We start from the raw sequence: 72089 nt of genomic DNA on the forward strand, positions 1-72089 counted from the left end.
AGAGAGAGAAAACACAAGCAGGGGGAGGGGCAAAGGGAGAGGGAGAAGAAGGCTCCCCATTGAGCAGGGAGCCCAATGCAGGGCTCAATCCCAGGACCCTGAGATCATGACCTGAGCCGAAGGCAGATGCTTCACCGACTGAGCCACCCAGGCGCTCCTGTCTCACTGAATTTCATTGAGACAAAAGTGTGACGATGTGAACTAAACATCTAGCACTTGTTGCAATATATAGTAGGTAGGTGTTTGAAAAATGTTCATTCCCTCTGTGGTTGAGGTCAGAAGGCAGGACCTCGAAGGTTCTCTCCACTTCTGAGACTTCAGGAGACTCCGGCAGTAGCCAGATTCCAGCTCTCAACATTAATAATGAAAGTCCCAGTGCTTATTAATAGTAGCTAATGTTAATACAGTACTTGCCGTAGGCCAGGCACTGTTCCAAAAGTTTTATACATTAGCCCATTTGATTCTCAAGCCCCTCTAGGAGGTACGTTCCATTACACTCCCCATTTTCCCAAAATGATGAAACCAAGGCACAGAGAAGGCAAGTGACCTCATCAAAATCACACAGCCAGTCGTAGGTTTGGCTGGGATTTGAACTGAGGTGGTCTCGCTTTTAACCTCTGTGCCATACTTCAGGGATTGGAAATAGTCTGTTTTGGTCTTTCCTTGGAGTCTTGGGGTCCTGATGCTGGGACCCCCAGCCCTTGGACTCATTGGTGGGGTGCAGTCAAGGCCACGCAGCTTGTCCAGCAGTTTTACACATCTGGTCTGTTGAGCATGTATTGCGGGAGAAGGGGAGAGTGTTATAACGATCTCCAGGGCTGGTGTGCTCACTGCAGTCCGTCCTGTTTCAGGCTATTCCACCACTCGTGTTTGATGAGCTGGATACTGAAGCTGGGACTCAGGAAGGAGCCAGGGCTACTGTGTAGCACTGAGAAAGGCATAGCTTCTGCCGGTAAGATACTGCCTTGGCCTTCTGGGAGGGTGGCAGGGTAGAGCACATGAGCAAGGAAATGGGGAGCGAAAAGGAGAGGTGGTCAGCCGGGAGGTCCGGGAGGGGTCCTTGGAGGGGGAGAGCTACTACCAGGCTAACATCTCCCAGCCTCCTCTTCCTTCTCTTCCACTCTCCCTGTCCTTGCAGTCGCCTCCTGAGACCCTTCACCTTCTCCCAAAGCAGAACAGGTTAAAAAGAAGAGATTACAGCTAGAACATGTCAATATGTAAGAGGATAGAGTGAGACTTATTGGTGTTTGCACAAAGCATTTGCCTCCTGTCCATTCCTGGCTGTTTGTTTGAAAAGTTGCCCTGAAGAATGTCAGGTTCTGTTAGGATCTGGAAGGAGTAAGATTGAGATGCTCAGGCATTGCTTGTCTCTTCTCGTATTATTTGTGTACATGGGAAATGCAGAAATCCAATGAAAAGTCTTTTGTTTTAAATTGGTCTGTTTGATGTGCCTGAAATTGATGGATGATGCCGCTGGCTTAATACAGACAAAAATCTCTCTTTGTCCTCTGCACTGCACTCACACGGCCTCGGGTTTCCTTTTCAGTGGAAGGCAGGAGGCCGGTTGACAAAAGGAAGAATGTGGCTGAGCCCTGTTGGGGGGGAATCCCCCCATTATCTTGATAGGCACTTTTCCTATTACAAAAACAGCACCCCCCACACCCCTGGGGCCTCCAGAGTGGTGGAGTGAATTGTCTGGTGGGTGACCTGTCCATGTGTCTGTTTGGACTCAAGCAGCAAAGGGGACTGATTCGGCCTTTTCCTCCGTCTCTTCCACATGACCAGTAGGAGGCAATGCCCCAGGGGTCAGGTACTTGCTCTGCAGATGCAAACTTCTTCCCAATGGGCTGGTCCTAGTTTGAGATTAGGAGGCAGGAAGGTAGTGGGTCCACTGAGCAACCCCACCAAAACCCAGATGTTCCAATATGAATTTTGTGCTAGGTGGCTTTTGTTTGTCCTTCCAGATCCTTCCTTCTCTGTTCTTTGTTGCATCCTAAACTACATGCTTGCCCTCTGGTTTCAGACTGGGGGGGTCTGCAAGGAGGTCAGAAGGGAGGAGGAGAGTAAGGCTGGGGTATTTATTCCCGTGGCTGTCTCCCTGATGGTTGCCCAGCTGCATTCCTTAACTGGTTTGTGACTGTCTCAGGCAGTCAGTCCCTCCCCTTACCCCTTTGAGCCTAGAAGTAGTGACAGCTCCCACTGTAACTGGGTCTAGTTACTTTTCCTGAGTTCTTCCCCCATCCTTGTACATAGTGGCTTTATTAAACCCTCCTCTGTAACTTTGACTGGTTAGCTTCTATCAGTGGGTTAGCCAACGAGGGCCAATATATATCCCATCCCGCCTGCGTCCTTCTTCAAACATGATCTTGATACTCTTCCATCAAGAGGTGGGTCTCTATGTTCCTCCCCTTACATCTGGGCAAGACGAGGAAAATGACCAAAATGATGCCATGTGAACTCCAAGGCTGAGTCATGAAAGGCAATACAGCTTCCACCTGGTCCTCTGGGGATGCCTCCTCATGGAACCCCACCAGCATGGGGAGAGGACAGGTATCCTGGTCCTGGCCACATGTCCCAGCTGCCCCGCATGTGAGTGATGGAGCCTTGGGATGATTCTAGCCCTGGACCTTTGAGCTGCTCCAGCCAATGTGAGTAGAGCAGAGACAAGCTGTCCCTGGTAAGCCCTGTCCAAATGGCAGCTTTATGAGCACAATAAATATCATTTTCAAGGCACTAAATTTTAAGGAAGTTTGTTATACAACGGTAGATAATCAGTAATAAAGTTGATATTTGGCCTCTGTTTTACTCTCGTGTTTTATTTCTTTCCTTATTTAGAAATTTAGGTGGGAGGAGAGGTGTATATATATTGGGCGTGCCTCAGAGACGCCCACATTCAGCTGCTATATTCCAATCTCTTCAGTAGGCATCTTAAAAAGTCCCTTCCTATATTTCTCATCTCAGACCTAGGTGGAAGGTGTTCTTGTCCATATTCTTCAGATGAAGAGACTGTACAGGCAGGAGAAAGAGGCGGTTCACTCAGATAGTCAACAGGAGAGTCTGAAGTGGAAAGCTAGGTGGGCAAAACTCCAAATCCCATGTTTCTGAAATGGCGCCCGGCTAGTCTGTCTTCTTCAAATGCTGGTATAAAAACCTATTCTGTGGTGCTCCTGGGTGGCTTGGTTGGTTAAGCTTCTGCATTCAACTTAGGTCACCATCTCAGGGTCCTGGGATCGACCCCAACATCAGGCTTCCTGCTCAGTGGGGAGTCTGCTTCTCCCTCTCCCTCTGCCCTTCCCCCAACTTATGCTCTCTCTCTCTCAAAAAAATAAATATGAATCTTTAAAAAAAAAAAAAAGCTATCCACTGTCACTTAGGTCACCAGTTTTTGGGCAGTGGACTCTCCATTCTTTTCATTTCGAAGGGAAAAGAATACCTTCCTATGTCCCGGTCATCCCCTGTTGAATCCTGTCTCCCAGGTCGCTGTGGTGCTGTGGTGCTCTGGGAATACACCGCCTCCCTGGGTGATGACCACTAGGTCAACTTGCTCATCATCCACGCTTGCAGGCAGGTGGAGAGATTCTGGGCATGTTTTCCAGGGTCTTTCCCGTGTGACCCTTGGGGCACCTTCTGCACTCGACGTTTTTCACATGCATCGACTGTGTGCTCTCTGAGGTCAGGAGCTACCGGGATTTGTTCATCTCGGTGCCCTCAGTGCCTACAGTTTGATAAGCATCTAATAAGAGTTTGTTGAACGTCTGAATGCTTGCTCATTTTCCCCAGGCAGAAGGTTTTATCTCACTTGTCCCCTCCTTTGTTTCTCATTCCAAGGCCACCTCCGTCACCGCATCTACCTCCAAGCAGACACAATTCTTCATCTTTGGAATGTGTATTTCATGTCGGGACCAGAGAGCCCATCCTGCCTAGTTTGCAAGCTACAGTTTGCTGACACCGCGGTCCTAATTTGTCTGTCATTTACTTGTTCCTTATCTAATTCTCAAAGTCTTTTTCACCTTTTCAGGGACAGTCTCCACTGTCCCAATTGCTGCTAGGAGAGTTTTCCTAAAAAAACACAATTTGATACGTTTTTGCCCTGCTTCCAATGCCATTCAGCTCTGGGTTTCTAGGGGATAAACTCCATTGCTTGCTATACGTAAGGTCCCTTATCACTTGCCTCAGTGAACCTTTCCAGGCACAACTAACGGCTCTCCCTACCCATGCTCCATCCAGTAAAGGCATACTGGACTTTTCACTGTGGCCTGGACAGAACAAGCCCCTTTCATGTTCTCGTGACTTCACACCTGCTGTACCATTTCCTTGTTTTGTCTCCCTCTCTCCCGATTTTCTCTGCCTGGCGAGCCCCTCAGCTTCATGATGACTTCCCCAGGGATTCTGTTCTAACTCCAGCAGGCAGAGGAGCTCCTCTCACCTTTGTGTATTCACAGCATTTTGTCCGTGACTCTATCCCAGTACTTCATGCATTGTGAAGTCATTTATGTGTTTACAGTGTCTGACTCCCCTATCAGTCTGCAAGCTGTTTGGGGGCCAGGACTGTGGTTTAATTATCAACGAATCCAGATGTTCCTGCTTCTGCCACTGACCACGCTATCGTGGTAATTAAGACTTGAGACTTTGAAATCAATAACTTGAATTTAAAGCCTGGTTCTAGCCTATGCTTGCTGGATGCGAGAGCAAGGAGTGTTCTCTAACTTCCTTAAGTCTACAGTTTCTTTTATTGTTTTTAAAGATTCATTTTTCATTTGAGAGAGAGAGAGACAGAGAGCACAAGTGGTGTGAGGGGCAGAGAGAGAGAATCCCGAAGCGGACTCCCTGCTGAGCACGGAGCCCCACATGGGGCCCAATCCCAAGACCCCAAGATCAAGACCCCAAGATCATGACCTGAGCCAAAATCAATAGTCTGACGCTCAACCAACTGAGCCACCCAGGTGCCCCTAAAGTTAGGAAATGTGAGGGGGCACCTGGGTGGCTCAGTCAGTTAAGCATCCAATTCATGATCTCGGCTCAGGTCTTGATCTCGGCTCAGGTCTTGATCTCAGGGTAATGAGTACAAGGCCCGCATTGGGTTCCACAGTGGGCGTGGAGCCTACCTAAAGTAAATAGATAGATAGATAGATAGATAAAATTAGAAATTTTAAATTATAGGATGTGTGTATTCAATGAGACAACCCATGTGAAGCCCTTGGCACATAGTAAACAATTATGTGCAATAATTCTTACTGAACAATTTTGGTTACCAGACATCAGCTCCTTAAATCTCCTAACGATTCTACTAAGTCGGGGGGACTAGGGAGCTTTCCCAGGGCCGTGTGTTTGGTATATAGCAGGGCATTGAGGGCAGGGTGCTTCTAGGGGCTCAGGACAAGCTTGAGGAATCTTTGGAGCGGCTTCTGTAGCCTCTGTCTCTTTGGGGGTCCATCCCAACTTCAGATCCATTGGCTTATGGAGCCCGAGTTCAGCTCCAGGGGGGTCTGTCCAGGTCTGCTCTCCAACCACCTTCCAGGCTGCTCGGTTCTGAGCCAGCCTGCGTGTGGGCTGGTTTGTTTGTTTTTGACTCCCTGGAAAACGATGTCTTCAGGCTCATTCCCAGGTCAGTACACAAACTCATTCCATCTACCTTACAATTAAGATTCAAAGGCAGACAACAAGAAAATCCCTCCCTGTACACCGATTCCAATCAGCGATTATGCTCTTAATGACCAGGTACTAAAGAATTCACAAAAGCAAACCACGCAATTAAATATAGCATTGTATTGATGCCGACCTGTTGGGAGCACTTTGTGTTCCTTTTCCAGAGCCATGTCTGAGAACAAGAATATCATACCCCCTCCTTGAACATTTTTTGCCCTTTTAAGCAGAGACATCTTGAAAACAAAGATTTGTAAGGAGGTATCCATTCCCCAGAAGCCAGTAAAAGGCTGCTTTAAAAACGCAGTCCAGGGGCGCCTGGGTGGCACAGCGGTTAAGCGTCTGCCTTCGGCTCAGGGCGTGATCCCGGCATTATGGGATCGAGCCCCATGTCAGGCTCCTCCACTATGAGCCTGCTTCTTCCTCTCCCACTCCCCCTGCTTGTGTTCCCTCTCTCGCTGGCTGTCTCTATCTCTGTCGAATAAATAAATAAAATCTTTAAAAAAAATAAAATAAAATAAAAACACAGTCCAGGGCCAATCATGTTCCCTGTGAATCGTTCGAACATTGATGAGGCTCTGGGTTTGCCCATCCGCGGACCAGCCCGATGGGTGATTAAAACATGGTACTCTCAGATGAGTTCAAGTGAGCTGTGCTCGTGCTAGCACATTCCAGGGAAATAGAAAAAGAGACATTAGAAAAGGAAACAAAACTAAACATTCTAATGACCTTGGCAACGAGCCTAACGACGGACCACGCACAGAGCGTTGTGCATACAATCTCATCGGGGGCCCAAGAGAAGTCCCTCGAGGGCATCACTGTTCCTGTTTCCATTTTACTGCTGAACAGGGTTCAGAGAGCCAACTTAACTAAGGTCACCTCATGGTCACCTAGGGATGTGTGCCCAGGTGTACGTGACTTCCACATCCCAGCTCTTCGCCGTGATTCACAAGAGGAAAGTCCCAAGGGTCTCTAAGTGGTAGTGTTGGGGGCTGCTATGATGGTGTTTTGACTGAATGTATCCTGGGCCTGGTATTGTTGTTTTCACAAACATTAGATCCATTTAGCCCAACTAACACCTTGTTGGGCAGGCATTGTCCGTTTTCTTCATTTTCTTTCTTTCTTTTTTTTTAAAAGATTTTATTTATTTATTTGACAGAGATAGAGACAGCCAGCGAGAGAGGGAACACAAGCAGGGGGGAGTGGGAGAGGAAGAAGCAGGCTCATAGCGGNGATAGAGACAGCCAGCGAGAGAGGGAACACAAGCAGGGGGAGTGGGAGAGGAAGAAGCAGGTTAACAGCGGAGGAGCGATGTGGGGCTCGATCCCATAACGCCGGGATCACGCCCTGAGCCGAAGGCAGACGCTTAACTGCTGTGCCACTCAGGCGCCCCCGTTTTCCTCATTTTCTTGGTGGGGTAGTTGGGGCTCTAAGAGTTCGTCACCCTCTGGAAGTTTCTCAGCTGGTCAGTGACACAGTTTTGTTTTTTGCACTTGTTGACCCCTTGTCAGGGAGGGTGATTGAGGTCACTAGGGGGGATGGGCTGAATGAAGCTCCTGCTCCTTAAGGGGTTGAGTGGGTGGGCGGCACCTTGCTTTCCTGAGGTCAGATTCTCCCTTTGGAAAAGGCCAGCTGAGAGTAGAATGACTCACTCTCTGCCTCTTCCTGTCATTATTATTGTAAAGAACTCATGAGCGTCCCCCCACTGCGGCTCAGTGACCTGGGGATAACTGCAGAAAGGCCATGGTAGTCCGCCAGGGCCGCCATAACAAAGGACCATGGACTGAGGGACTTAAACAACAGAAATGTATTTTTCCACAGTTCAGGAGGCTGGATGTCCGAGATTATGGTATTGGCGGGGTTGGTTTCTGCTGAGGTCTGTCTCCTGGGCTTGGAGACGGTAGTCTTCACATGGTCTTTCCTCTCTGCACGTGTGTCTGTGTCCAAATATCCTCTTCCCCTAAGGCCACTGTGTATGTTGGATTAGAAGCCACTCTACAGGCTTCATTTTAACTCAATCATCTCTTTAAAGATCGTATCTCTAACTACAGCCACATTCTGAGTGCTGGGGGTTAGGACTTCAACATACACATTTGGGGGAAAGGGACACAATTCAGACCCTCTTATTTACCTCAGGCCCTTACTTACCACATCGCCTTAGTTTATTCTAATTTGTGACAGTTGCTCATTCTTTGCTCGATCTTCATGAATTTAATAGTTTTTGAGAGGACTGGTCAGATATTTTATAGAATGTCCCTCAATTTTAGTTTTTCTGATTTTTTTTTCTCATGATTGGACAGGGATTATGGGATTTGGGGAAAAATACTACTGAGATAAAGTGGCCTTATTCCTTCGTGTCAGGGTCACATGACATCCACATGACTTAAGACTGGTGATATTAACCTTGGTCGCTTGGTTGCAGTGGGGGTCTGCCAGGCTCTCCATGTTAAGGGTTGTGTTTTCCCCTTTCCGTAATTTATTCTGTGGAAATGAGTCACTAAGTCCAGCCTACACTCAAGGTGTCTCTTTGCTGAGTTTTACCTTCTTTCTCAGACAGTAGGAAATCTAGTTCCCATTACCTACAGTTTCTTTAGATAAATTGCCAAAATGCTGTAAGCAGACAAAATTACTTAGATGAACTCCTTTTTTCCCTACTCCCATCAGCAAGGTTATGTGATATATTTTGATACAGATAGGTTCATTTTTCATGGTCCTCATTCCATCCTGAGATCCCTGGACATTCTGGTTGCTTAAAAAGTTTTTACATACAATAAAGTTCACTCTGTAAGGATTTTGACAAATGTGGAGTCATATATCCACCACTTTAGAACCACACAGAACAGCTCTGTCACCCTAAAAACTCCCCTGTGTGCTCCCAACCCCTGGCCACTACTGATCTGTTTCCTGCCCCTCTTGTTTTGCCTTTTTCATTTCGTCATATAAATAGAATCATATATTATGAGGCTTTTTGGGTCCAAACTTCTTTCACTTAGCAAAATGCATTTAAGATGCATCTTTGATACTGTGGGATCAATATCTTGCTTTTTTTTTTTTTTTTCCTGGGTGGTATTCCAGCATATGGCTGCACCATGGTTTGATGGGGCCATTTAGAACTCTGGATTTTTTTCAGCCCAGTAAAAATGTTGCTGTCATTATTATTTTAAAGAACTCATGAGCATCCCCCCCCGCTTTATTGTGGTATAATTGACAAAATTATATATGTTTAAAGTATACAATGAGATAACTTGATAAACATATACATTGTGAAATATTTGCCACAATCAAGTTAATTAACACATTCATCACCTCATATAATTACCTTCTTTAATGGTGAGAATGCTTAAGATGTACTCTCTTTGCGTATTTCAAGGAAACAATACAGTATCATCATCTGTAATCACTATGCTGCACATTGGATCCTCAGAAATTTTTCATCTTGTAAGTGAAAGTTTGTACCCTTGGATCAATATTTTCCCATTTCTTCCACCCCACCCTACCCCCACCCCGGCCCCTGGCAACAACCATTCTACTCTGTTTCTATGAGTTTGACTTTTTTTTTTTTTGGATTCTACTAATAAGTTATACCTATAGTATTTATCTTTGGCTTATTTCACTTGGCACAGTGCCTTGAGCGTCCTTGCTTTGCTTTTTCCTTAACCTTCAAGCAGGACTTATTACCTCTTTATAACCACCCCCCATATAATACTCTCAGAGCATTAATGTGCAATGTAGATTTCATTACAAGATTCTGTAGAGGGAATTCAGAGATGTTTTCATGCTATGTCCTACAACAAACATCAGGTTGTTTGATATTCCCAGTTGCCCCACCAATTGTGTGTGTGTGTGTGTGTGTGTGTGTGTGTGCGCGCTCTGTTCTCCTTTCTCCCACTCAGGGCTCCAGCCTCTCGGTGTTGCCTTCTAGCTCCTCTTGTCTTCTTTCTTTTCCCATCACTCTTCTCCTCTGTTATATAGAATAATTTACCTCTGATTCTTCCAAGCTTACATCCCCACAACCATCACCTTGCTCAGCAAACAGATCAGCCATAGTCAGAGAATTCACCTTTCCCAGTATGGAATGTTTGTGTTTTCTATCACATTATTGTTGTAACTTCACACAGTTCATGTGGGGCTACATGAATGAATGAGGTAGTGTGTATGAAGCCTTTTGCACAATACCTGGCATGTAATAAAGTGCTAAATAAATTATAATTTTATTATTGTTCCTTTATTTTTATACTACCAGGAAGAGATTGCTACTATGGGAAACTACCAAATAGGGGCGCCTGGGTGGCACAGCGGTTAAGCGTCTGCCTTCGGCTCAGGGCGTGATCCCGGCGTTCTGGGATCGAGCCCCACATCAGGCTCCTCCGCTATGAGCCTGCTTCTTCCTCTCCCACTCCCCCTGCTTGTGTTCCCTCTCTCGCTGGCTGTCTCTATCTCTGTCAAATAAATAAATACAATCTTAAAAAAACAAAACAAAACAAAAAAAACTACCAAATAAAGATGTATTACTTAGATCTCTCATGGCTTGTTTTACTTTTGACAAGAAGAGACTTCTGGAAAAAGGTCTTTTCAAGGTTGGAACTCAGAAATTCTGGAACCCTACTGCCAAAGCCAATTCTTGAAAGCCCTGATAAAAGTGATTATTGATTAATGCTCTGTGGTCTGCCTGCCCCAGGGGCGAATGCTGCCTGCTTACCAAGGGGAAAACCTGCTGACCACTGGCCTTGTCAGACACTGCTGGGTTCCTGGAGAAGTCAGGGAAATCGTCTTTCCTGGCAAAGGTTGAGAAGCAGGCATGTGCCCATCTGTCAGGGATTTTGCAAGCACAGCCCAGCTTGGAGGCCGGCCGGCGGGGTGGGAGAGCGGTGCCTTCATTCCCATCTCTACCCTTCCCCACACACGCAGTCAGTGGTGAGATTCTGCTTTGCTTACTGTAGCTACAGGCTAGACTGTACAAACACAGTGTATTTTTAGTCTGGTTTCTGGTTTGGTCCTTTTTAAGTTAAGACCAAAGTCGTCCCCATCCTCCCCTTTAGTAACAGCCTCCCCCTCGTCTCCCAGTGCTCCCTTCCTGAGTAATGGTGGTGCCATTCATACCGCATTCCTGGGAGCATCCTTGCCTCTCTCCCTCCCTCATGCCTGCTATTCCTTTTCCCGGCCCTGTGGAGTCTGCCTCTGTAACATCTCAGCTCTGTGGCCTTCCGCGGCCTCTGTTCTGGTTTGTACTCTCACCAGCTCTGTTCCGGGCTTGCGCAAGCCCAGACTTCACTGTCCTTGGTCCTGCTCAACTAACACAAAGCAAAGCCCAGTAGTTTCCTCTCTCAGGTTATGACCTTATAGCGTAATAACAGATCACTCCAAAATCTTGGTGGTGGTGAACAACAAAGGTTTATTATTATTATTATTATTATTATTATTATTATTTGCACACACTACATACTGGTCGCTCACTGGCCTTACTTCCTCTTCGCATTACTCAAGACCCACACATCGGAATGGAGCGTCCACTTTCTGCTGGACTCCCTGCCCAGCACAAAGAGAAAGGACATGGTGAACTGTCTCTGAAAGAGAGAAAGGACATGGTGAACTGTCTCTGAAAGATTTTTTTACAAGTGACACAAGACTTTTTAATCATATTTAGTTGGTCAAAGGGACTCATACAACAAACCTGATTTCAATGGAATTATAATCTACCACCAAGGTGGGGAATCAGATGTTGGTAATCACAAGTCTCCCATACTTCTGTTATCCAGTCATTAGCTCAGTACTAACTGGTAACAATTGGGCTTTGGTATCAGATCTGGGATTGAAGGCTTCACCAGTCCGATGCATTTTTCCTTCTATTTGTGCACTCATTCTGTTTTTCCATCCATTTCTTCATGAGTTTATCTAACCAACCTAGTTTCATCCAGGTCCTCCGCAAATAACTGGGCATCCATAATACACAAATCCTATCTTCAAAAGTTCGCAGATGGAGGGAAATGAAAAATAAATGCATGGAAAACTATAATATAGGAAATTACAAACATATACAAGCATGGATAAAATAATATAATGAATTTCCTGAGCCCATCAGTCAACTTCAATAATTTTCAATTCATTGCCAAACTCACTGTTCTTGTTTTGCCTCTTCCTCTACCAATATCCTCCATGTTATTGTTTTTTAATTGGAACTTTTATTGAGATAATTGTAGATTTACACAAAGCTATAAGAAATGACATAGAGAGATCTGTGTATGCTTCACCCGGTTTCCCCCAGGGAGAACATCTTATAAAACTATAGAACAATATCACAACCAGAATATGGGCATTGATACCATCTGCTGACCTTACTCTGATTTCTCCAGATTAACCTGTATTCTTGTACTCACTTGTGTGCATGTGTTTTGTCTATATTATTTTGAGGCAAATCTCAGACATTAAAGAATTGCTCCCAGAATTGTTACAGTTATATAGCTTTACAAAATAAGGACACTTTTTAAAATAAATTCTACAATATCATTCTCATATCTTAAAAAATTTATCAGTAACTCTTTGCCATCAAATACTAAGATATTGTTCAAATTTCCATTTTTCATAAGTGTGACTTTTTAATAACTTGTTTGAATAAGGTCCACACCTTATGATGGTTTGATATGTAATTTGACTCCTAAAATCTAATGTATACTTTCCTCGTCTCTCTCTTTATCCCCCCCTTACAACTATGTCTTTTGTCCTTAATAGCTTCCTGTGGTCTGGATTTGAGTGATTATACCCTCCTGTTATATCTATAAAATGATTCTCTGTCCTCTCTACTTCCTATAAACTGGCAGGGATGAGATTCAGGCTTAATTTTTATTATTGTTATTATTATTTTTGCAAGACTCTTCCATCAGGAGGCAATAGTGTCTCTCTCTGCGATGTTGGTGATGATGGTCAGTGCCTCTAATTAATTAGAGGTTACAAAATGGCAACATTCTAAATCTGCCTCGTTGTCCAAAAGCAAAGGAAAGTAGGTATTTAAAAAGAGTAAGTTGAGTCCTCTGATACTTCCGATACAGACCAATTAGTTTAAATCTTTAAAGCATCATTATGCACTTGTGGGTGTAAATAAATTCAATGTGTTTTAACCCACTGAAGTTATTTTCCATTGATGCTCAAAATGTCCTATTTTTGGCCAGTGGGAGTCTCCTCAGTTTGGTTCTTTTTTTTTTTTTTTTTAAGATTTTATTTATTTATTTGAGAAAGAGCACGAGAAGGGGGGAGGGTCGGAGGGAGAAGCAGACTCCCTGCTGAGCAGGGAGCCTGATGAGGGACTCGATCCTGGGACTCCAGGATCATGACCTGAGGCGAAGGCAGTCGCTTAACCAACTGAGCCACCCAGGTGCCCTTCAGTTAGGTTCCTTGTGCTGACATTACTCTAGTGGTATTTGATAGTTTGCTAGGACCTTCGTATGGCAATATGTTTTAGGCTCACCTTATGTGTTTCCTGCTCCAGATACAGAATCAGTCATTTCTCCAAGGAGCCTGATTTCTTCCACTGGAAAATGAAATTTCAAGAGTACAATCTGTGCTTTAGGGATGGTCGTTGCTTTTAGGGTTTTCATTGTTTTAGGTCTTTTCAGTGGACAGTGCTAAGACATTTTTAACAAAATACATCATGAATTTATACTGGTATTTACAGTCAAGTGTCAGGACTATAGATTTTCCCTTTAGTCTTTTTTATATTATATCCATAGCTCTTCTATTCTGAGATTGATCTCATGAAAATTAGGAATAATAAAATCTGAATGGCATAAAAATCTGCTTTATCATTACACATCCAACAGAAAAACAATACCAACACAAGCTCCAGTAATACCCTTGGTGTCTAGTATACTAAGCATTTACAGTTAAAATTACTATCTCTTACAGTTATTTGGAATAATAATTCTCTGTGTGGCTCTGCCCCCAATTGGATATGCTTTTAGAGATCTTCGATATTGTTAAATTTCTTTATTTTTAACTTGTAGTCATTGCTTTTCATTTTACTATAGAATTCCATAAAATAATTCATGATTCTGAATGAAATCTACAAACAAGATATATTCAAGTAAGTCTAGCTTCTGCCTTTGTACCTTTCACCCTCTTCCTTTCCTCCCTTATAGATAACCATTAAAAAATTTATGGTTTATCTTTCATTGATTTTTTAATTGAAGCAAATATGTACAACCCTTTGTCAATAAATAGGAGCATATTATATATGCTTTTCTAGTTCTTCTTTCATATCTTCTGTAAGGCACGTACTTCTGGATTCATGCTATAGTGGTATATAGAGATTCAATTCATTTATTTTTTTCCACCTGTATAATAATAGCTTTGCATAATACCCTTGGTCCCTTGGATTTGGATATGGTCTATTCGTTCTCTCCAATGAGCAATATTGAAATCGGTGAATAACCTCTTCTTTTTTTAAAAACATTTTTTAATTTAAATTCAATTAATTAACATACAATGTATTATTGGTTTCAGAGGTACAGTTCTATGATTCATCAGTCTTATATAATACCCAGTACTCATTATATCACATGCCTTCCTTAATGTTCATCACCCAGTTACCCCCTCCCCCCTCCCCCCAGCAACCCTCAGTTTCTTTCCTATGATTAAGTGTCTCTTATGGTTTGTTTCCCTCTCTGGTTTCATCTTGTTTTATTTTTTCCTCTCTTCCCCTATGATCCTCTGTTTTGTTTCTTAAATTCTACATATCGGTGAGATCATATGATAATTGTCTTTTTCTGATTGACTTAATTCGCTTAGCATAATACCCTCTAGCTCCATCTATGTCGTTGCAAATGGACACTCTTCTTCCTCTGCTCATCTCTCCCCACCAAGTTATACTTTCAAATTCCCAGTTAATCATTGTAAATCAACTAGCTTAATTTAATTCTTAGGCACTCTCCCCCCATCTCCCACACATTTTTTTAAAAAATTCAACATGCAGTGTTGCAGTATACTTAACATGCAGTGTCATATTAATTTCAAGTGTCCAATATAATGATTCAACAATTCTATACATTTCCGGTGCTTAGCATGATAAGTGTACGTTTCATCCCCATCACTTATATCACTCATGCCCCCATCTGCTTCCCCTCTGGCAACAACCAGTTTGTTCTCTAAATTGGAGAGTCTGTTTTTTTTGTTTGTGTCTCCCACCTATTTTTGATAGCTATGCTGTCATACATTTAGTCATTGCATGCTGTGCACTCCCTTATAATAGTCTTAGCTCTACAAGTATGTATATTTATACAAGTATTTATACATATTTATTACTCCTGTGATTCTGGCAAACTGAAGCTGGCACTCAAGAGAATACTCAAGAGAGGCCCATGGGAACAATACTCCTTGAGAATTGTCTTGATAAGAACCACTCGTTAGCTTTTATACCTGAAAGTTAGTTTGGCTGGATATACACTCTTTGGTTCACATTGCTTTTCTTCTTATTTTTTCATTTTACACCTTTATTAAGATATATTCACATATCATGACATTTACTCTTCCACAGTGTACAATTCAGTGGTTTTTCGTGCATTCACCAAGTTGTAAAACCACCACCAACCACTGTCTAGGTCAACAGCACTTTCATCATCCTTAAAAGAAATCCTGTACCCATTGCAGTCACTCCCCATTTTCTCCTCCCTCCAGCTCTGGCAACCACTCATCTACATTTCTGTCTCTGTAGATTTACTTATTTCAGAAATTTTAAATAAGTGGAATCATTTGAATATGGTCTGTTAGGACTGGCCTCATTCATTCAGCATTCACCTTCCCTTTCTTTGAATATATGGAGTGTTACCCACTGTCTTCTGGCATTTTGTGCCGCTCCCCAAACATGGCAATCTGATATTCTTCCACTTGTAAGTGACTTAGTTTTTGTGCTTGGATGCCCTAGTGTTTTCTTTGAAGTCAAACTCTCTATTTTTTTATAAGGTTTTATTTATTTATTCGACAGAGAGAGAGACAGCCAGTGAGAGAGGGAACACAAACAGGGGGAGTGGGAGAGGAAGAAGCAGGCTCATAGCAGAAGAGCCTGATGTGGGGCTTGATCCCAGAACGCTGGGATCACGCCCTGAGCTGAAGGCAGATGCTTAACGACTGAGCCAGCCAGGCGCTCCCGAAGACAGACTCTTTTATTAGAATATGTCTCTATGCTGGTTGTCCTTGGTGGATTTTAACTAGATGTAGGATATGGCATTTTAAATGCAGTTTCAAATTAAAAAACAGTATTTTAGGATAGCCTTTCTAAGCTATAGTTTTAGGATTTGTTCTCTTACTTTTCTTTGGATGTTTTTCTTCTAGTGCTCTAAGGGTACATGTGTTGGATTATCTTTGGCTGTCATCTGCCTTTGTCACTTTCTCCTTTAATTCTTCTTAGGTCTCTATTTTTATTTTATTTTATTATTTATTTTTATTATTTTTTAAAATGTTTTTTTATTATATTATGTTAGTCACCATACAGTGCATCCCTGGTTTCTGATGTAAAGTTCGATGATTCATTTAGTTGCATATAACACCCAGTGCACCATGCAATACGTGCCCTCCTTACTACCCATCACCAGTCTATCCCATTCCCCCACCCCCTCCCCTCTGAAGCCCTCAGTTTGTTTCCCAGAGTCCATAGTCTCTCATGCTTCATTCCCGCTTCTGATTACCCCCCCTTTCTTTATCCCTTTCTTTTCCTACAGATCTTCTTAGTTCTTATGTTCCATAGATGAAAGAAACCATATGATAATTGTCTTTCTCTGCTTGACTTATTTCACTTAGCATTATCTCCTCCAGTGCCATCCATGTTGCAGCAAATGCTGAGAACTCGTTCTTTCTGATAGCTGAGTAATATTCCATTGTATGTATGGACCACAGCTTCTTAATCCAGTCATCTGTTGAAGGGCATCTCGGTTCCTTCCACGATTTAGCTATTGTGGACAATGCTGATGAACATTGGGGTGCATATGGCCCTTCTCTTCACTCCGTCTGTATCTTTGGGGTAAATACCCAGTAGTGCAATGGCTGGGTCATAGGTCTTTATTTTTAAATTTAAAAATTCCTCCTTTACATCTTCTATTTCTTTTAAGGCATTATGTGTTGTGTTTCTTTAACTCTTCTTTTTTTTTCAGGTTTAGTCTCCATTTCTTTCTTTCTTTCTTTTTTTTTTTTTACACTTTTAAAATTTCTCAAAATCAATTAGCCAACATATAGTACATCATTAGTTTCAGATGTAGTGTTCAATAATCTATCAGTTGAGTATAACACCCAGTGCTCATCACATTTAGCTTCCATTTCTGAAATGCTCTTTTCTTTTGTTTATAATTCTTCCCTGAGTTTTGTCCCATTTTTTAGTATTTCTTATTCTAATACATGTTGTTAGTGCACATCTTCTACTATTGCTTCTAATTTCTTTTAAATTAAAAAAAATTTTTTTAAGTAAGCTCCATGCCCAATGTGGGGCTTGAACTCACGACCCCAAGATCGAGAGTCACATGCTCCACCAACCGAGCCAGCCAGGTTCCCCTGCTTCTAATTTCTTTCAGATCATTTGGAAATATTAGGTTATAAACAGTTTCATCTGTTTCTTTAAAAACATTTTATTTTTTGGTCATTCTTTCATCATATGAAAGAACATTCTTACACTCTTATTTGACTGTTTTCATAATAATTTTGTGGGGAGTTTGTGCATAATCTTTTTCTGATGCTCATTTTTACACAAGATATATTCTCTGGCACTCTTTGGAGGGGGTGGTCAGGAAAGATTTTCTACCGTTAGCTCTGGAGTTCTCTCTTCTGTTGTTTTGTGAAGTGTTCAGAAGTCAAGGCCTTATGAATTCTGACATCTCCCAGCACCTCTTCCTCCCTCCACTTTTATCTGGATGTCTTTGTCCTTTGTTCCTGTTGCTTCTGTCTTATTAATTTCACTTCTGTTCTCAGCAGTTGTGCTCAGTGTGGAACGTTGTTTTGAAGGGCATAGTAGGTTGACCAGTTAATTTGGAATGCTAATAGGGCATAGACGGCTTCAGCCCTTCCAACATTGTGTGACCCCCTGGCATTCACTCACAGATTATGGGGCTAATATTGCCCAGCATCCATTGTTATTCTTAAATTGTCTCACCATACTTAAGGAGTATGGGACGCTATTTGGGGGGTTCTTCTAGTTCCAGTCTGTCAGATGCCCCACCACTTCCCTCTCCCACCTTATACGCAGAAACGCAGGCTGACACCATGTAGCATGATCAGCAGTGGTCTGCCTTCACAGGGTCTCGTTACGGTGTTCATGAAGATATCTAGTCACCTGGTCGTAGTGTAGATATTGTTGGCAAAATTTTAGTTGTGCTCTTCCAGTTGCTGTATATGTTTTTATGGGAAGGGTTCAAAATCTAGTAGACCGTAGAGGCTATCTTTTGATGACTCCAAAATGTGGTCTTAAATGGGCGAAATGATTGTAGGCACAGGATACCCCTGAGATGCAGAGGAAGGTGGAGCGGGGGGTGGGGGGTGGTTTGGAGGTCGAGTACACGATGTGGCTTCTGTCTGAATTGTGTCCCAGAAGGAGTCAGTTGGGTAAATAACGGAGGATAAGATATTCAGGCAAAGGGAACAGCATGTGTGAGGGGTCAGGGCATCACGAAGGCAGTTCCATGTGGGAACCCGACAGGCCCTGGTATTTGCCATGTGCTTGGTGGGTGTCCAGTGGATGTGGGCTTATAACACCTCCTTACTTTTGTACTGGATACTCTATTTTCCTGACCTGGCAGCCTTCTTTTCCAGGATGGACTGGCTTTTATATATTGTGAGTTCTCACCTTTCTGGTCCCTGGGTAATTTCTCATTATTCATTGCTATTTACAGTTCTCTCAGTTTTCAGCCATTTGTGAAGTTAATTTCAGAGCTGTTTACTCTTTTCTTCCAAATCATTAATGAAGATAAAACATTCAATGAAATTGAGCTGTGCAGCCATTTCTGGAAAATTCCACTGAGGCTTCCTCCTGTTTCAAATAACCATCCTTAATTTAAACATGTTATCACCCCTTCAGTAGTGGTCCATGAGGATATGCAGTCAAAGTTTGTGTTCATTTGATTTCAGGTTCACAAAGATTCCTTGAGGTAACCCAGCCTTATTCCTCAACAAAACAATAAAGATGTAATCAAAGATATGCAAATTAAGGTGTTAGGGAGGAGTTTGTATTTTTCATGGATAACATTTGTAAGTTTAAAAGTCAGCACTTATTCTTGGTGAAGTGTGGTGAAATGGATGTTTCTAAATACTTTAATAAGTCAGTATGGCAATTAAGCATGGATACCAGAAGAGGGTTTATCCTTTTTATCAGGATGGTGAATTTATCCTACAAAAGTACTTTGGAGGAAAGAAAAAAAACTTTTGCATGGAAATGGTGGTTGAAAGATTAACCTTTATGATATAAAGTGGGAACAACCCAGGGGCGCCTGGGTGGCTCAGTCAGTTAAGTGGCTGACTCTTGATTTTGGCTCAGGTCCCGATCTCAGGGTCCTGGGATCGAGCCCTGCATCAGGCTCCATGCTCAGCGGGGTATCTGCTTGAGATTCTCTCCCTCCCTCTCCCTCTGCCCCTACCCCCACTTGTGCTGTCTCTCCCTCTCTAAAATAAATAAATAAATCTTAAAAAAATAAAATGGGAACAATCCAAATCCACCCACAATAGGAGAATTATTAGATAAATTAGGTGCATCAACTGAATGAATGGGAAGTAATAAACACATAGGAGAATCGAAACAGCTGGTAGCTGCTGTTATTATTGTTAACTAGTACATATTAGTAATTTTGGTGCTGTCCATCTCAGACCCTAGGAGCAAGGCACTTTTTCCATGACACTGTGATTGTAACACCAGTTCACTAGAAAGGGCGTACTTTGTCCTAAAATAATTATCAAGAAATGAGATTAAGACTAATGGTTGTAACCATTTAGAGAATGCTAGAACGTGGTTTGCTATAAATAAGAGCTTCGTAAGAGAACTCTTCGAGGATGACTGTCCCTAGCGGCATTATTCATCCTAGCCCCAGAACGGAATCAACCCACATGTCCATCCGCTGACGATTAGATAGAGAGAATGTGGTATTTTAGAGGGTGGAATGTTATTTGCAATGAAAGGAAGCACTGATACATACCACAGCATGGGTGAACCTTGAAAACACTGTGCTAAATGAAAGAAGCCAGACACAAAAGTTCACATTGCACGATTCCATTTACAGAAGGTCCCTGATTCAGGATGCTTCGACTCAGGGTTTTTTGACTTTATGATCACGTGAAACCCTCTAGGCATTCAGTAGAAACCATACTTTGCATTTTGAATTTGGTTCTTTTCCTGGGCCCGTGGTAAGCAGTACGATCCTCTCTCCTGATGCGGGCAGCCGCAGCCGCAGCTCCCCGCCCGTCATGTGATCACGAGGGTCAACAACCTGGCCACGGACAACCCTTCTGCACCCAGCCGGTCACTCTGTCTCCCAGTTTCAGTAGAGTACTCGGTAAATTACATGAGCTGTCGACACTCTGTGTTAGATGATTTTGCCCAACTGTAGGCTAATGTAAGTGTTCTCAGTAGGTTTGGGGCAGACGAGGCTGAGCTATGTTGTCTGGTAGGCTAGGTGTAGTGAATGCATTTTCAACTTAGGATGGGTTTATTGCAATAGTGACCCCATCATAAGGCAGGAGAGATCTGTTTACAAAATGTGCAGAATAGGCAAGTCCACAGAGATGGAAAGTAGGGTGGTGATTACTTAGGGCTGAGGAGGGATGGGGGAGTGGGGAGTGTTTGCTACAGGGTGTGGGGTTTCTTTTGTGGGACGATGAAAATGTGCTAGAATTGATTGTAGCGGTGGTTGTAACAATTCTGTGACTATAAAAACCATTGAATTGTGCACTTTAAATGGGTGAATTGAATGGTATGTGAATTATATCTCTATAAAGCTGGGACCAAAAAAGGATGAAATAAGCAGACTACACAAAATGCAATTATTTAGCCAGTTTCTATAATAGGCAATAATTCAACCTGTAGCAAGACCTAAAAGAATAGAATGCCTCAGTATTGATGTAGATAATTCTTAATAAAATCCTGACTCCTCATAACTGTTCCATGGTTTAGTACAATCCTGATTTTAACTTCCCTCACAGTTTTCAGGCAGTGAAAACAGTTTTAAGAAACTTACAAGACCCAGCAAACCACCTGAACCTTTAAAACCCAGAGATTTTAAACCATTTGGTTTCCTTGTAAGTTTAGGGACTGTATCAGTTAAAATTAGGTTTGGCCGAAAATAACAGAAACCTCTAGACAATAATGAATTATACAATAGGGGTAGAAATGCACTTTCCCCCATGTAAATATAGGTGAATATAGATAATGCTAGGTGGACAAGGCAGTTACTTGATTGCTAAATCCCAGATCATTTCTAGCAGCTATTCCACCATTTTAAAACAGCATTCACCTCATAGTCTATGGTGGCTGCTCAGGTCTTGCCAATGCATCAGCATTCCAGTGAGGAGTGGGAAGGAGAGAGGGAAGAGAAGGACATAGTTCTTCCATGTATGGATTTGTTCTAGAAACTGGATGCGACTTTCTGCATGTGTCTCTTTGCTAGAACTTAGTCACATGCCATAATTAGCTGCCAGGAAGGCTGGGAAATGTTTTTAGTTTGAGTGGCCAAGTGCCCAGCTAAAATTTGAATGGATACCAGGGGACTAGCATTCCCTGATACAAAGTGTCTCTGCCCCTAAATTTTCATGTGCAGATGTAGGGGGACATGTATTCAGAATACTTGGGTTTGGATCCCATCTCTGACCTGGAAAATCACTGCACATCTGTGAAACTGTTTCCTTTCTCACAAAGCAAAGAAAAAACGTTTCTACCTCCTTATCTCGTGGAAGGGGTTGAACATGGTAATATATGGTGATAGGGTTTCTACACGTCACGAAGCAGCACGCCACTGATCGATTCAGCCTGAGAGGGAGTACGCACAGGTAGCCATTTTGAAATGTCCGAAGCAATTCCCAGGGAAGACAGAATGAGTTGTTTTTGTTTGTTTGTTCGTTTTGTTTTTTGTTTTTTTGTTTGTTTTTTTTTTTTTTTGCACCTCTGTCACTCCACAGGGCAGCATGGGCAACCAGGTGTGTACCAGGTAAGCCAGCGCCCTCCATCCTAGAACAACATCCTTGCTACCCCTTCCTGGTGAATCGGTTTTCCCTTTCTTCTTCCTCCTTTCCTTCCCTGCGTCTGGGATCCCAGGGAAACCGTGTAGATGGCTTGCTGGCATGCAGGCTGTCTAGGCTGGAGAGCAAAGCGCGGAAGAAAGAATGGACGAGTATAAGGTGGAATCCTGCTTCTTTTCACATGTACAGAGGAGAAAGAACACGGGCTTTGGTATAAGGTAGTACGTTCCCTGGAAGCTTATTCAAAAGTAGATCTCTCGTCTTACTGGGTCTGGGTCCCCAGAGCCTCCCCCAGGCTGGGAGCAAAGCCTGGTTTCATTGAAGCCCCTACTGAACTGTTGTTCAGCGTGAACCTTGTTTGAAAGCTCAGCTTGGGCTCCGACGAGCTATGACACAGGTGTCACTTTGCTTCTTTGTGTTTCTCTTTCCTCCTCTGTAAACATGAAGGCACTAAGTGTTGAGAGGATCTGGTGGGAGGAGAATGCGATGTAACTGCCTGTGTCCGTTTTCGGAGGCTTCTGAACACCCCGCCACACACTTGGGGGCTTACGACAACAGAAACGGTCTCTCACTGTTCTAGAGGCCAGAGGGCTGCATTTCCTCTGGAAGCTTGAGAGGAGCGTCCTTTCTTGCCTCTTCCAGGTTCTGGGATCTGCCCAGAAGGTAGTGTTCCTTTCTTTGTGACACACATCCCTCCCATCTCTGGCTCCTTCTTCACATGGCCTTTCTCCTTTGCTGTGTTGTTCCTCTTCTGTCTCTTTGAAGGTCATCTGTCCTTGGAGTTAAGGCTCACTGGGTAACCAGGGTGGTCTCATCTCAAGATCCTTAACTAAATTTCACCTTCAAAGACTCTTTCCCCTAATAAGTTCACCTCCATAGGTCCCGTGGATTTGGACTTCTGTGGATTTGGACGTATCCTATGGGGAGGGGAAGGCACCATTGGAACTCATCAAGCAGCCTTCATCAAGTTTCTCTTCTTAGCAGAGTCTAGCATCCTGTGAAATCCAAGGAGCTTTACATGCAGCTTTTGACTTTAATGAATATCTAATTTAAAGTACTGCTCTTGTTCTCCCACTTAACAAACCTTTCCTCTTCTGGATCATGAGCTGTGTCCTTCCTGGGGATACAGAGGTGAGGGTCACCCAGTCTCCTAGAAGCTCAGTCCAGTGGAGTTGGTCCACTCATTTTGAGACTATGTTCTAGAAAATCTGTAGGAGAAGAACATCTATGCCCCTGTGGGAACCTGAACAGCTCACTTGCTTATGCATTATTCAGATCCGTAGTGAGGGTCTCCTATGTGCCGAGCTCTTTGCAGAGCCCTAGGGGAGACTCCAAGGTGGCTTATAAATGATAAATACCTTCGAGAAGCTTACACTAGAAAAAGGGTTTTGAAATGTATAAAAACAATAACCGCTCATAGGAGAAAGGTAAATAAAGCGAGGTTGGACTTTAGAACCCTATGGAATGAAAAGAACATGTAAACATTAGAAAGAAAGACTCCCTAAGCTTGTACCTTCTTAAATACACCATATAGTTTTTAAAACATTCTTTGAAGGTTGAATACCCTCAGCTCAGAGACAATCAGGGGAGGGTTCGTTCTTGAGAGGGCAGTGTTTCAGAACGTTCTGGCAGAGTAAATGCTTTCACGGGGGAGGCAAATGTTGCAATGTATTTGGGGATTGAGGGAGGGGCAGGGTGTGGAAAGATACCAATTGTATTATTAATAAAATTGATCCAGGGTAAGCCAGTGGAAATAGAAGGAGGAATTACATCAATAAGACAAACGGTACCTCCTGTAACCTTGAACTCAATATTGATAGAAGGGTGGACAGGGAGATTTGGGGGCAATCGATGAAGCTATCTCTAAAATTTCAAGGTAATTGATTGAAAAAGAGTAAAGAAAACAGGTGAGAACAGTTTCAGCCTTTCATCATTACAAATGAGGCCACACTGCTGATCACCTGCTCTTAAATCAGACTCTGAATACAAGCTTCTGGAGGTAAAAAAGAAAAAGGTGTCACGCCATCTGAAAATAGGTTAGGCTGCTCTGTTGTATTAATAGGAAGAGAATGATCTAGTTCATGCATTCTAAGTAGTTCAACGTTTAGGTAGGAAATCAAGTCAGCCCCATTCAGGATGATGGAACCCTTACCTTCACCGTCTTAAATACCCATCCTTATAGTTTTTCTTGCGTAAATAAAGAACACGAAAATATTTAATCAGCGTGTTCTGATGCTCGCGCGAAATGCACAATGGGGGCTATGTGGTTCAGCTTCACCGGCTACGGATCGTGCTCCCTCCTCCCCAAACTCATCGCTCACTTTTGAACTTCTGAACCAAGGCTCCACATAGACTCAAACCTTTGCCCTATTATCAACCTCAGTTGTCTTTCTTGAACGTAAAGGATCTCATAAATCTTGCATTCTGGATGAGTTAGGAAAAGGTTGGATGGACGCTTCTGTGTGTAACTATGTGTGGTACCTCTTAGTTACTGGAAATTCTCAGAAAATGGGTTGATCTGATTATCAGATATTTTTAGATACAGAGGTATTGGGGGCAGCACATGCCCGACATTCATTTCTCCTTATGCCAGTAAATTCGCCCTCATTTTCTTTTTTAAATCATTACCCATCCTCCACTATCAGCTCATTCTTTACTTAGGGAGCTCCTGCCATGTGCTTCCTACTATGATAGGTATTAGGGATAAAGTGGCGATTAAGATGGATGAGATTCCTGTCCCGATGGAGCCTATATGCTAGTAGAGAAAACGGGAAATATATAAATATAAAATTTATGGCAGAGATAAATGTTATCCAGAAAAGTTAGGTAATAGAATTTGTCTGGGAACGATGGGAAAAGAACAAAAGGTGGCAGAGAAATTTTTTTGAGGCTGTTCAATGAGGTAGAAAACTGAGAAGTGAGAGAGCAAGCCATGTGATAATTCTCAGGGGCAAGTGTTCCATGCAGTGGATAAGGCAGGTGCAAAGGCCCTGTGGTAGCAACTAGTTTGGCGTCTTCAAGAAACAGCAAGATCAGCATGGCTGATGTACAGTAAGCAAGGGTGAGTGAAGTGATTACAGCAGAGAGGTGACTGGAGACTGTATCATGTAGGACCTTGTGGGTCATAGAAAAAAATTTGGATTTTATTCTGAGTGAATGTATGCCACAGGGGGTTTTAGTAGGAGGGGGATTTATGCGTTTTACAGATGACTCAAGCTGCCATGTGAAGAATAAACTATAGGGAGAAAAGAGGAAGCCGAGAATTCCGAGAAAAGAGGAAGCGAGAAGTGATTAGATGTGGGATGTGTTTTGCAGGAGGAGCTGAAAGCACTGTTGGATTGGGCAAGTGTAGAGATAGAGAGGAGCCAAGGATGACCCTTATGTTTCTGTCTTCAGCATGGTGGGTGGTGGTACCATTTAATGAAATTGGGAAGACAAAAGGAAGTGTGGGCTTGGGGTGGAAAATGGACTATTCTATTTTGAAAACTTACATTTGAAATGATTGATGGATAGTTAAGTAGGAAGCAGTTTGATCCATGAGCCTGGAGTTCTGGAGAGAGGTCAGAGCTATGGGCATGTAGTAGGAGTCTTTGGGATGTAGGTGATATTTAAAGCTATGGGACCAGATAAAATCATTTAGGGAGGATTGTAGACAGAAAAAAAAGGAGCAAGGACAAGGCACAGAGGTCCTCTATGAAGTTCCAGGTGAGCTGACTTGCCCTGTGGTTCTAGGCATAATCACGTAATCCAAAACGACCTTCAGAGATAATCTCGTGACTTCTGACGGTATTTGGACGAAGAGGCTTGCTTGTGGGCTGGACTTGAGCCCTGGCATACTAAGTAAGCCTGGGGTTTCTGAGGGCCACCTGTTGAAGAGAGTCTGCCTGAGAATGAAGCCAATACGAAGAAAGGCAGAGCCAAAAGATGGAGAGAAACAGTCCCGATCACATAACCCAAAAGCCTGGATCCAGCCATACTCGAAGCTCAGTTTACTCCTGTTCTTTCCTGTTACATGAATCAGTAATATCCCCCTTTTATTTAAGCCATTCAAGTCGGATTTTATGTCTCCTGCCACTCCCCCCCAGCACCCTACCCCGTACCCGTGTAGGGTAACTGACACGCCTGGTTCGTAGCCGTTAGGGACACAGCTGGGCTCAACCCCCCGCCTGCCTGGTGGTCCAGAGTTCTCTCACACCACATCTTCCTGCCTTAGGGCTGTACCCATCCTCTCCAGAGGCATTTGAACTTAACCTTTTAAAGAACACTGTGCTGGCAAAATAAACCCACATGCAGGATGCTCTGGGTTGTCTGTTTTCAACCTGTGCCTTTGAACCAGTAAGAATGCTCCAGGCTGTCGAGGCAAAGCCGCACCCCAGGGAGTACTTTAAAAAGCGTGAGGACAGGACGCTTCTCAACAGGGAGTACGCAGATCCCTGGGCTGAGGTGGAGGCCTGGCACCATATGAACGGTCTTCTGGCTGGCTGTTCTCCTTGCCTGGGTCTTGACCCCTGCGACTTTGACGATCTTCATGAATCTGGACCATCTCCCTGCTTTGGCCTGACACGGTGACTTGATTCTCCACATTTCAGCTTCCGTTTCGGGGCTCTGACCCCGGGTCCCCACTCTGACCCTCCACCTGCCCGCTCTCTGCCACTGTCTTCTCGCATTTTGCATCTGGCTGAGTGTATCGATTTATTTCATGATCACATAATGATCAGGAGTGTGGCTTCTGAATCAGACACTTGGAGTGAAATCCTCAGTCATTGCTTACTAGCTGTGCAACTTTGGGGAAATTCCTAAGCATGTACAGTGAATCCCTCTGAGCCTCAGTTGTTTTTTCTATTAAATGGGTACAAGAAACCATAGCTCATTTTATTTATAGAGAGCACTTGGCATCGCTCTGAGGAAGTGCATGGGCACTGAAACAATGATCTATGGTCCCACTTAAGGTCTTGTGCTAGGTTCCTCTCTTTGCCTCCGTCTTTGCTCTTGATTTCCCCCCACTTCTTTGTGGGTTCTCTCTCCTCATCTCCCAGCCAGCTTTCTGGGTCCTCCCTCCCTCCTCACATGTGCCCTGCCTGCTTTCACTGGTCCTGATGCTGACATGAGGAGAGCCGACCAGGGACAAGATATTCAGTCTGTCTATCAGAAGCTATTCTGTGTGTGCTTGGCACTAGATGGAAAGAGCTCTGGATCATTCTGTTAAAAAAAAAAAATCCATCTTTTCCCTCTGGTGACCCTCTTGGTCTCGCCACCAGAGCTCTGTCTTATTTTCATTGACAAATACCGCTCCCTATCGGCAACAAGACATCCTGGGCCATGTTTCAGTGGGAGACTTCTGGAGCCACTCAGCCTGCAGCCTGCCACTTACAACACCCCCCACGGTGCTCCATAATTGCCTGGAAATGCATGGCATCTCCCATCTTGTTGCTTAATTAAAATTCAGTTCTGTTCAACAGAGTCACAATTAAGAGGTGCTTTTGTCTTCCCTTCTTCTGCTATCATTTTAGGACCCCTGCTCGTGATGCCTCCTTGCTGATTCAGGAATTTGTCTGAAATATTTCCATGGGCACTGCATCGTTGGCGTGACTCCTAGAAAAGAAAGGCCTAGGTTCTACTGAGAATGTATGAAGCGATACTTCTGGTTCGCTACTTTATTTGATGGAGATTTGGCAGGTCCTATCATCCTCATGCATCCTGGGAAGGAACAGAGGCTCAGGGAGGTTGGGTAGCTTACCTAAGGCTGCATCGCTGGTCAGGGCAGGAACAAGGATCGAAAACACAGAGTCGGCTGTCTCCCATCCCGTCCTGGCAGGAACACTAAAGCAGTGAGAAGTAGGTTGAGGACACTGCCCTCCCAAGGGGTGAGTTCTCGAATAGATCTGAAGGCTTTCCAGGAGCAGTTAACAATGATGACTGGAGGGTGGGGGGAATCCCAAGTCTGCAGCAGTCAGCCTCTAAAGTGTTGGGGAACTAGTAAAAGAATTGGTGTGTCTTATCAATTTCACTCCCCTCAACACCCAGACTACGTCCAAACAGTGTGGACCAAGCGTTCTGTGCCCCAAGCACTCATAGGGGTCTAATCAACATTTGTTCAATGACAAAAAAATACTTGGCATATTGACTTAAAAATCAGGTCTCTCCATGCCCTTGAGGGAGGTGGCAATCTCCATAGCACTGGAAGGGACCCCATTCTCTCCTGAGTAGGACTCCCTGGGAGCTGAAATCGGACTTTGAGCGTTGGCACATGATATAATTATTTCCCTGATCTAGTCTCTTCTCTGTAATCCCAGGGCTGAGTGAGGGTTGACCCTGGCTCCCCTTCCCCACCCCCTGCCCGTGTAATTATCTCTCCAGTTAAAGAGCAAAGGGCATACCAGAACGGGAGCTTCTGCTGAATGAGAGCTAATCGCACTGCGGAGGAATCCCATCAGCCTGACCTCCTATCGCTCCGCACGCAGACGCCTTTCTGCGCGAGGCTGGCTGCTCTGAGCATCGCTGCGCTAAATCAGACGTGTCACCACCCCCTCCACGGAGGTAAATTGGGTTTATTGGAGAAGGGAAATCAAATTAAGTCTGTTTAGGAATTAATTGTGACTGTCTAGGCTCAATCTATCATATTATCCCATTGTGGTGTATCGGGATCAAAATCCGCTGACCTAGTTTAAAAAAGATACAGCCTTTGCAGCGAGAAAATAGGCGTCGTGTTGGGGCAGCAAAAACGGCAAAAGGAAAATGAAAATGTAGTGATTAAAAGGGATAAGATCCACATATCAGCTGATTCGCGGTAGGAGAGCATGAAAAACAAAGTAACAGAGACCAAATACCCCTGACTTGGTTTGCCCACAAATAAAGGTGTGGTGGCTGGTAGATAATTAGGTGCTCAGTCGGTGTGTATTTAAATTAATGGAAAAATGAATGAGTGGGTGATTTGTCATCCTCTTTACCGCCATGATCTGAGGGTCTTAATTGAGTCACCAGTGAACCAGTTTCCATGGTAGGTACTCTCCATTCAAGTGCAAAACAAGGATTTATTAGAGGCCTGTGGTATACCAGGGAATGTGCTAAGTGCTAGGGATACAGGAGAGACCCAGTGCTTGCTGTCATCTAGCCTATAGTTTCGAAGGGAACATGACATCACCGGCAATCACGATAAAGTCAGCCTCTGACATGAGGAGCCTGGGGCAGGTGTATAGTGTAGCCAGTGAGAGCTGAGTCAGGGCGCCGGGGGCCTGATCACACAGCCTAACCTGACTTGGAAAACATGGACAGAGGTCAAGGGGAGGAATATACAAATGCATAAATCAGTTATTGATAGGGTTATTGATCGGGATGGTCCTTGTTGCACTTGTTTTCCTGGTGTAGGTGTAATAGTGCCCACTTCGACTCCCCAAAGTGCCCTAATTTGGGTGATAAATTAGGCAGTCACTCCGGTTATTGAAAATCTCTGTGGGCTGCTGATGCGTTCAAGAGAGTGGCGACTGGTGGCCGCCAGCTGGAGGTTTCGTACGCTAGAGCACAGACAGAGCTGCTGTTGGACCAGGACGGTCTGATTGAGAAATCTTGAGTTAAATAAACTCTGGGCTTTGAGGAAGGTAAACAAAGTGAATCCTTACTTCTTCCCCTTGAGTGTGTTGATCCTTTAAGAAACCTGTATGTGGTGCTACTCTTTATCCTGCCTGGTGTGAGTCTTTGTTCCTGATTTCCTAACAGGGTAAGAAAGAGAGAGAGAGAACAAGCAGATTGTAGGTATTAGGTCAGTGGTCAGTGGAGATCAGCAATCTGGCTTAAGTAAGCATTCATTGGCCACCTGCAGGTAAGGATGTCTACAAAATCAAGGTAATTAGAAAGCTCCTTGTAATGCATCACCCAGCTGGAAACTAATGAGTGATGGAGACCCAGTGAAGAAGAGAGGGAGCCTAATTAGACTATGTGGGAATTCCTTCTGGAACAGGACAGTGTCAAGAAACAGGGAGAAATAATATTTTTTCCAGCAGCATTTGAAACCAGATAAACCCATTTGTCTTTTTTAGTGCAATCATATAATTACTTTTACAAAATAAAATATCAGTATTTCTTTTGTAAAGGGAAAAGACTCAACACACACACACACACACATACATGCCACTAGTTAAGCAGTATTCAGGGAGCAAAAGAATGAAGAAATCTGGACAAAGGCTTAGATCCCATAACTATAATAAATTTGCAGGTAGGATGCAGGTTTTAAGGAACTCTCACTTTTCTGTGAATCAATCTAGGCTTTTCCTCTAAGATTTTCTCTCCACATTCCCACTGAAATCATTACCATAAATGAATACTAGAATTGTTAGTCTTCACAAGACTAACATCAGGGGGTAGAGGTGGTGAAGACTGTCTAACATTTCCGTATGATTTTGGAGCCCTGGCCATTACCTGTCTCTCCATGTATCCATCCACCTATCTATCCATCCGTCATCCATCCATCCATCTGCCCACCCATAATTCATTCATCCACCCATGAATCCGTCCACTCATCCATCTACCCATCCATTCACTGAGCTACATAGCATGACAAGTCTAGCTTCAAGGTTTGGCTCAGCCACTTGGGAGTAATATAACAAGTCACCCAACATCTAGAAAACTCCATTTCTTCATTTGCAAAATAAGCATACCTGGCTAACCTCATCATGAGAATTTAATATGTACTCAATAAATATGTTATTATAATAAAAAATAATGCACTTGTTTACTTTAAAAAGTATTACACGATTTCCATGATTTTTTTACTCCCAAGACAAGTCAACCACAGTTGCTGCCTTCAAAGAGCTCATGTTCTAGCCAGGGAGACTGAGGTAGAGAAGGAGTGGACTCTTAGGATAACCCACTTCAAATTTCAAGTTGACTTTTTTTAAAATAATTTTTTATTATGTTATGTTAGTCACCATACAGTATATCCTTAGTTTTTGATGATTCATTATTTGCATATAACACCCACTGCACCATGCAGTATGTGCCCTCCTTAATACCCATCACCAGCCTATCCCAATCCCCCACCCCCCTCCCCTCTGAAGCCCTCAGTTTGTTTCTCAGAGTCCATAGTCTCTCATGGTTCATTCCCCCTTCTGTTTACCCCCCTTCATTCTTCCCTTCCTTCTCCTACCTTAATCCCTTTAAGATACACTGTAACCTCCTTTGGGTAAATGTACTGAAGAGTCTTGTGTAAGGTAGGTACTTTTCTTATAGCATTCATTGTATTGAACCAAGATTTGTAAGGTGCCCGGCACATATCCAGATGGCAAAAATTAGGGATGAGGAGGATGTGGTTCTTATTCTCAAGGAGCTCCTGTCTGGAAGAGCAGAGAAGCAAACACACTTGTTTTTTTTTTTAATATATATTATGTTAGTCACCATACGGTACATCCCTTGTTTTTGATGTAAAGTTCGATGATTCATTAGTTGCGTATAACACCCAGTGCACCATGCAATACATGCCCTCCTTACTACCCATCTTGTTAGAGCAAAATATGGCGACTATCATGATATGCAGAAGGGGGCAAAATGGAGGGCTGAAGAATTCTCCAGGCAGACAGCTATGGATCATCAATTCCGGATGGAGGAACTTCAGCAAAGATGGGAGTAAAGGGAAGAGAGGCACGCTCTGCAGGGAAACTCAACTGTGTTGGTGTTAGCTCCGTATTACAAGTGGGGATCAGAAATCTTGGGTCGCGTCAGACCTCTTGGGACAGGTTCAGGACCTTGGATTTTATCCAATGATAAAAGGGGCAATACAGTCAAGTGCGCATTTGAAAAGATCAGTGCAGCTGGTGTTGAGGTTGGACAAGCGTCTTGAGATGAGAGATAAAGAGAGGAGGAACAAGACCTTAGTTGGGGTCTGGGAGAAAGATAATGAGGACCTTATCTAGGGCGGCAGCAGGCGAGTCAGAAAGAGATGAACACGTTTCTGAAATTCAGTTGACCTTTGAACAACACAGGTTTGAACTGTGTGGGGCCACTTCTGTGTTGAATTTTTATGCTACAGGACTGTAAATATATTTCTTTTTTCTTGTGATTTCCTTCACATGGTCTTTCCTCTGGCTTACTGTAAGAAGACGGTATCAAATACATACATCATACAAAATAGGGGCTCATCCACTGTTTCTGTTATCCGTAAGCCTTCTGGTCAACAGTAGGCTCTTCGTAGTTACATTTCTGGGGAGTCAGAAGTTACAGTTGGAATTTTGACTGTGTGGGGGGAGTTAGTGCCCCTACCCACTGTGTTGTTTGAGGGCCAGCTGTACTTCGAATCTGAAATTGGTTTCCAGATGTCTCAGCCCTGACCATCTCATTATAGAGCTGCCTCTGCTGTAAGACCATGGGAGGGCTAGACCCCCAAGGGCAGCCTGGTGCTAGACCCCAAGCTAGAGAATTCTGTTCCCGAAGATCACCACCGTGTGAACGCCATGTGCCTGAGCTCCTTGCCAGATTTCAGTTCCGGGAGGACAGAGTACTTGTGCTGTAAGACACAAATCACTAAACTCCAGCTTTCCGATGTTTCTGAGCACATGCTGTGGTTTTTCATTTCTGCTGCCTAAGCCTCCATATTTCTTCCTGAGTGGGCAGGGGTGCGTGTGGCTGAGACCTTGGTTCCTGTGTTCTTTGGGAAAGTACAAGTAAAGCAAAGGGTCTTAAATAATTTAGAACTGTCCTAAATTTTTCCAGCTGTCTCCCTTCTTCCATCTCTCCAAGGGATGCAAAAAGCAGCCTCTAGCACTCTAAAATGTTCATATTTCTAGAAGCTCTGGGAGCAAAGAGGAAAAACCGCAAGTGTTTCCTCTTGAAATATTCCTTCTATCATATTTTTCCCCCTTCATACGCAACGATGGCAGGTAATAGTCACCATCTTAGAGAAAAACGTGGTCTAGTGAAAAGATCTTGCATTTTTGCTATGGTGGCATTGAATCGGAGACTGTTAGAGCTGAAATCTGAATTTAGAAGTAATCTACTTCTGAGATGAACACCTGGCATGCATGCCATAATTCTCCTCACCCACACCCGTGGCAGATGTCGCCAATCCATCACTGGAGTCTTTTCCTCTGTGCCCGGGTGTAGCTTCAGATCTTGTCAATACGGAGTTGAAGTGACTGCCAATTGCAGTTGGCATGTTGGAACTCGTTTGTCACCCCTGATCTGGTCGCGGCAGTTGTACGGGGGAAAGGAGCTGTGGAAATGACCCACCACCACCCATTGGCAGGTTTTGTGGCCAAGACCTGCCTCCAGGTGCTTTACTCCCAAACCAGGAAGTAAGATCCTTCTAGTCCTGACTCTGGATCTTTTTCTTCTATGTCTCCATGCCTCTATGACCACCCAAATCTCAATCTCTTTCTCTTTCTTTGAACCTCTGAACATCTGTCTGCTTTCTGACCATCTTTGAGCAGCTGTCCATCTCTCTGCACGTCCCTGCCTCACTGTTCCTTGGTTTTCCCACTGCGTAGCTTAGCTTTGGGCCCTGAAATGCTGTTGATCTGTGCACACGTAAGGTGTGCATTGTGGGTCCTGCTGTGCACCAGGGAACTTCAGAGTGTGGTTGCTAACAATGCTGGGGAAGAAAGCTCAGGAAACACATATCCACAGGGGAAGATAAAGTCATCCTTTGAACTGTGATCATGGCAGAGCAAGATTTTTCTGGGATGACAGAAATGTTGAAGCACATTTGTGCCTAGACAACCCCCATTTAATTAGCTTTGGGAGAGAGCCCTGTGTGGAGGTGGGAAGATGGACTGAAAGAAAGAGACAAGGATGAAATGGGAGTTCACTCTGTGTAGATGCCAGTGGTGACTTCTGCATGTTTGCCCATTTCGTTCTGGTTTGTTTGGTGGGGGAAGGGGGGTATCCTCATACCGTTTACTCAGCTTCTAGGAAGGACCTGACAGGAATTAGGGGAGTGCTCATAGCATCATCATGCTCAGTGAGGGGGGCTCCTGGGTCCTGTCCACCTCTGAGCTCCCATCTACATCACTGGGCTTCATCTCCTAACTAGTCCTTGGTTTCTAAGCCAAGGACCCACCTCTGTCTTTGACTCATGCTCTTTTCCTCAGACAATGAGCTGACTTTCTCAATGTTTGAGTTTACTCAGGTGGAGGGGAGAATCTCAACATGTGTCACCTAAACAAGCAGAGGTAACTTACTTTTCCATCGAAGGACATCTTCACGTTGAGGCACGCCATGAAGAAAGACGCCATCTTGCTGGTCCGCCAGAGCACCACACTCTCCCTGAGCACTTCCCTCCTTCTCTCTCCTGGAGCCTTCCTGCATCTCTGGTGCAGGGTTTCCTCTTGAAGACGGGAAATCGGAGGTGTGATTCTATAACACCAGCGCTCAGATGGGGCTGCACAATGGAATGACCTGGGGTGTTTAAAGAAAATACTGATGTCTGGGTCTCCCCCCATGAGATTCTGAGGTAGCTGGTCTTGAGAGTGGCCTGAAGTGTGGGGGGAGTTAAAAATCTCCCTGGTGATTCTTATATGAACTACACTGCTTTCTAGTTCTCAGCCCTGCTAAACCCTACCAGTTTTCCTCCCTTGAATTACTTTTATGACTTCTACCAAAATGGGAGCTCAAAGCGTCCCCCACCGCTTGTATCATCGGTCCATTCAAGCCTGGGATCCAATTATCCCCGCCACTGCTAACAAGCTGGAAGCAGGGGGCGCCCTCAGTTAGCAGCCGGATTGGCCACGTTCGGAACATCTGTATTTTCTGCTCCAGTTGCCCCACTGGGGGGATTTCTAGCAATGGGGTATATCTCACCCATAGGGACGTGAGGTTATGCGTATCATCAAAAGAAGAGGAAACATACCCAGTGGAAAAAAATGCATCCTTGTCTTTTTCAAAAGTGAATGACCAGAAACCCTTTTACATGGAGAACCAGACAATCGCCAAGGTCTAACGGCTCACCTGCAGGAAAAAGAGCACAGTGTGGGTGACGGCTGAGTCACTTCAAGTGGCAGATGTCAGATCGGTGTTTGGGCGTGTGCAGCTGCACTCACACACGAAACACACCTTGATGGCAACCACGAGTTCTTTAGCCTCTCTGAGCCGACATCTCCTCCATAGGATGGGTTTAATCAAACCTACCTAACAAAATTATTTTGAGGATTAAAATAAATTATGAATTTAAGGTTTATTGCACATATTAGCCTGAGAGCTCTTAAAAGTCTGCAGGGAAATGTAAAACCTCAATTAAAAATCAGTAAGAACATGAATGGGCAATTTGTTGAAGAAAAAAATATGGGGCCATTAAATAAAAGGAAACACAGCATCGCTAGTAATCAAAATATTTCAATTAAGATGCGAATACTATTCTTTTATCTTAATAAATTGCCTATGACTTATGTTGTAGTGAGGAAGGTTCTCTTATACCATGTTAATGGGAGTATAAATTGATTTAGTCTTTCTCAGAAGCAGTTTGGCAATATCAGAAACTCTTAAAAAGTTTGTTTTTTTAAAACAGAATTTCTGCTTCTCTAATCTATCTTAAGGAACTAAATAGGGCTGTTTATAGATGTTGACTTCAATGTTTTTTGTAATAGTGAAACATGGAAATAATCTAATTACCCAAAAGTATGTGAATAGTTAAGTAAATTATGAAGCATTTTCAAAATATAATAATGTCCCTATAAAATTTAATTTATAAAGATTATCTACTGACATAGGAAAAATCTCCTGGTAAGTGAAAAAGCAAGATAAACTTTATTTTCAATATTTTAGTTTTGTTTAAAAAATATTTCATACTCTATTTGTTGAAATGCTTTGATTTTGCTCGCATCAGACACTGACTCAAGCTGGCTTAAATAATAAAGCAAATTTATAGGCTCATATAATAGAACATATCCAAAAACATGTCAGGCTTCCAAACTGGTTGATTTAGCAGCTCAGTGTTTTTATCAAGGATCCAGGTTCTTTCTCGATCTCTCCTCTGCTGTCCTGTGTGTTGCCTTCATCCTTCAGCTGAAGGTGTCATATCCGGATTCTGTGATGTTTGGAGAAGAAAAGAGGGTACATCTCTCACTCCTCTCCCCTCCTCCTCTCCCTCCCTCTCTCTTTGGTTGAGGAAATTTTTCTCACTAGCCCACCTGCAGAGTTCCAGCTCATATTTTATGGCCCTGAGTTAGATAGTGCTGATTCCTGAACCAAACTTTGGCCAGGGAAATGAGACTATACTTAGACCAACTAGGACCTATTTCTGAACCCAGTGGTGTGAGTGTCCTGAGGCTCGTGGCTTGTGGAACAGGCAGGGGGAAAGGTGGACAGACAGATTCTTGGCAGGCAACCAACTATGTCCACCATGGGTATGCATCGATCCATGAAGATACATGTCGTCCAACTGGTCGGACCATTAGCGGGAAGTTTGATGGAAAAATACTTCCTAAGACATGGAAGAAGTTTTTATCAAATACATACTTGATGCCAAGATTTTGACTGAAGACTGGTTCCATGTGGAACCTTTCCAGAACTCCTAGGAAAGAATCATATGCAGAGAGGAGACCAGTTGGGGATGTGCCCTCTGATGACCAGCCTTCTGAAATGGGGACAGAGGCTGCACTACCTGGCTGATTCCTCTCATCTCTCTGTGTGGGATGCCTGTTGCTTGTCTTTGGATATGGCCTGATTATGGTGATGGGTGTAAGGTTGAAGCTCTACATGAATGAGGAGGCATTAGAGAAGGAGCAGGCTTGGGGCGCCTGGGGGGCTCAGTCGGTTAAGCATCAGACTCTTGGTTTTGGCTCAGGTCATGATCTGGTCCTGGGATCCAGCCCTGCAGCAGGCTCCTTGCTCAGTGCAGAGTTTGCTTGTCCCTCTTCTTCCGCCTTTGCTCCTCCCCCTTTTCTCTTCCATTCTCCGCTGCTTATGTGCATGCACTCTCTCTCTCAAATAAATAAATAAATAAATAAATAAATAAATAAATAAACATCCTTAAAAGATGTAAGTGGCAGATTTGGAATTCCAACTCACGTAGTCTTAGTTCTGAGCCTGGAGTTAAACACCACCACCATATTGCGTCTTTATCTTGTCCTGTGTATTTTGCACTTCCTTACTGTGTGATGTGGGCTGTGTGTGCCGGGGCACAGAGTTGAATGAGATCTAGTAAAGTGGCCAACCCAAAGTAGGTGGTTGATGCATGTTAAAAGGAAGCGAGAAAGCAAGGAGTGGAGAGAAGAAATATTTGAATTCTTTATCACTCATTCATTCAAACGTTCTTCTAGAAAATATTTACCGGAGAGCTGCTAGACATGGGGATACAGAAATGAGTCAGAAAGGTTATTTACCAAAGGGTCCTATAAATGGAATGCTTTAAATATATTATAGAAGAGAATCCCTATCAATCCATGTAATTATTTGACACATGGATCCTCCTGTGTTCTAGAACTTGCAGGGTTCTCAAATGAATGATTGACATCATCGAATCATATCAGTGATAAATGATGAATGGACAATGAACGAATGATATTGTTGATGCAATGATACATCGCCTTTAAGGAGCCTAATATCTAGTAGGAGAGGGAGAGAAATTTCTAGAAAACATGTAAAATACTCAATAGTACCCAGTGTGTGTGTGGTTTATACCATAACCATCCCCAAATCCTCACAACACTAACACAGAAAGTATTATTATCATCATCTTGCAAAAGGAAATAGGTTCACAGAGGGGTGGTGACATGCCCAAAGTCATCCAGCTGGCACTTGGGAGAGCCAAGACTCAAAGCTAGGATGGCTAAAAGTCCAGTGCTCTTTTCCCCTTAACCACAAAGCAGATGGGATGAATGCCACCAAAAGGATACAAGAAAAGTCTCTCAGAAGATCCTCTTGGCTGGTGTGAGGAAGTACAGCTCTGCTGAGTAGACAGGACATTGGTCTTTATGAACAATTGGTTCTTGCTAACACCAGGAATATCTGATGTTCAGAAGAATTCCAATAAAAAGAATTATTAAAAAAAAAACTAGTGTAGCAAGAGGAAAGTTTTGAGTCCTGGCCACTGCCTGGGCAGGATATCCATTCATCAGAGGCTACCTCATGGAACCGGGCTAGGGAGCCACACGTGATAGTTGTTGTCATATTTACAAGCAGCAGGACGAGAGCAAAGCATCCCTGACGTACGATTAGTACCTACAATATTTGAGCACTGTGCTAGTTGCTTTGTGTCTGCTATCTCGTGTCACCTTTGCAATGACCTGGAGGTCTAGTTTTATTTATCTCCATTTTGTGAAAGGGAATGCTGAGGCCAGGGAAGTCTAAATTTCTTGGCCAGTGTCACACAGCTACAAGCCACTGTAACGAGAGGAGGCTCCCCTCCAGCCCTGGAGGATATGGAGCCAGGATGACAGCGAGAAAGAGAAAGATCAGCCCCAAAGCCTGGCACTGCCTGCCCTAATATTTCTTTTTTCTTTTTTAAAGATTTTATTTATTTATTTGACAGAGATAGAGATAGCCAGCGAGAGAGGGGACACAAGCAGGGGGAGTGGGAGAGGAAGAAGCAGGCTCATAGCAGAGGAGCCTGATGTGGGGCTCGATCCTGGAACGCCGGGATCACGCCCTGAGCCGAAGGCAGATGCTTAACCGCTCTGCCACCCAGGTGCCTGCCCTAATATTTCTTAATCTGCACCAGGAGCCACAAGGGGATACACGAAGAGAGACTGAGACAGAAAAAGACCTGGGTCCTCTCACATCCGGAGGCAGCCCCAGCCCTCACCCTGCAGGGGTGAGGAAGGGAGGAGAGATCTGGTATGTCTACACTGGCCTGTTCACCCATCTGACAGTCAACCCTTTGAGCACATAGTCCAGTTTGTGTCTTGCAATCAAATGCACCAGCCTGGCATTCTTCTGCTTAAGAAGGTGGATTTATTTGTCCTAGATCTTGACTCATCTTGAAGGAGAGGTATGGCCAGGCCTCGGGGGTGGGGACCAAAGAGTGTTGAGCCCCACCAGAGGTCAACACATGCAGAGTCTCATCTAGGGCTCACATCACCCCTGGCATGTTGATATTATTGCTTCTGTTTTACAGATGAGAATCTGACACTTCTTAGAGGCTAAGTGCCTTGCCCCAGGTCATTGACGGCTAATGGCAGATGTGGTATTAGAACCAATGTCTCCAAAGCCCTTATATGTGCCCCTTATGATGGCCCCAAGGCTAATGAAAGAGCAGGTGTGCAGCCCACTTGCTGTTGCAATGCTATAGTCAGTAGGGGAGGATGACTTTGACTTTCCCCTGTAGTGCTCAAGGTCATGCTGGCTCTGAGCCCCTGCTGTTTCTTCTTTAGGGGATCCTAGCTGCTGATGGATGAGTCCCAGACCCAGAAGGGGTCTGAGGTACTAAAGAAAAGAGAAGTAGGTCACCCTCTTGGCCGAGTCCCCAGATCTGCTTCAAAGACAACTATGCTTCTAGGCTACCACATACCTATGTTCGGTTTGGAGAGTTGGATGGACCCAGTGGCTGGAGCTCAAATTTGAAATGGGGGATCTTTTAGGAGTCTGCACAGCAGGTTAGAATTTTTAAGTTCTATGGAGGAGATAGAAGCAGAATGAAGAGATTGACAGAGTGGAGGAGGTGGGAGGGGAATAGCGGTGATGCCAAATGGATGCCTTTGGCGTCTTTCCATAACAGAGTGGAAAGGTGGGGTCCTGATACTGGTTGTGTTTCCCTGCACATCTTCATCCTCCCTTCTTCTGGTGTCAGCTCCCTTTCTACATGCTGTCTATGTGATTAAGTGGGGGTGACTCCATCCATGTTCCCACCAGATCCAGAAATGGACTCCTTGATCAGGCCTGGCTCGTCAAGGATGCACACTTCACCAAGACATGTGGGTACAGGTGTTCCCTTAAAGGTAGTTGGGTGCTCTTAGGAGAAGAATGACTCCTGAGCAGTCAAAATGATAAACATTCTCTTCAAGGGTATAAATCACAGTTATACTTTAGAAATCTCAGTAGCAGATGTAGATATATAGATATATATACATATATATATATATATTTTTAAAGATTTTATTTATTTATTTGACAGAGAGAGAGAGGCAGCGAGAGAGGGAACACAAGCAGGGGGAGTGGGAGAGGGAGCAGCAGGCTTCCCGCTGAGCAGGGAGCCCGATGCGGGGCTCGATCCCTGAACGCTGGGATCATGAGCTGAGCTGAACGCAGACGCTTAATGACTAAGCCACCCAGGCGCCCCTAGAAATATTTTTTTAAAAATACAACAGAAATCATGGGGCTCTTCCTTATTTCCCCTCTTCTTTTCTTTTTCTTTCTTTCAAGATTTTATTTAAAGTTAGTTCACATATAGTGTAGTATTCGTTCAGGGGTAGAGTTTAGTGATTCATGAGTTGCATATAACACCCAGTGCTCATCACATCACGTGCCCTCCTTAATGCCCATCACCCAGCTACCCCATCGCCCCACCCACCTCCCCTCCAGCAACCCTCAGTTTGTTTCCTAGAGTTAAGAGTCTACTATGGTTCTCTCCATTTCTTTCTCCTTCCCATCCACCAATATTTTCGTGAACATTTTTTACGTAGGTGGATGTATTGCATGAAGCCTTTGTAGCCAGATTGCCTGGATTTGAACCCTCTCCCCACTAATGCTTCATTATGAAACTCTAGATAACTTGCTGAACCTCACTGGGCCTCAGCTTTTTCATACGACCTGCAGTAAGCATCCTAGAATGTTTGGACGTGGTTGCCATCACAAAGCTGTACAGAGAGTAAGATGAGCTTGCCCTCTAGGAGTGCACCATCCAGAAGGGAGCTGAAATTGCATTGATGGGTGTGTAGTCTGTCCCCGCTGTATAAACCATCCGCAAAATCACGGTGGCAGGCAAAACAAGCATGTAGTTTTCACTCATGCAGATGCTGGATTGGCTGGGATTTGGATGATCTATGTGAGGCTGGGCTTGGTTTCACATCGTAGTTTGGGTTCTCCTCATCCTCCTTGGACCAACATCTACCTTCAGGATGTTCTCCTGGCAAAAGGCAGAAATGCAAGAAGACAGGCCCAGCTCTGCAGGTCCGTTCCAAGCCTCTCGTGTCACATTCTCTAACAATCCCATTGGCCAAAGCAAGTTACATGCCAAAGCCCAAGGCCAAATACTCCTGGCCATGCCAAGAATGCAGATCTCTAATATTATCACAGGGCAGTAGAAAGTTAGGGGCCAGTGATTCAACCTACATCGTGTTTATTCAATAGCAAGTAGAAAGTTAGGGATGTGATAGGAGAGACATAGAAGTGTCAAGATAATTCAGAAGTCAGAGACCTCACTTTGAACTGGTTGAGAATTCAAGGGAAATATTATGGAAAAGGAAGTGATTGAGATCAGTTGTGTGAGATGAGTAAGAGTTGGATACCCAGGCATTGGAAAAGAGAAGGACAATCCAGCCAGAGAGAAAAAAGTCAGCAAAGGCACGAAGCAGGGGCACATCCAGGAATAATGAGGAAGTTTGACTTGGCCGGGTTTGTGGAGGGAGGTTCTGGTTATTAGGGAAAGTTGGGACCAGGGAGGGCCCTAATCAGTTTATGGACTGAACAAGGCTTGTGGCTTGGGGAGACCAGAGGGTTCCTTTTAGACTTTCAGGAGCAACTGATCATCAGTAACTTGTACCCATGAGGGAAACACCTGATCGATGATCCGTACAGGCAAATACACAGGAAGGAAGACAGCAGCCCCTACAGAGCACGGTAATGTTATGTGTAGCCCTCAGCCAGACTAGCAACAGCATTCACCATCTGGCACGAATGAACAGAAAGAAATAGTGACTAAGAAGCCGATTTATTTTACTCGCTCAGAAGAGGTTGATGCCCTTCTCAGTTGAAAAGGAGACCTAGTTGAGGAAGTTCATGGATTGAATAAGCAGAAGAAAGACAAAGGGCTTTAGAGTTAGATCGTGGGGCTCAGTCTCAATTCTGTCATTGATTGACTGGGCGATCTTGGACATGGTATTTCACCTTTTATGGGCCTCAGTGTCCTTGTCTGTAAAATGGGGATTAATAATACCTAGGGCTGTCATAATAAGCAAATAGGATAATATGTGATGTACAGTAACAAGGGTATTTGTGGGAGAGGTGGGAGCCCACACTCTTGCAGCTAACGTATCAGTGAGGTAAGCTCAGGAGGAAGGAGGTTGCGTAGTTTTGTGTATTATTTGCTCCAATTTTATTCTTCTGTGCTTTTCTTTTACTTTTTTTTTTTAAGATTTTATTTATTTGAGAGAGAGAGAGAAAGCGAGCATGAATGGGGGGAGGGGCAGAGGCAGAGGGACAAGCAGACTCTCAGCTGAGCAGGGAGCCTGATGCGGGCCTTGATCCCAGGATGCTGAGATCATGACCTGAGCCGAAGGCAGACGCTTAACTGACTGAGCCACCCAGGTGCCCCTCTTCTGTGCTTTTCTATATTGGCCAGCTTGGGAATCTCAAAACCACATTCTCAGTTGAAGGCCGTTTCTGATGTACAGCTTTGCCAGCTGGACACGTGCGAGGCTTGGAATCAGGGGCAAGATGAGCAGGAAGAATCAGCACAGATGAGGGGTCTGTATTGCCAGTGTCTCGACCACCCTGGCTCTACAGAGGTAATTGATGGCGGCTTCCCGACCTCCGTGGTACTCGTTGGGTGCATTGTTCCTGGATCCAACAGCTGTGGCACTGGGCTCCTGGGGCTTCGGTAGCACCCATGTGATGTGATCCTGGAAGCAGTAGTTAGAACTCTGGTTTCCCGACCCCCAAAGAGCCTTATAGTTGAAGAGCTACCCTTGATCAGCCAGTTCCTGGGGATTCTTCTAGAATCATTCCTTGTCATTACCTGTCTAGAACTTACTTCTCCAGACCTCCTAATGATTTTATAAGCATTTGATTCCCTGCCTCAAATACCTTTTTTTTTTAAATAAAGAAGAAAACTAAAACAGCATTAGCTTTTGTTAGCTACAGTTGAGCTCTGACTGGCACACTGCAGTGGCTGCTTCTCTAAAGGCACCCAAGGCTCCACTTGCACAATCCTTCCTGACCTTTTCAGGCTCTAACTTCCAACAGCCTCTGAACACCTCTCTTTGACCATCTGCCATTACCAAATGGTGTCCCTGCCTATTGGTTTCCTATTCCCAATCCAACCTGATACTGTGGTCAGATTTATCTTCTTAAAAGCAAAGTATTGGGGTGCCTGGGTGGCTCAGTTGGTTAAGCGTCCAACTCTTGATTTTGACTCAGGTTATGATCTCAGGGTTGTGGGATCGAGCCCCGAGTTGGGCTTTGCATTCAGCAAGGAGTGTGGTTGAGATTCTCTCTCTCCCTCTGCCCCTCCCTCCATTTGTGCTCCCTCTCTCTCAAAAAAAAATAAATAAACCTTTTAAAAAAAAAAAGCAAAGTATTCATACACACCATGTGATTTCTAGTTTTAAATTGGTGGGCAGAGCACTGGGTATTATATAAGACTGATGAATCACTGATCTCTACCTCTGAAACCAATAATAAATTATATGTTAATTAATTGAATTTAAATTAAAAAATGAGAAAGGAGAAAAATAAAATCTGTAGCTACAAAAAAAGTAAATTGGTGGACAGAGATCTTGTTTCTTCTTTCTCCACGTGGGGATTAACTCTCAAAGCAAGAAGGATTATGTGGAAAGAAATGAAAGCTTCATTTATGATGAAACCAGGAGATATCTGTAACCCTGAGCCACAATATCTAGAGAACGGCCAAATGCTGGGAAGATCAGATAAGGTGAAGGAAGGTACAAAGGATGCTCACAGCGGCAGACCTCAAGAGAATATGGTCAAACATGCTTCTCCCAAGTACAGGGCACATCCAGAGGGCAAATGCAGTGAGCCCCCTTATTTGGAGCAATGGGTACAGCTGTGTGGATTGATGGCAGGAGTTTCCCTGGACTCGGTTTGGCCGGAAGGAGAAGCAGAAAAGACAGGACCGAATGAGAAATTTACACAGACAAATCACAAATCCTGGAAGCAGCCCACAGGTGAGGCATGGTAGGCAAAACACAGCCCAGTGTTTTCTGCCTGAGCAAGTTGAAGGATAGAATGACATTGACCGGGATCTGGAAGGGTAGAGATGAAAACCCGCTGGGTAAGGTCAAGGGAGAATGGGAGGTGCAATTTGCTATAAAGGGGAGCAGAGCGACGGGGTAGCAGCTGCAGGGTTGAGGGGTGTGAGGACTACTTTCTTGTGTCAACTTGGCTGGGTCATGTCGTGCCCAGATGTTTGGTTAAACATTACTTCTGGGTGTCTTTGTGTGTTTCTGGATGGGATCAGCATTTGAATTCATAGGCTGAGTAAAGGCGATTCCTCAGTGTGGGTGAGCATCATCTAATTTGTTGACGGCCCAGATAGAACAAAAAGGTGGAGGAAGGGGGAATTTGCTTTCTCAGCCTGACTGAGCTGAGACGTCGGTCTTCTCCTTCCTTGGACTGGGACATCATCAGTGCTGCCAGTTCTCAGGCCTCCAAACGTGGACTAGAACTCACATCATTGGTTCTCCAGGTTCATGGATTTTTGGACTTGGATTGGAACCAAACTGGCAGTTGGCAGACTGTGGGACCGCTTAGGCTCCATAGTTGCATGAACCAATTCCTCATAATAAATCTCTTAACAGATATAGATTTTTTTTGAAATATACAAGAACTTTATTTTTTAAACTTTTACACTAGTAATCAGTAGAGAGGAATCTTCTTTAACATGATCTTTTCTTCCACATTTGAAAAGTATCTCATCTTGTTAAAATTTCCTTGGTTTCTCAAATCATCTCGTGCAAAAGCTCTGCTCATATTGTCAGTCCTTTCTGTTTATAGATACAGATACAGTGATTGAATCTGCTTCTCTGACTAATACAAGAAGCATAAGCGTGCCAGTGTGCTGATGGTAATCACTAGAAGAGAGATACTGATAAGGTAGGAGAAAGGGGAGACAAATGTGAGAGTACTATTCTTGTGGAGGTGAAATAGGAGGGGTCCACTGCACAGGAGAAGGACTAGACTTTTAACAGGAGCATATGTATTTTTGGTAACAGAAAAGCACAATACAAGAGAGTGAAGCTGGCAGGTTCACGTATGTGGTAGGGGAGCATGTTGGAGTTCTCTTCTTTTTTTTTTTTTAAGATTTTATTTATTTATTTATTCGACAGAGATAGAGACAGCCAGTGAGAGTGGGAACACAAGCAGGGGGAGTGGGAGAGGAAGAAGCAGGCTCATAGCGGAGAAGCCTGATGTGCGGCTCGATCCCATAACGCTGGGATCACGCCCTGAGCTGAAGGCAGACGCTTAACCGCTGTGCCACCCGGGCGCCCCTGGAGTTCTCTTCTCATTGCTTCTTTTTCCAAGTAACAGAAGAGAGGAAAGCAGGGAAGGACATGTGGGAAATTCAAGGAGAACGGAGAAAACACACAACTATTCTCTAGGAGAGAGGGAGAATGGAGAAACAAAATAAAAATTATTATTATGCTGTTGGGTATTCCTAAAGGGCCCTTGTGAATTTAATGGTCACAGGGTCAAAGCAAACCCAGACAAAGTGGGTGTGTACATGTGCACATGCATGTGTGCACAGACATGCGTATCTTGTGACCATGTTCCCTTGCTTGAACAGGAAGAATTTAACCAAGATTCTTTTTTTTCCCCAGGCTAATAATATCTTGAAGGAAGGGGGGGAAAAAAGCAAAGCGTTTGAAGATGTGCGTAAGAGAACATAAACCTGAGCTGGATAAGCAGGGTGATAAGGATATGAAATGGGGTGCAGTAAAGTGGTGGCAGAATCAGGATATTGAAGGTCCTCATTGGATCAGATAATCCTTGGTGTTGGGAAACTACAAAGAATGAGCTGGACACTTCAAAAGAGGTAGGGCTTAGGATGCCTGAAACATCTGGGGAGGGAGTGCAATCAGGATAAATGGTAAGATTGCATGTGATTCTAAGAACGAGAGCCTAGGTTAGGTGGCGAATGAGATCATTGAAATAGAAGAAACAAAGAAACCTAGAGAATGTGGTATTGGGAGGATCTTACATAAAGATACTAAAATAATTCAGAACAGTGTTGGAGGGAGTTGCAGTGACCCAGGTGCTAAAATCTTTGAGAGATGAGGGGGATTGATCCAGGTTCCTGTAGACAAGTGCAGGAAGGGGTGGGGTAGTGAGTGATATCATCTGATGGTATAAGCAACAAAGCCAGGGTTTTTCAGCGAGCAAGGAGTGAAAATTGTCTGGAAAAAAAAAAGCAATAGTGAGAAGGGGCAAATACCAGATTCCAGGTTCAGTGGTGCAGAGGAATTTGGGGGGAAATCAGCCATCTCTGTAGGAGATGACTTGTTCTTAGTTAGGGCCAGGCTTCACTTAGAGAAGGAACATGAAGGACTAATTCAGAGAAGATGTGAGAATATAAAGGATTTTGCTGATAATAAACTATGAGTTTCAGAGGGCAGAGAAGAGAGTTTTCCAGAAGTGAAGCATGGTAGGTGAGTGGTTAAATTAAAGAGTTTACGTTGTCATATGGGATTGAGAGTCCAAATGAGAAGAGCTATCCAGAGTCTTACAATTCCGGTGGTTCTGACAAACAGGTAATACAGGCGTGATAAAGTTTGACTTGAGCATTTCCTGGGCAATTTCCTGACATTGTGGATCTCTTCCTTGTATGTGAGCATGTGTTAGCTGGAGGGTTGTGAGCCTTTAAAGATCAAGCCAATCTCTGCAACCTCATCATTCTTTTTATAAAGTATCACTATAAAGCACATTCTAAAGAAAACATTTTACCACTATGTTAAAAAAAAACCTTGTAAAATTAGTCTAAAGTGGACATAAACTAGGTCAGGTGAAATATGGTAAAACAACAAAAAAATTTCAATGTGTGCTGGCAAAAAAAAAAAGTGAGCTCGCAGAGCTCAGGAAAAGAAAGAGAAAGAGAAAAATAAAACCATCACAAGAATGAAGGTTTGTACAAGAGGCAGATAAATAAAGGGTACACATCACTGAAAACATAATGAGGGACGTGGAAGGGAGATTAAGAAAAGTGTGTTAAATGAAAAGTCCCTGGACAGAGGACTAGAATGGATTAGAAAAAGACAGTAGCTCTAGAAGGTGGATAAAGGAGATACAACATACACGTAATGGATGATCTGCTTTTTTTAGTTTTCCTTTTAACACAGTGAGAAGCTACGTCTTTTTAAATAGTCAGATGGAAAAATAATCAAAACATAATTCATGAAAAGTTTCCAGAAATTATACACACGTGCGTGCGTGCGCTCACACACCTTGGAGATACTGGCCTAGAATAATCAACCCTATAATAATTTGGCCACCAGATTTTAGAGGTCAAGAATCAATACTTGGGGTGACCAGGAAATGCATCACATCACTCATACACGAGGAAGACACCCACAAAGTCACCACCACAAATTGCCCAGGAAACGCTCAAGACCAACCTTATCACGCCTGTATTATCTGTTTGTCAGAACCACCGGAACTGTAAGACTCTCTGGATAGCTTTTCTCATTTGGACTCTGAATCCTATATGACAACATAAATTCTTTAATTTAACCACTCACCTACCTTGCTTCACTTCTGGAAAACTCTCTTCTCTGCCCTCTGGAACTCATAGTCCATTATCAGCAAAATCCCTTCCATCTGCGTCTCCTCCATGGCAATGTTCAGAGCAAGAAAGCAGGGGAGCAATAGTTATAAAACTCATTAGGAAAAAACGTGATAAAATAATTCTTTTTCCTCCACGGCTGGACTGTTGTTTGTGTGTCAAGGCAGAAGACTGATGGTGTTGAGCGTGGAGTCACTTCGGAGGCATTTCCCCCAATGTCCTGCCGCTGGAGGAAGCCACTGGAGGCTACCCCTCAGGATAGCAGGAGGCATCACAGAAATAGGGTGCACGATGTGTGGGGAATCCATCTCACTACGGAACTAAAGACTGAAGTGAACTTGAGGGTTGCGGTTGCCGCACAAAACCTTGTAAGCTTTCAGAAGGTGGAAATGGTTCCATTAGGAAAAGTTGGAGAAAGAGGGCAGCATGGTGGAAGACGATGTTTCATATCTTCCTTTGGATGTTTTCATAGCCAGAGGTCAAAGGGTATTCGTCAAGCTGATAAATCACGTAACAAAAATCCATGCCAAGATACGATAATCAACTAAAACTGGTGAGAAAAAGTGTGTGCAGGAGGAAGAGAAAATACACTTTTGTCCCAGTTTGTACTAGGCGGTTGATAGACACTGGCCCAAGAATAAAGATCTCTGTGTCATACGTAGTTATAAAGACACCTGCTAGAACATCAACAAAAATTCAACTTCTCAAAATAGCTGCGGAAAAACATGCCCGCACATTTAAAAAAAAAAAAAAAAAGGAAAAAAGGAAATCTGACTCTCTGATGAAGGATTTAAAAACCTTCAGTGATGAAGGGGAAGAATAATATTAAATAGGATTGCTTGGGGATAGACAGTGTTGGTTCTGTTCCTGTTGTTTCTTTCCCCGTGGAAAGTATGCTCCATGCCTCCTGCCCTCTCTCCAATCCTTTAGACACCCTGACCCGGGGGAGCAGAAGGGATTTATCTATTGGGTAAATTTAGAAGCGAATGGATCACACTCATCTCAGCTCTGACTGTTTTCTCCTTGGGAGTGAACTGCCCTTAGGGTAAATGAGTTCTAAGCCCTCCTGGAAGCAGTGTGTCTTATCTTCATCTAGGGCCCCAGGCCTCTTCTGGCAGGTTTGCCTGTGTCTGAGAAGCTAAGTCTCTTCAGTTCTGGGGTTCAGTTTTAGAGAGCCTACAAATAGAACTCACATAATCCAACCTAGTTTTTATCAATAATAAACACAATATTTTGGCTTGATATTCTTGTCTCTCAAAGTACTCTTTTCTACACGGGTGTGGGAGGGGATGCCGTTTATTGGACCCTCACAAGAGACCCTAATGGTGATGATTTGGGGTTTTTGAGGGGCCCAACTCCATGAGTGGGTATGTGTAGTGTGCTTAGAACAGCATCTGGCACATTGTGGGTACTTCAAAATTGCAGTGAAATGAGTAAGTGGTGAATTTTAGCACCTCAGAGCGAAATGACAGCTAGTCAGTCTCTGGTGTGGCAGGAAGCAAGGACACAGAAATGCAGGAACTGTAGACGAGTCATCCTTCTATCTGTGCACAGAGCAAAGAGACAGGGATTTTGCAGAGGAAAAGAATGACCCGATACTGCAGAGGTCAGTGGAGATGAGATCTGGAGACAGAGAGGGATGGACTGGTGGCCATCTTGCTTCCTGTTGGCTTCCCAGTTATTGGGTCCAGACCGTTGTGGTCCCTGGAGGTGTTCTGTGCCCTTGGGTTCTGTAACTCACCCATGCAGCCTCCCACTAAACACCCCCCACCCCACCCCCACACACATTTCTATTTTTCCTGCATAGGCTCCTTTGAAGTGGGTTGTTTTTACCTTCAGACCAAAGACTCTTGACTAACACATGAGCTGCTAAGGTCCAGAACAGCTGGAGGATGCTTTCTAAGTTTATGGAATTTTTGAAAATTTTGAGTCTGGGCAAACAGCCAGAATACTGTACGGGAAGAGCAAGGACACTTTCCTGGCAAGGAAACGACCATTGGGTTTTCCTCAGCTGACTGTGGTGGGTGGGTCTGTAGTCTCACTGCCACGGGACCATCAGACTTGGAGAGAAGCCTCAGGCAGCCAGGATATTAAGCAAAAATACAAAGGCTAATACGAAGCAGTTAAAATCCCAAACTTCCCAGCTTGTGAATCACCAACAAAATGTAGAACTCCTGAATGTTAACCAGTTGGGTAGTACATTAATTCTGCTGCGTAGTTCTCTGAATTCTACCAGCCTCACAGATGGAGTCCAAAAGACGAAATAACAGCCTGTTCTATTCTGATTCAAGTTCTCATTTGCCTGCGCCCTGCTTTCCCAGGAGCACAGGGTGACTGATTGCAGACCTTGGACTTCTGTGGGCTTCAAATAATAGATGTGGCAAATGTATATTATGGGATGGAGGTAACCAGGAAGCCAGCAAAGGGATGGGAGGAATGTTCACCACCACACAAGCTGGGACTGAGATGAGCCTCTTCGGGGAGGGGGGGGTGGTCAATAATTCCAGTGAATAAACAGATCCAAAGCCTTGATGGATAAAATATGGGTGTAGTAGCTTCACACCCACAACAGGGTCCGGACCATAGCAGGGGGTGCAGCAAATAATCCATTGCCTACGGAATGAAGTCTGTTGAATTTCTCCTATTACTCTTAGATTACTCATTTCTTTCTTTGGTAGCATTTAGCACAATCATATTTCCACTTACCTAAGTATTTATTCGATCAATGCCCATATTCCCAACTAGAGAAGCCGGAGGATGAAGGGAGAGTGTTTACATTTGTTCATGATTGTTTCCCAAATGCCTCACCCAGGGTCTGCGTATTGTTTGATCTTAATAAATATTTGCTGGATGAATAAACAATGTCTTGATTTGCAAAGTGTAAGCTTGGCAAATACTGGGCTCAGGAGGCCTAGTGTTTAATTTGGATGGAGGTCAATGTTCCTGCCTATGGCCATTTGAGTGATTTCTTGGCAAAGCCCCGAGTTTTCTCTCTTCTCTCCTGCCCAAATGCTAAGGCACTGGCACCTTAGCATCGGGCCTTTTCTTTCTCTCTGGCTTGGAATGAAAGAGTTGATCTTTATCAAATCAGGATCCGCCAAAGCTAGATGTATCAATCCCAGCAGTCTGTCACTTCCCGAGAGTCTTGTCATGTACAACTGTAGTGATGCAGTTTCTAGCAGGGATAATGCCCAGATCACCGGCGGGTACTCGCCTCTGTAAACCTTAGCCTTTGCTGTCACTCTTGTATGGTCAGCTGGGTCTTTTCTTGAACTTCCGCAGCAAAGGTGGGAAGGCGGGACCTCAGCCTCTCCCTGCAGTGCCCAGGCCTAGCTGTAGGGCCCGTGTCTTTATAGCCTTGGCTGAGATTTCTGCTATAGCAGCCTGGGCTTCTCTGCCTTCTTCACCTTTGTTGCCCTCTCATTCTTCACTCCGGATCCAGAGGGGGCCCCTTTGCAGGATGTGACGTATTGAATTCACACTCGGAAAGGTGACCCACATCAGCACAAGAGAGGCTTTCTGTCTTCTCGGGGCTCGTTCTGTGTCTTGATGGGACTGGAGGATGCGGGTGCAGGGACGGCAGCTGAGACTTCTGGCCCGAACACAAAGGACCACGTGGGAATGAAATCGGGCCCCCTGGGGAAGTGCTGGAAGAATGAGGGGGAAGACTGTGAGAGCGTGGACTTCCGGTGTTCCTGAAGAGAAGAATCCTCACTGATTGCTTGCTGACTTGCTTTCACCGGAACGCCTTCGTGTGCAAGTGGCAAAAGCTTAATTTAACAAAGTTTAGGAGACGAAAAGAAGAGGATTTTATTAACTGGGATGACTGGCGAGTTCCAGTGCTGAAGGAAACATTTAGGCCTGCCTGGATCCAGGCACTTAGAAAAATATTGCCAGAAATCAGTCTTTCTCCCTTGGCTCCACTTTTCTTCTAGAAAGGCTTCATTCTCGGGCAGGCTTTCTACATGGGGTGGACAACATGGCTGCTGGTAGTTCGAGGCCGACATCCCTAAATGGCTGGATTTATCTGAAAAAAATGTAGGGGCCTCAGTTAGATTTGAGTTTCAGATAACGAATACATTTAAAAATATTGTATGTCATATGCATAAATATAGCCGGTGTGATGTTTGGGATATACTTATACTAAAAAGTATTAAGTCTTCTGTATTTTATCTGGTAACCCTAAGGTATCATCCTCAGAGCCAATAGCTTCAGATGAAAGAACATGACTCCCTCTCCCGTACAGTCTATTCTTAAAATGGTTCTGACTGGCCAGCCTAGGGCATTCAGTCATCCCTGTGGTTGGTGAGTTGGGTCTGTGTAATTAAAGGCCCCGTGGGGAGAGGCCATTGTCAGCCAGGTAGTATTTGTTAAATGCTGTTTTGTGCCAGGCCTCTTTCTAGGTGCTGGAGATTCAGCTGTGAGCAAGACAGAGGCACCCTGGCTGGAAGGAGCTTGCTTTCTACAATGTGAGCAGGAAGGCAATGAATACATACACTTCTGAGTAAATGGGATAATTTCATGTAGTGATGAGCATTAGGAAGAAGATGAAATCGAGTACTGTGCTGGGAAGCATCTGGCACTGCCGTGGGTTGGATTATGTGTGACACTCCCAAAGACATGGGGAAATCCTAACCCCCAGGACCTATGAACGTGACCTTATTTGGAAACAGGGTCTTTGCAGATGTTGTCAAGTTAAGATGAGGTCCTAGTGTTAAGGTGAGCCCTGATCCAATGACTGGTGTCCTTACGAGTAAAATGCGGACACAGACACAGAGAGGACAAGGCCATGTGGGATGGAGACAGACACTGGAGTGGTATATCTATAAGCCAAGGAATACCAAGGATTTCTGGCAACTACCCAAAGCTAGGAGAGAGGCATGGCACAGATTGTCCCCTAGAGTTTTCAGGGAGACATGGTGCCTGCTAACACCTTGATTCAGACTTTTAGGCTCCAAATCTGTGACAGAATAAATTTCTGTTGTTTTAAGTCACCCTCTGTGGTCGTCGATTATTGGCAGCCCCAGGAAACTATTATGGGGTAGAGGGTCAGTTGAGCCTCTGCTCAGGGAAGGCCTCTGTGAGGAAGCGGAATTGGGGGTGAGGCCTGAAGGGTGAGCAGAGACAGCTGTGGGGACATCGAGGGCAGGGCAGTTACAGGAGAAGGGCCAGAATGTGCGGAGCCCTGGGCCCAGGCATGTGAGGCCCTGTGGCAGGAGCCGAGAGAAAGGGAAATGGAGAGTGGGAGAGGGGCACTCAGATGGCCAGGAAGCTCCCTCAGGGTGGGGAGGCCAGGAACAGCAAAAGCTGGGTTTGCAGCCTAACTCTGCCCCTTCCTTACTGTGTGATCCCGTTTCTGAATCTCTTAGAATGCAGATTTGAGTTTCTTCAAACACAAAACATTCATGCAAATGCTTTTGAATCCAGGAGCTAGCTCCCAGGCCTTCTTGCTTTGTTATTTCTGTGACCTTGGATTTTCTGTGAAATTTTATTCCTCTTCTAAACTCACATAGACTTTCATCGCCTGTGATTATCATTTGCAATCTGTCTCGACCATGCTTCCTAAAATGGTTTTTGCCTTACAGACTGTGGTCCTGCCCAAGTTCCCTTGGCCTCAAACAATAGCCTTGTCCATTCCTGGTTTTGCTTTTACTGCCTCCTTCTGGATGTGAGTAGCTCACGGCTGCAAGCTGAGCTCCAGGAATGAGCGAGGACAGCACAGTAGTAAATTAGAGCTGGGAGTTAGTCTTGAGCAAACGGGTTTGCACTGAGACGTCCATCCTTTCTCTTAGGACTAAACAGCTTGCAAATGCACAGAGGCTAGGGTTGGGCTTTCATTATATGGGTGAGAAATATCGCCGACCTTGATACATGAGATTGATCACATGGCCTTGTCCTCATAAGCATCACATTGTAGTCAACTGGCCCAGAATCATGGAGAGACCTCTTCTTCTGATACTGAATAAAAATGGCTTTTCCTGGGGCGCTTGGGTAGCGCAGTCGTTAGGCGGCTGCCTTCGGCTCAGGGCGTGATCCTGGCATTCTGGGATCGAGCCCCACATCAGGCTCCTCTGCTGGGAGCCTGCTTCTTCCTCTCCTACTCCCCCTGCTTGTGCTCTCTCTCTCGCTGGCTGTCTCTTTGTCACATAAATAAATAAAAAATCTTAAAAAAAATGGCTTTTCCCTTAACCTCGTGGTTCTCAAACTTGTGTGAACATCGGCTAGGGTTCTTGTTACGGTCCAAAGAGCTATTGCCCCCCTCCTCAGAATTTCTGATTCACTGAGTCTTGGGTGGGGCCTGAGAATTGGCATCTCTAAGTTCTCAGGTGGTGCCGAAGCTGCTGGTGTGGAGACCACACCTCCCACTGTCCTGAACTAACGCAGAGAGTTGAGTGCCAGAAAACCCTCAGACCCACGGGGAGGGAGGGGGGGAGCCTCCGGGAGGATGAGGCTCAGTCAGTCAGAAAGCGAGTTCTGGTGGGGAAGTCAATGCACCCAAGTCCTCTAGAAGCTGACAATTTGGAAGACCGAATAGAAGAACTAAGAAAGGCTGTGTAGAGGAGACAACATTTGGACTGAAGAGGTGTATGTGTGTGTGTGTGTGGTGGGGGGGGTTAATGATGGGGAAAGACACTCTAAAGGCTAGGATCAGAGTGGGTGAAGAAGGCACGGAGGCAGGGAAGTGTGAGGGACCGGTGGCCAGTCCTGTGGTTTGGTCAGAACACATTCTGACCGCAAGCCACAGCCAGACACACATTTTACATTGTACACTCAGTACGATGTACATTTCCTATTACGCTTATGCCTGTATACATTTATATTGATCTGCAGCGGACCTTCGTGAAGGTTGTCCTCACATACGGAGTGCACCCTGGATTTTCTTTCCTATTCCACACAGTTCTGCAGTATGTGGAGGCAGTACTGCCTAGTGGTTAGGAACATGGCCTGTGACCCCTTGGCTGCCTGGGCTCAAGCCTGCCTTAATCTGGGGCAACTTATTCAACCTCACTGAACGCCAGTGTCCTCATCTGTAAAACCGGGAGGGCGCCAGTGCCTCCGTCATAGGGTCAGTGGGAGAAGTCTGTGAATCTCTGCAAAGTATTTAGAACAGAGCCTGCTGTAGAGGGAAAGTCATGTAAGTGTTTGCTCTTTTGCCATAAACCACATTAAAAATGCTGGTCACAATACACTCAATTGATTTCAGGAACTCCTTAATGAGCCATGGCCCGCGGCTTGAAGAACTATAGACTAGAGGTGTGGAAGCGGGGGCAAAGCAGAACGGTGGGTACGGGATCCGGATCCTTAGCAGGGAGGCTCTCTAACCCCAGAGTAAGGACTTTGGGCAGCTGGGAACCTCTCGCGGTTTTATTGGGACAGTGATGTGATCAAGGCTGCGTGGAGGAGCGTGGATCTGGCTGGAATGTGAATGCTGTCTACGGTGGAATGGAGTGGAGATATGCTATGGCCCCTGGTGACTCCCACAAGGGCAGAGCGGTGGGAATGAGGAGAGGGAAGGAACATGAGCTCTCGAGCCACGCAGTAAGCCTTGATCACCGAGGCTGAATTGCTGCTTTGTGTTGGCTAGTGGACCAGAGCTCTACCCACTTGAAGCCAGCATTTGAAGATCTGTGTCTCCCTTGTCACCCCAACTGGGAGAAGCTCGAGTGGGGGAGTTAGCTTCCTCTGAAGATGTAAATGAAATGGGAAGGAATTTAATACAAAAAAAGAGAGTTCTTTATAGCCCAGCGAGGGCTAATCTTGGGTCCACTCCTCAGCAGGTCCTTGGGTCTGGCAGCATTATTCAAATGAGATAAAATTCCTCAAAGGCCCAGGAAAGCAACTGACATGTTGAAGAATAATCCTCAGAGATTAAAGCAGCATCTGTGACCAAACCTTCACAAAAGATCTTAAACCTGAATTCAAGTTGCTAATTAGATCCTTGTTTATAGTGTTAGATTCTTTCAGAAGCTTGGTGGGGGGTAGGGAACATTTGTGGGGAGGGGGGTTGATGCATAAGAAAGCTGGTAATTAATCTTCTCCAAGGCTTAATCATATCCTGACAATTTAAATGTCGATGTGAGTTTCAAGTTGGTCTTCTCGGGAGCCTGTGATGGGGCAGGATGGAGCAAACACTGAATTCAGGCAGAGGACACATAATGCGTTTACACCAGTCAGCTATGCTCTATGCTTTCAGCAGTGGTCTTTATGCAATGCTTCTGGAACCTTTGAGAAGGCTGCAGCATGACCCAGGGGGTGTGCTGCAGGCCTCGAAGAGCACACTGTCCCAGATGCACTCTGTCTAGTGAAGTGAAGTCACAGTCCATCTCTAGAAGGAGCCCCAGTGGTTCATGATCCCAATCTTAGGTCAGGCATGGTCACTCAGTGGATAATGGTGAGATGAGGCCCTTCCAGGGGGAAGAGCCTGCAGCCTGGCCTAGCTCTTCAGTCCTTCTGGGATACTGTGTATGTGACAGCCAGTTCTGAGAACATAAAAATGGACAAAATCAGAATGAAAACTATTTTGTGCTTCTGCATGCCAAGCTCTCTTCTCTTTGACTTTTCTCATGTATCTCACATTTTCTCACGAAAGCCCTGTGACACTGGCATAGTTTCCCATCCAGGGCCTCGGGGTTTAGTGAGGTGAAGGACTTTCCAGAAGTTGCCCCACTGGCACGTGGTGGTGCCAGGGTATAAAAAATCCAGATCTTCCTGACTGGAAAATCAAATGTTTATATTATGGATTTCTGTCCTCCTCTGAGAAGAAAATATAGAAGAGCATGGAATGAAATCACCCTGAATTTTGAGCTTGGAGAGCACTATCCAGAAGCTAGGTTGTTTTGTGCCGTGAATGTCAGGAGCTATCATCTACATTGTGTTTCTGCTTGACAGTGTCTTTCTCATTTTATAATCTTTTCACATCTCATTGCAGTGTATTGCTTTGTAACACAGATCTCTACATCATTCCTTCCCATACCATTCTATCACTTCCCATTCTTTCCACTCCATCCGTCCACCCATCCATACATTCATGCATCCATGCATCCAGCCAACCCTCTATCTATCCATCCATCCATCCATCCATCCATCCATTCATTCATCCATCCATTCACACATCCATCCATCCATGCATCCATCTATCCATCCAACCAACACTCCATCCATCTATCCATCCATCCATGCATGCATCCAACCATCCATCCAACCATCCATCCATCCATAGAACCATCCATCCACCCATCCTAACCCAACTTATTTTATCCCATCCCTTTCTGTTCTTTTCCATTCCATTCCTCCCCATCTCATCCCATGCCTCCTCTTTCCATCCTTTTCCATTCCGTTCCACACCACTGGACCCCATCTCATTGTATTCCAAATAATATGACTACATTAGGAAGCAGCATGATAAATGGAAAGATTGCAAGGCAGAGAGCCAGAGAAGGAGCATTCTAGTCCCTGTCCCTGTCCCTTACTGAATTATGTCAGACCTTGAAAAATTGACTTCCCTCTCCACATACCTCAAATCCGTATCTGAAATGTGAGAGATTTTGTTTAGATTTGTGTTTTCAGTCCTGGCTGTGTTAGAACGAATTGGGGGAACTTTATAGACATACAGAACTTGTCCCTTCCCACCCCTCATACCACCCCCCAGCTATCTGGATTTAGTCAGTCTAAGGTGGGTCCTGGGCTTTGGTTTTTTTTTTTTTTAAGATTTTAATTAATTGCTTATTTAGAGTGCAAGCAGGGGGCGGGCAGAGGGAGAGGGAGAGAGAATCTTCAAGCAGACTCCGTGCTGAGTGCAGGGCTTGATCCCACGACCCTGAGCTGAAATCAAGGGTTAGTCGCTTAAGTGAGCAACCCAGATGCCCCTGGTTTGGGGTTTTTAAAAAACCATCCAAGATAAATCTAATCTACAGCCATGGTTGAGAACCACAGGGCTAGATGGTCACAAAGGTTTCATTACTCTCTATTCAATGCACATTTATTGGGCACTAACTGTATAACTGGTATTATACTAGGAATGAGGCGCATTCAGAATTAAATCTACAAAGATCTTGTCCACAAAATGTTTCTGTCTAGTGGCCAAGGATAAAAAAAAATGGAAATATGGTGTGGAAATCACAAGTTCTGGAAGTGACTCAGGTAAAATGTGTAATTAAGAGGATATAAAATGTTTAATTTTCGGGTTTCTAGTTTAATTCTGTGTGTCTTTGGGCAAGCCATTTAACATCTCTGGGCTTCTCTTATTTTCAAAGTGGAAATGATATTATTCCTCCAAATAGACCTTGGGTTAGCTAGAATAATAAGCAGCAAGCCCTACCCTAACTTGGGGGACTTGAACTTTGACTGATGGCTTCTGAGAAACTGAACAAGTCACACACATTATTTAAGAAGTCTTTGTGTGCCAGTTTCCTCAGCTGTTGTCCTTGTCTGGGAGCTGGGTTTTATGCACCACATTGGCGTCTTGTAGGAGGCGGGGTTTCCATGGTCCATCCATTCTGTTTGGGTGGGCTGAAGACAGGATCATTTGGTTCTGCTAGGCCATCTTACTCTAGCTAAAACGATGGACGTGGTGTTCAGCTCATGGGTAAGCGCCATTGTTTTCAGTTGTAAGGACAGCTTACGGCAGTCCTCAAAAGTCAATCCACATGGACCAATTCAAGTTAGCGCTTTTAACAAATATGTTTCTAAGACTGAAATCTATTTATTAGAGGAGTCATAAGTAGCTGGTTCCCCCTCATCTCCAATCCTTGGTTCCAGGGCATAATATTCACATGAACTAGGATGTCTCTCTAGATCAGGGTGGGGCTAGAGATTCTTGTGATCATAATGAGTATGGTAGGACAGTGGCTTACATAAGGGAAAGTAATAGAGTCAGGTCAGGTCCAGCTCACTTTGCAGACAAGAATGTACACTTCACGAGTCTCACCTGTGAGCATATCCAACCACCTGTTTTCTTCCTGCATCTTTTGTCAGATGTGATGGGGATTTGCTTCTTACCTGCCCTTCTATCCCAAATTTGCCCTATCAGAAGTGAGGACTTATTTATTTTTGTCCTTCTTTTTAATCTGTTTACTTTGAAATAGTTTCAAAAAAAGTTGCAATAATGGTTCAAAGAAATCTTTTATACCCTTCACTTGGATTTCCAGATTTATCAGTAGGCTTTGTCATTTCATAACTATACCTATATCTCTTTTTATCTGCGTACCAATTCGCTTTATCATTCTATATCATTATGTATGTATGTATGTATTTCTGAATAATTTGAGAGCAAGTTGCAAGCTTTATGGCCCTGCTCCTTTACCCCAAAGATTTCAATATGTATTCCCTAAAAACAGGCATTCTCTTATATAACCAGAGTATAATGATCAAAATCAGGAAATTAATATTGATTTAGTAATATCATCTAATCTATAGAACTTACTCAGATTTTATCAGTAGTCCTTATGATGATCTTTATAGTAAAAAAAACAACAACATAGTTTGCTAGTCTAGAATCCCATGGTGTATTCAGTTGTTGCTGTCTTTGTAGTGTCTTTTAATTTGGAAAAGCTGCTCAGTCTTTGCAGCTCATGACCTTGTTATGATGGAAGAGAACAGGCCAATTGTTAGTCGAATGTCCCTTAATTTCAGTTTGTCTGATGTTTTCTCACGATTCAATTCAGGTTATGCGTTTTTGGCAGGAATATCACAGAAGTGGTGCTGTGTCCTCTGTGTGTCGTGTTGGGAGGCATATGATGTTGATTTGTCCCATTCCTGGAGGGAGGCTTCATTCTTAATGGCTCAAGTCCATTTTCCCCCCTCAGTGCAACATGCAGCAAGAGAACTGCATGCAGCTTTGCAATTAGCCATCGTTAATAATTCCAAGCTCCCTCTGGCTTTCTTAAAAGATGCAGTCCAGCCCCCAACATAGTTTGAAGCGCACTGTTTTCTTTACCTTTCAATGACAGATCATCACAGTTAGACTTGTAAGAGATCTGGTTCTCCAGCTCTGCCTGCCTGATAAGGAGATGGTGAGGCTCACATGAGACAGTAAAGGGGAAAATGGTTTGTAAACTCTGATGAGTGACCAGACACCTAAGGGGCCCTGGTTGTGATGTGGATTATTTTCTTGGATTTCACCAGGAAGAAGGGTTTCAGGTGGGGACTACATGGCAGCCCCCACTGAGAACTGTCCAGGGTCCTGCTCTCCAGGGAAGAATTGCTTTTATTTCCTTTCTCAGGTTCCTCGCTCACTTTTCCTTCTGCCTCTGATCCTAGAACCTCCCGGTCTTCAAGAGTCCTGAGAGTTTGTCCTTGCTTCACTGCCACCCAGCTGGGGAGCCTGGCTGAGTCAGCAAGTTTTCTAACCTTGCTGTTTGCACCCGTGTTCAGGTTGTTAATATACATGCCTGCACTGTGTGCTGCTGGCCTCCTCCAAGTGCCGGAGGGCACGAAAATATTAACTTCTGTTCATGTAGGGAATTTGCTAGTAACTCCAATGCTTCATTAAAAAAAATTCATTCACAGAAACCTGACAAGGTTTTTCCAGCTTATCAACTTGGTTCAAATATCTTAGAGGTTATTATACCTTTGCTCACCTTGTATTTCCAGGACAGTTTAAAAATAGATCTTCCCCTGATTAAAAAGAAATCATCCTCATGGTAAAAAATCTGGAAAGATCAGAAAAGTATGAGAAGAAAATAATTTCTTACATTTTAATTCTCTGAAGCATCTACCCCCACAGCCTTTTTGGTTATGCAAGTCTTTTTTTTTTTTTCCTTTGCTGGATTTTTACCAGTATTTACAATTCTGAATGTGCCTTTTCTTCACAATGAACGAACTCTGTGTCCACTTCAGGGTCCCATTCCATTCTCTGCTCATCTGTGAAATTACCTGCTAGCCCCAAGCGGGTGGGAGAGAAGCAGCAATCTTGCCCCCGCCTCAGACTGAGCAGGAACTTGCTATGTTGGTGGGTTTATAAATCATACCATGGAAGCCAGAACCCCGGACAGTAGACACTTTGGGGTGAGATGTCTCCATCTTAGAGCCTCTGAACCCTACTTACTAGATATGTGATGCCCCGGCAGAGTTTCCTAATAACTCCAGGGCTCAGTGTGTTTATAGTAAAATAGGAAAAATGGTATCTACCTGGTTGTGTAGATCGGATAAAATGCATGTAGCTTACTCCATATATAGTATATGCTCAATTAATGGTAGTTCTAGGACCTTCCTCAGCTGTAGACGAAATCTCTTTTTCTGCTACCAGGGACCCATCCCCTTCTTATTACAGTGTCCCGATATTCCTCCAGGAAAGCCCCCTGGTCCACTCAGTTTGTGTGGCCCAGGCAGAGCTGACTTCACCCCTGGCCTCAGGGAATGGTATAAGACCCTAGTCTAAGCATGGCCCTTCACCATGTAGTATCCCTTTTGCCACAGTGGGGGGTTCAGGATGGGTACTACAGACTGAATGCTGGGGTCCCCACCAAGTTATAGGCTGAGGCCCTGACTCCCAGTGTGATGGGATTTGTAGGTCTGGGCCTTTGGGAGGTGATTAAGTTTAAAGATTATTATTATTTTTTTTTTTCAAAAGAGAGAGAGAGTGCATGCGCACATGAGCTGGGGAGGAGGGCAGAGGGAGAAGCAGACTCCCCGCTGAGCAGGGAGCCCAATGCAGGGGTGTATCCCAGGACCCTGGGATCATGACCTGAGCCAAAGGCAGATGCTTAACTGACTGAGCCACCCAGGGCCCGGGAGGTAATTAAGTTTAGATGAGGTCACGAAGATGGGACCCCATACTGAGATTAGTGTCCTTATAGGAAGAGGAAGAGAGACTAGAGTTCTCTCTCTCTCTCTCTCTCTACCATGTCAGGACACAGAGAGAAGGCAGCAGTCTGAACGTCAGGAAGAGGGCTCTACTTAGACACCACCATGCTGCCACCTTGATCTTGGACGTCCAGCCTCCAAAACTGTGAGAAAGGAGTGTCTATTGTTTGAGACCCCCAGTCTGTGGTGTTCTGTTATAGCAGCCCGAGCAGATGAAGGATGCTGGTCATGTGACCTAATCTGGGCATCAGTGAGATGCAGTTATAGAACTTTTATCGTGCCTTCTGGAAAGAAGCTCTCTTTCAGTTCATTTGAAGCTTCATCACATAAACACCAGCCCATGGGAGCTTCTGCCCTCTGTCTCCACCCTCCCACCAGTATGGAGAAGGCTGAAAATTATGCCTATACGATGGGAAGCAGAGTTGAGGGACAGAGAGACCGATTTCTGTCCACTTTCTGTAAGCAGCTGGATTCAGCCTTGCTTAAAGCTGGAATACCCTACTTTTTTCATTGAGTGAACCATAGACAGTTTACCACACTCTCCTGCGCCCCCCTTTGAAAGGCGTTTTGAGTCTGGGTTCTCTCATTTACAATCAAAAGACATTTGACCAAGACACTTTTCTGGCCTCTGCTTTTCAAAAATTGAAGATCCTATTAATCCCCTCCTCAGAGCAGATTTGCCTATGTCAGATGTGGCCCATTCAGGAGCCCACACATGCCAAGTGGTTTCTATTCCCTCAGAGCACCTCGCAGCCTGGACCTAAATGCACATCTTCAGCAAATGGGGGAGAAGCACACAGGTGCCTGATAAATCATAACACAAGTTAACTCGAGCTGCCCTGGGCGGCTTGGTCTGCTGGCTGGTGGGAGCAAAAGTTCATGTTCAATTTGCAGCTTGACTTCTTTTTTTGTGATGTACTCCTAATTAGTGTGGAAGCAGTCTTTGTACTCATCAACTATCCCCCTCTCCCCATTTTTTCCCTCTCTCCTAGGAAACCCTTCTACCGACGCATACCCTTCTGCTTCCCTTTTAAATCTTACTCTCTTATAATTAGAATAGACATGCTCAGAAAAATAACAAGACCATAACTTCGCTTGTTCCGATAAAACCCTGTGATGATATATTTTTTCCAATCAGAACCTTGTTTTTAAGCTGTTCAATCCCTTCCTATTTGAGGCCGACTGATTATACTGAAGTTACTTTTCATAGAGATTAGTGAGATTTTCATAGAGCACTTCTGTATTTATATATTCTTCTTTTTAAGAACTCATTTCAAGTCTTCCAAAGAGGACTTATTTTTGTTTCTTAACGTGCAATTGATACGGTTGTATCACTTCGTTTTGCGTTACTGACGTAAGGTACTTAAATATACACCTGACCGACATAGAAGGGATTTAAGATCTGGAAGTGTAGTGGTTTAGGCATAAGGCGTTTGTGGGGGTGGATATTATTATTTGCATTAAGGAGTTTGTTGCTATTGGTTTAGCTGCCGAGTGATGCCATCACCCCAGAGTGGGTGACTGGTCACCCGATATTCCCAGCTCCCTTCAGGATGTGGGGTACTGGATGCTACTTTGCTATTTGCTTTGAGTCTGAGTTGCTCATTCTGGGTCAACAGTAAAAGTTCCATTTGCTCTCCTGCTACTCTCATTACCTTAACCTAATTAGAAATTATATAAGTTGATAAAATGTGCATGTAGAAGGAAATAGAGCAGCGTTTCCATAAAACCTAAATTAAATTACTTGAAAAAAAACCTCAAAAAGCCAAGTCATTTAAAAATGCTGTTCAGATGTGTGCGAGATCATAGCTAGTGGCTGAGAACAATAGTAAAAATGGAGATGGGTCCCTCACTTGGACTGATTCGTGCAGTCTCGACATTTTCCTCCTGTTTGAAGGGTTTTGAAACTGGAAATTGACATGGAAAGGAGGTTCAAACAAGAGGATTGGGATTTCCAATTTGCAAGCCTCTGCTGAAAGAAAGATGTGTGTCCTATGGCAAAAGGCAAACAAAGGTGCGTTGATATGTTTTAGGTTGAAACAAAATCTTTAAGGCGTAAGTCTTTCATTTTTAAAGGTTTCTCTTTCTTTCAACTGGCTGGTTCGAATCATTCTGGATAACAAGGCTTTTATAGCAGCCCATGGCATCAGCTGCCAGCCTCCAGGCGCCCTTGCAGACAATCTCCCAGCTGGTGAAGAATGTCAAGCGGATTCCTGCCTTTCTCCCCGGCCCCCCTCCCCTCGTCTTCTCTTCTCCCCGCTGTCCCCACACTGTCATTCTTCCCCAGCAATTGTCAAGCTCCCAGCCTCCTTTTGCGTCTCAGGATTCTTGCATCTGTTTCTGCTGCTGCGTAGCAGGACGTGGAAAGCGATGATGGCAAAGTAGGGGTGGGGAAAGACGGGAGAACTATCTGCCCTTGGCTCCCCCTTGACGTTTTACCTCCCATTTTTGTTCAGTAGCCTGAAGTAGGAAAGAAAGAAAGAAAGAAGAAAGAAAGAGAGAGAGAGAAAGGGAAAGATCAGATACCTTGTCCTGTAGGGTTAATATTATACCAATAACCCCTCAGCCAGGCTACGTATAAGATCCCATTTCTTACACCACCATAACTTTTAATCTGATAAGATTGCCTGGGTCTATTTCTTGCTCTACATAGATGTTTTCTATTAAATTTGAAAGCACTTTGCCCAATTATGGCTTTGGAGTCATTAGGTTTTATTTCCATATCAGAGGGAACGAGGAGACAGAGAGTCCTGCTATCCATCTCCCTACTTACCGAGTCATCTAACCGCATGTGTGCATGTATGGGTGTGTATGGGTGTGTATGGGTGTGTATGAGTGTGTATGGGTATATGTAGGTATGTGTCAGCCTGTGTATCTGTCTTCTGTGAAATGGAGTGTGTGACACACAGTAAGTGCCTCATAAATGCTTGTTGTTTTTATTATCAATGATCATTGCTAATGTAATTAATTGATAACAATAGTATCATTGTTAACAATCGTTATCAGCTAACACTGATAACGATCTTATCAATTCATTGGTAACTGGTAATGTTCTGTTGCTGATTGTTCGGTCCAATCTGTTACTGGGGTTCTGTGGTTTTGTCTTTGGGCCAACCTCAACTTCAGGTGTCTTCCTACCCATTGATCTGTGTTTTTCCTACCCCGGTCCCTAACTCCAGTCCTGCGCTGATCTCTACGAATTCCTGTTTCTCCCGGCCTTGGATCCTCCGAGAAAGTTCTACTCCCCTGCTTAGCCCTGCACCTGGACAGAAAATAACACCAACACACCTGTTCTCTCTGCCCCTTCCCTCCATTCTTCTACCCTCTAGACTGACAAGAATCCTTTGAGACAGTCTGAAATGTCACAACTTCAAAAAATATATAAAAAAGGCAGCCCATATATGTGTGACAAGTATTAACCCTCGCTTCTGGTCCATCACGTGCGTTTCTTCCTCTACAGACCAGAACGCCCAGCTCCTGGCTCACTGAGGCTGCATTTTCCGTCTATTCTCCACTGGACCCACTTTGTCTTTCTAAGGCTGCCCCTTTGTCAGAAGGTTTGCAGGCTTTAATGAGTGGGGATGGTGCACGTGTCAGGTTTTAGAGGCACCTGCTGCCAGGACCAGCCCTCCCTAGGACGTGGGTAGTCAGAGGCTCTCTCAGTTCCTGGGAGCATGATGTGCTGGGGCCTGAAACCCACACTATCAATGCCGGAAAGGGGAGAGATCCACTTCTACAGGTGCAGTGTCAGTGGCTTGAAACAGCTCCCTGGTTCTCTCGTGCTCTGGCCCCTGTCTACCGCTCCGTCTTCAGCTCTCCAGACCCTACACACATACACCCCACCTCCGTTCCCTGCCCCTTGCCTTGCACTCCAGCAACAGTGAGTTACTCTCAGTCCCAGGACGAGCCTCACTGTCTCTTAAGGTCTTCCCTTTGCCTAGAAAACTCTCCTTCTTTCTACCTTGCCTTCACACGCTTTCCCCAGTCTCCTTGGCCAGAAACTCTTATGTACCCTTCCAGCCTCAATTTAGATGTTGATTTTTGCAGAAACCCTTCCCTATTCCCCAGACATGGGTGTCTGGCTTCGCTGAAAGCACCTTTCACAGTATTACAGAGTATTTGTCTTTTCACTTATTGGTCTCTCTCATTAGATGATCATTTCCAGCAAATTAAGATGCACGTTTATCATCGTGTCCCCGTTGGACAGGGTAGGAGCCTGATACAAATTCACAGAAGTGATGTGAATGAACGAGGGGTTACAACTAAGCTTGTTGTGGTAGGCTTATTCTGGTCACCCCAAGTGAGATCCAACCCAGCGGGACCAGCCCCACTCTGCTCAATGGAGGAGGGCTTTCCAAATCAGGCCAGAGGCCCTTTCAGCTCCAGCAGAGCTGTCCATCAGGGAGAGTTTCCATCAAAGCTGTCCATCGGCGAGAGGCCCCATTTGCGTGGCCAGCTCACCCATTCCAGAAAGGCCTCTGCAGGAAGTCAGAGACTAAGCGAGCCTTACCAGTGACTGGCGCCTGGATTTAGCACCATGAGGGGAGAGGGAGAGAAACAGACCTCATCCGTACAAGGGTATTAGGCTTTGAGACAGCAAATCTTAGGGAATTAAGAAATCTAATCAGCCCGATGCACTAAGGGGGAATCTGCAAACTCCCGCATGTGGAAAAAAGCCCAAATATCCTCAGGGAGATCCTAATTAAAGCACAGCCGATTACAATTCCTCAGAAAAAGGAAAATGAAAGGACTAAGAAACATCTGCTGTGGATTCATGAAGGACTGCTCAAGGATGCAGAGTGGGAGTGAAAGAAATTCTCGATGGCGCCGAGGAGGCACAGCGCATGTCTGTTCTCCATTGGGCAGAGCTGGGGTTGGGGGGGATGGGGCCTGGTACACAAAGGCAGTGGTTTAGGATGGCTTTGACCAATGGGACAAAACAGGAGAGACCACGGTTTGGTGGACATGAAAGGGGAAGGCCAGGCTCCCCGTGTAAGCAAGAAGGGCCGAATGACCTCTCCAGCAGTCTTCCAGTTGCTTGGCAACCAGTGAGCCAAGTCTAAGCCCCGCCCTTGAGTAGGAGGGAATGTGCCTGACACCCACTTCCCCAGGTTTCCCCCTGGTGGGCATCTGGTTATCCCAGGGCTCCTCTAAATGTCTGGCAGCTAGGCTCAATCTGTGTGGTATCTGAGTCTAAAATGTTTATTTTCTAACATGAGGCCACTCTCAGGCTCACGGCCCCATAGAAAGGCAGAGCAACAGGTGGGGGTCCCTTCCCTGGAGGCCAGTCCCAGACGATGTCCAGCTGTGACCAGGTCTAAGCACCCCTAGCTGCAGGGTACAGAGATTACAGGACACCCATGAACTGTTGCTCGTCTGCTAGTGCATCAGGGGACAGCCTGGGGATTGCCCCAGACCCTGTCCCTGATGTATTTCCAAAGAGAAACAGTTTAGACCTGACTCGAGGAAGTGTTCAGATAGCTTCAGTGTAACTTGGGATGGCTGAACTGGAGGAGAGCGCAGCGGAGCGGTCACACAGCCCCATCTCCCACCAATACAGACACTTAAAAAGTAAAAACCCAGGGAAGATTTAAGCCACAATTTCAGGTAAATAGTGATTTGGAGAGAATTTCCAAGGGGTGATATAGGACCTACACACTATTGAAATGCGGAGAAGGCAGAATCATCAAGGCAGAATTTCCAAAGGTCAGCCAGAGCCAGGAGAGCGCTCTGGGAGTGAAGGGCAGGACAGGAAAATTCTAAAACCGTTGGAGAGAGACAACTTCTCAGACAGTGGTATCCAGCAAGACAGATGGAGCTTACCTCAGTGGTGTGGTTGGATCTCCAGCCGTTCAGGTAATCTGATGTATAACAGACTACCCCCAAAACATAGCAGCCTGGAACAACCAGCATTTCATGGTGGTATCCAGTGACATCACTGCTCAGGAATTCAGGTAGGGCTCGGCTGGATGATTCTTCTGCCCATGGAATCAGCTAGAGTCACTCACGGTGTGCAGATGGTGGTGGCTGCACTGTAGGGTCGGATATGACTTATTCACACGTCTGGTGCCTTGATGATGAGAGCAGAAAGGATGGCCTTGGTCAGGTCCTTCTCCTTCTCTATGTAGTCTCAGTGGCCGCCTCTCTAAATTCCTCTCTTCCAGAGCCAACAGACTTCATAGCTAGCTCTCAGGGCTACCAGGCAGCATTCAAAGAGGCCCACACAGACGCTGTAAGATGTCTTATGTCATAGCCTCAGGTGTCCCCCGTGTCATTTCTTTCTTTTTTTTTTTTTTAAGATTTTATTTATTTATTTGACAGAGATAGAGACAGCCAGCGAGAGAGGGAACACAAGCAGGGGGAATGGGAGAGGAAGAAGCAGGTTCATAGCGGAAGAGCCCGATGTGGGGCTCGATCCCATAATGCCGGGATCACGCCCTGAGCTGAAGGCAGACGCCCAACCGCTGTGCCACCCAGGCGCCCCCCCCCGTGTCATTTCTGTCACAACCCATTAGTCAAGGGAGTCCTTAAGGCTGGTATGGATTCAAGGGGAGGGGAATTAGATCTCACTTCTTGAGGATTCACTTCCAGGACAAATATTTACAGACTGCCCAGCCTGTGCCAGGCCTTTGCTAGCTGCTACAGGTGGTGGCGAAGTGAATTACTCATGCTCCAAACCAGGGGAAGTTCATGTTCACGTGGTGAGATAAAAGCTAGCAAAGGCAGGAGCTCAATGATAAAAGGCCATAGAGAAAAGGTAGCCTCCCTCAGAGGTTGGAAAACTGTGGCCTCTGGGCCAAATCCGACTTGATACTTGTTGTTATAAATAAAGTCACAGTGAGCACAGCTGTGCTCATGTACTTACGTGCTGTCTGTGGCCGTGGTGAGTAGTAACAACAGAAATCACGTGATCCAAAAAGTCTAAAATAGTTACTCTCTGGCCCTTTAAAAATTTTTTTTAAAAAAAGATTTTATTTATTTATTTAAGAGAGAGAGAGCATGAATGGTGGGGAGGGGTAGGGAGAGGGAGAAGCAAACTCCGCGATGAGCAGGGAGCCTGATGTGGGGCTCAATCCCAGGACCCTGAGATCATGACCTGAGCTGAAGGCAGCTGCTAAAATGATTGAGCCACCCAGGCGTTCCTACTCTCTGGTCTTAACAGAAATTAAATGTTTGCTGATTCCTGAGCTAACTTAAGCAGTGTGGCTGAATGCTAGGAACCATAAATTCAACTTTGGGACAATTGTTCAGAATCCTTAAGTATATTTGGATATTGAGCCTTGATTTCCCCCTTACTTTCATTTTCAAATATATTTTTTACTTATTGTGGTTTTGATTTGTATTTCCCTGATGGCTAGTGATGTTGAACATTTTTTCATGTGTCTATTGGCCATTTGTATGTCTTTTTTGGAGAAGTGTCTGTTCATGTCTTCTGCCCATTTCTTGACTGGATTATTTGTTTTTTGGGTGTTGAGTTTGATAAGTTCTTTATAGATCTTGGATATCAGCCCTTTATCCAAAATGCCATTTGCAAATATCTTCTCCCATTCTATGGATTGTCTCTTGTTGACAGTTTCCTTTGCTGTACAAAATCTTTTTATCTTAATGAAGTCCCAAAAGTTCATTTTTGCTTGCCATCAGGGAAATACAAGTCAAAACCATAGTGAGATACCACCTTACACCTATCAGAATGGCAAAAATTAACAAGACAGGAAACAACAAGTGTTGGTGAGGTTGTGAAGAAAAGGGAACCCTCTTACACTGTTGGTGGGAATGTAAGCTGGTGCAGCCACTCTAGAAAACAGTATGGAGGTTCCTCAAGATGTTAAAAATAGAGCTACCCTATGACCCAGCAACCGCACTACTGGGTATTTACCCCGAAGATACAGATGTAGTGAAAAGAAGGGGCACATGCACCCCAATGTTCATAGCAGCAATGTCCACAATAGCTAAACTGTGGAAGGAGCCGAGATGCCCTTCAACAGATGAATGGATAAAGAAGATGTGGTCCATATGTACAATGGAATATTACTCAGCCATCAGAAAGAACGATTACCCACCATTTCATCGACATGGATGGAACTGGAGGGGATTATGTTAAGTGAAATAAGTCAAGCAGAGAAAGACAATTATCATATGGCTTCACTCATATGTGGAACATAAGGAATAGAGTGGAGGACCACAGGGGAAGGGAGGGAAAACTGAATGGGAAGAAATCAGAGAGGGAGACAAACCATGAAAGACTCTGGACTCTGGGAAACAAACTGAGGGTTACAGAAGGGAGGGGGTGGGGGGATGGGGTAACCGGGTGATGGGTATTAAGGAGGGCATGGGTTGGGATGAGCGCTGGGTGTTATACAGAACTAAGGAATTGTTGTACACTGCAACAAAAATTTGTGATGTACTATGTGCTGGCTAACTGAACATAATAAAAATATATACATTTTTTACTTTTCTGTATATTCTGTAAAATTTTATTTATTTAGAAACTTCTATATGTAAACTCTGTATTAGGTCTTATAGTGGAAAAATCAAATACAGACATAACAAAGCAGAAAACAAGGCAAGAATATGGGAAAGGAACAAGGTCGAGAAAAACCATGTGCCAGGATTCAGGTATACTACTAATTTAAATGCCACAATAACCTTATGAAATAGCTATTAACAGACCATTTTATAATGTGGAATTTAAGGCTCAGAGAAATAAAAGAACTCCTTAACCAAGGTTAGTTGATAAGTAGTGGAATTGAAATTCAATTACAGATTCATCATGTCAGCTATCCACTGAGGTTTTATTTACTCATTTATTTTCTGTTACTGTATTTTCCATTTCCACAATTTGTATTTGGTTCTTTTTCAGATCTGTGGGTAACAGATTTCATGCTTACTATGAATTAAAAAGTTTATAGTAAATTATTTTGTAAACTACTAAAAATTTCATCAATACTGTATTATCAATGCTTTCTTCCTTTTTCTCTTTGAATATTTTATTTATTCATTATTTATTTTTTATTTAAATTCAGTTAGCCAACATATAGTACATCACTAGTTTTTGATGTAGTGTTCAGTGATTCATTAGCTGCATATAACACCCAGTGCTCATCACATAATGTGCCCTCCTTTGAATATTTTAAATATACTTAAGTTGAAAGCCACATCCTCAATCTGGCCTGGACTCCAAAATTGTCAGAAACCTGAGCAAAGTGTAATAAATACACTGAGAGCTAGAAAGACAATTGAATTTCACTCAACCTGAGTTCTATGTCTGCAGAAGTGTGGCTGTTATAATGTTTTTGTTTATTATTATTATCCTTGGTTCTAACGTGGGGTTTGACTCGGACATTTGCTTCATTGACTGGGTTCCCTCAATATTTATTCCTCCTGTAGTTTGCAATTTTTTTTTTTTTACTACAAGCTTGTCTTCCGTGGTAGCTGTTTCACTTTGTGAATCCTATGTGTCCTGACTTATGCAAGCATCCCATTGAGTATTTTACCAGTGGCCTCTACAGAGGACTGACAGAACTGATCTGTTCTGGACCAGCCTTTTTGTATTTCCCCATTTGGGGTTCCAACAGCACATGGACAGTGTTAATTTGGATGCTGTGCTAATGGCAAGGTTTGGAGCTTCCATTGCTCAGTGCTGACTTTCTCTCCCTCTAGCTCAGGTGATCAGCAAGTTTTATTGTTCTTCTCCAAGCAGTGGAAGGGAATAAAGATCATGTGTTTTGTTTTTGTTGGTTTTTGGTTTCCACATATCAATCAATGTTATCTCCTTCTGTGCCATCTTTTGAATGGAGATCTTTTAAATTACATTTTTATGACTGCAAATGTTAGAATTAGCTGTTTTGACTCTTTTTGTGGTTATCCTAGATGTTCAACATGTATACTTAACTTAAAATGGTCCAAAGTTTATCTTTATTATCTTCCTGAACAAGGGTCATACGATGTTTTTATGCTGCTTACCCTCCAATAATAAAATGATGTCCCCATTTTAGTTCTTAAACCTCACAAATAAGACATTTGATTGATTTGTACATTCCTAGGTTGTATTGATTCACACGTTAATTTTTTCCCTCTCACCTTTGCACCTTGAATGTCATGCCTTTTTTATGGCTCATTTTTCTTTTCAAAATACATACCATGAAGTTCTCTTGGTAGTATATACAATTTTGGGGGGGTTTCTGCCTGCAAATGTCTTTATTTCACTACTTCTCTGGAAAAAAATGGTTTCTCTGGATACATGTATTCTAGTTTGATGAGGATTTTCTGTCACTACTTGCAAGATATTGTTCTATTGACTTCTGACTTCCATTTTTGTGGATAAGAAGTCAGCTTACAGTCCATAGCCTCTTTGATAGTAATGTGCATTTTTGTTTTCTGGGGTTCATTAGATTGAATGCATCTATGAAATTGTGCCTTTTAATGATTCTGAAAATTTCTTGGATAGTAATCTTCATAAGACTGCCTTCTCCCTAGTTTTTCCATCAGCTCCTCATGGACACCCATTGGTTGTTTGTTAGACCTTCTTGCTGTATTCTCTATGAGTCATTTTACATATTTCCTGTCTTCTGTCTTTCTTGACTACAACCTTGGAAATTAATTAAACCTATTTTCCAGTTCAGCAAGACTTTCTTCATCTCTGTATAATCTGCCACTTCATCTATTTGTAGAGTTTCTGATTTACATTTATTACTTCCAAAAGTTCCATTTGCTTATTTTTAAATATTTCCTGGTCAGCTTTGATAGTTATTTTTTGTGGAGGGGGGTGGAAAATAGTCTTTTGTCATACTTTCAATACCCTATTTTATTTCTTTAAATACATTATTTATATTTATTTTAATTTCCCTATGTCAATTCCAACACCGAG

The sequence above is a fragment of the Ailuropoda melanoleuca genome, chromosome 15 (assembly GCF_002007445.2).
Source record: "Ailuropoda melanoleuca isolate Jingjing chromosome 15, ASM200744v2, whole genome shotgun sequence".
Lineage (NCBI taxonomy): Eukaryota > Metazoa > Chordata > Mammalia > Carnivora > Ursidae > Ailuropoda > Ailuropoda melanoleuca.